The following is a 72089-nucleotide window of genomic DNA, read 5'->3' on the forward strand; positions in this document are numbered from 1 at the left end:
CACAGCTGACCTTGTGGAGGCGAGTATCAGCATGAAATAGTGACCTAAAGCATACGCTACATTGGGCTAATATGCTGTTTTACAAACTGCAGATCTGAATGGTAGTAGTTGTGTGACCGCAGAAAAGGATTTTCTAATGGCTTTTAGTTTACAGAAACTCATACATCTGGTTTAGAAAGTGGGATTCCTTTTTCAAACACTGCTCTGCCTGATTTATTATAATGATTTGGGAAGTTTAGGTGTGAGCTGGGAAGAAGTTTTGCAGAATTTAGCATCTATTGTAGGGGAAAAGTCATCTCCCCCTCCTAAAGCCCAGACAGGGGAGGGCTGGAAACATCTGAGAGGAGGAGTCCTGGGGACTGAGAGATTTGCTGGAGTAAAAAGCAGCCAGGGCTCGACTGGTCTTGCATTTATTCCTGACTTCTGCTCCAGGAGAGAAGAACAAGAGACACTTTCACTGCAGCTTTGCCAGACGGTGGCCAAATGGATCTATTATAACTTTTTATGCATTGACTTCTTAGCTCTGCATTTAAGGATTTGTATTTTTTCTTTACTACTCTTTTGCACTTTCCACATTTTTTACACTCTGTCATTCCTTTAAACTTTGTTATTTAATTTTTATTTTTTTGGTTGACCCTAAAGTTGACATTGACTTCTTCATAACTCTAAAAATGTCCCCTTCTGGGAACTCTTACTTTCTTTTAATGTTTCTTGGGCTGTTGATCACCCTGCCCAGAGCACAAGGTGCATCATGTGAGCCTGTAAGGATCCCCATGTGCAAGTCAATGCCTTGGAACATGACTAAGATGCCCAACCATCTGCATCACAGCACCCAAGCCAATGCTATACTAGCCATTGAACAGTTCGAGGGCTTATTGACCACTAAATGCAGTCAAGACCTTCTCTTCTTTCTTTGTGCCATGTATGCCCCTATATGTACCATTGATTTCCAACAAGAGCCTATTAAGCCATGTAAATCGGTTTGTGAGAGGGCAAGAGCAGGCTGTGAACCAATTCTTATCAAGTATGGGCATACTTGGCCAGAAAGCCTTGCATGTGAAGAACTACCTGTCTACGACAGAGGAGTCTGCATCTCTCCAGAAGCTATTATTACAGTGGAACAAGGAACTGGTAAGTGCTTTATCCAATATAACTAATATACATAAACTTTGGTTGTTTTACCATTTTAGTGCTGCTGTGTTGTATGCTTATATAAAGATATAGATATTCAAAGCTCGTTTTAGCATAAGACAAAAGCTCAACAGGCAACCTTGGAATAGCCAAGTAGAGGACATGCCCACATCAAATGTGACAGGTGATGCCCATGATGACATGCAAGCAAGTGACTGACTATGTTACTTCTTCTCAATGTCAAATCTAGATGTCATTATGTGTAGAATAGTGGAATGAGCTACACTGGGGAGTTTATATGGTGTCTTGAAACCAGGGTCTTGCTATTTTTATACAAAAAAAAAGTTACATAGACATGATTTTGTGAAATTTTTATCATACCAGATAGAAGGCATTGCACAATAATGAATAATTTTGAATGATCATAGACATAAGCATTGCTATGTTCATTACAAGATTTCTGATGTCAGAACTAAAAACTTACATTAAAGCCCCATTCCAGATTACTAAATCAATTCAGCGCCAAGACCGGGGCCCAAAAAGTGATCCAAACCCCATAACAGATCCAAAAATAAACTAAGACCCCCACATCAGACCCGAAAATTAATTTAGACCCAAGAGCAGACCCCCCAAATAATTAAGATCCCAAACTAGTCTCAATAATTAAATCAGACTCCAGATGAGACCCAAAATAAATTCAAACCCCAGATAAGACCCCAAATTTATTTAATACAGACCCCAAAATTGACCCAGAACAAATTCTAGACTTCCAAATTAAAACAGACCCCGAAATCAATTCAGACACTGAGATCCCTTAAAAATGCCAGACCCTCAAATCAATTCAAACCTCAGACCAGACCCCTACACTTATCAGTCCTCACTCCCATGTCGGGTCCTCTTTAGTTTCGAGCCCCACCACTCTGGGTTCTTATGCTGGTGGCAACAGGGAAAAATACCAGTTGATAAACCAAGCTTACTTTGGAATACCATGATGCACGGATTCCACTCCAACCACACGTCCATGCTCCCCCAAAAAGATCCAAATAATCCAATGAGTGGGATTCAAATGAAAGTATCAAAAGCTTTATTAATTCACATTAAAATCCACCAAACATTTTGGGTGCAACAAAATTGCTTATGCATTTCGGGTGCAGTTCTCCTCCATAGGCCTTATTTACGCGGCCGAGTGCGATATAGGTCCGGGAAACTCAAACCGATATCGCACTTGTAAACCAGCAATTTTTCCTGTGATTGCGATGCGTTGTGCAATAGAAACGTATCGCTGCACTTGTGATTTTCATATTTGTTTTTCACATGTGTGAAAATTGCATGTTGTTTCAATAGAAAAAACAGAAAAATAGCCCAAAAATACGACATGCTGTGATTTTTCTATCTCAGACCATCAGTCCAAGAGAAATGGGATTCACATGTGAAAATCGCCCATGTAAATATGGCCTCAGGATGAGAACTAAGCTTTTGATACCTTTCTTTCAATCCCATTTGCTGTATCATTTGGATCTTTTTTGGAATTCTTATGCTGGTGTCAGGACCCAGTGTGGTGGCTCCCGGAGCTGAAGTCTAGTCAGCCCAAGAGCGGACACAATAAGTCATTGAAGGACTTACTGTACTAACTAGTGCCCTTATAGTCTCACCAAATGGAAATTACATGGACCTCAGTCATTATAGTATCTCTGGTGACAGCCATGGTGTGGAGCCCGGTTGAAACCACAACATCCCCCAACAAAGTATGACTTTTTAAAAAATAAGTGTGCCCAATTCGCAGTAGCCTGGGTATACCATGGGGCACATGTTTAAAAACTGTGACAGTTTTTTTAGACGAAGGACCCAGAATTCAGAAATTGATAATCAAATAGATAAAAATATACTAAAGGCAATCCAAAAATATCAAATTGGGACGGTTTGGTCTGGTCCGGTCCTAGACCTTCCTCAAAGCATCTGTAGGTGAGGCTAACATCACACGGGTGAGCGTGATATGGGGCCGTCAGTCCCGCCTCCATCATTGCAAAACAGCCTCGCATCACTTCGGTGATTAAGTGAATCCCCCGCCACGGCTGACAGCTGTGGTGGGGGATCGTGGAGTTTCTCACATTGTTTTCAATGGGAGACCTCGTGCCACGTGCACCTAGTACATGGTGAGATGCTGTCGCTGGCCCCATTAAAGGCAACAGGCGCTGTGATGCAAGAGCAGGCAGCATGCTAGAACATGCCGCGATTTGTTAGCATCTCGGTACCATGCAGGGAAACATCGCTCATGTCTATGACCCCATTCAAAAGAGGGGGGGGGGGTTCATACTTGTGCGAGATTTTTGTGTCTCGCAATGCACAAATGATTTTAGCTCCCTTGTGAAGCCGGACACCTAAAGGAACCTTTCGCAGAGGCGGAATTTTTGACATTCCGCATCGCTGGTCAAGGTAAATTCTGCACCAAAATCTGCACAGCTCAATGGCTTAAATCTTGCTGGTCAATATTACAAACTCATAGGCAGGTAATATGTGCCCAAGGCCATAATGTGATGCAGAAAATATTTACATATTGTTTGGTCTTCAATTTTTCCAAGTTTCCCTCATGCCCATCCCCATCCCATCCCCCATGCCCATCAGGTTTGGGTGGTATAGTTTGTCACTGATGTGCTGTGTTACATACAAGCCTGCAAAAGATTTGATACATTTTAGTGCCCAACTGATACATTTTGTGCCATTCATATTGAGAAAATACTTTTCCTACACATGCCACCATACCTGCTGAGTATACACGGGCACGCCGACTTCCGTTTCATATCTATTACAACACTCATCGTTATCTACTACAATCTATGGGACATTTTTCTGTCAAGCCGTATATCCAGAAGCAGCCACTTAGGAGATTAGGCTCCTCTTACTATACGGGATTCCACACTTTGACCAATTTTATGAAGTGATTACGTGTCCCTGGTGCCTTTGCCAGGTTTCTTTCAAGGGATTTCGGAGTAGTGAAGGTGGACATTAAGTAAAGGGTCCTAAAGATTATTGAAACTCTTCTATTGAAGTCTAATGGGAAGTTTCTTTACACATTGTCAGTAGTCTGGCAAACAGTTGTTGCATAATTACTTCTGATGGATAATTTAGCCTAATTCCCAGTGTCAGCCAAGAGCCTTTGTGCGGCAGCTCAAGGGATTCTCTCAACAGAATGGAGGGGCTGAAGAAAGGTTATTTTACTTGGCTGGATGTTGAATGAAGGATTTTCAATGTTACAAATTTGCTCCTCGATAGAAGACAAAACATAAGAATCCGAGGATTTCTGCACTTAATTCCTTTTTCCAGTAGGTTTATGTTATCTTTATTCTCAGCGCTAAAAAGTTTGTTATTTAGTAAATTTTTTTTTTTACCTGCCGTGGATTTCAGTTGCAATTAAGGGCCTAAACAGGCGAATATGTTGGCGCAGGTTTTTGCGTACGTGGAATTCACCCTCGTAAAACATGACAAAGTGAAGCCATTCGTTTCAATGGGTTCATTCTTAAGACCGTGTTCCTTACGCACAAATTCTATGCATGAGAAAAGATAGGACTTGCCCTATCGTTTTGCGCAGAAAATTGCCATTAAAGTCTATGGTACCTTTAAAAGAGGTAGGGGGGGGGGAGTTATCCTACGGGAAATGCAGGGGGAAAAAAAACAGCTGGCCCTAATTTGGCTTTAAATAGCCATTCTACTCCATGGAAAAGGGAGTAACACGTGTGAGTTGGCATTTTGAGCGCAAAAATTACAGTACTATATGATGGAACGTGGAATCTGAGGCATTGGTTTCCAATGTATTCGTTTACACGGGCGATTATATGGCGCATAAAAACGGCAAACCACTGAAAATAGAATATACGCGACCGAAATACGTGCCGACGCATATACGATGGCCAAAAAGAGAGTTCTGAAAGTATGAACAGTCGAGAATACGCTAACTAGCTCTGGCCGTGATCATCGGAAAACGTTCTTTCCGGCGATTATCCCCTTAGTGACGGCGCTATCGTAAAACTACATCCTGCTGTTGCAGGACGTGTATGGAGGGAGGTAGCGCCGCTATCTCCCTCCATACAGCGCGGGCGTCAGCTGTTTATTACAGCTGACACCCGCGGGCAATAGCCACGCTCGACCGTTCGGCCGATCTCGGCTATTAACCCTTTAAATGCCGCTGTCAATTCTGACAGCGGCATTTAAATCCCCCGAACGCTGTTTGGGGGTCCCACACGGCTCCCCCCGCGGTGAGATCGGGGGAGCCGTGCAGGTGTCATGGCAGCTGGGGGCCTAATGAATGGCCCCAGGGCTGCCTTAGCAGACTGCCTACCAAGCCATCCACACAGGGTGGCTTGATAGACTGCCGGTAAAAAAGCAGTCATACTGCAGGAGCGATCAAAGCATCGCATGTTAAAGTCCCCCAGGGGGACTTCAAAGTAAAGTAAGAAAAAAGATCAATACATTTTTTTAAATTGTAAAAAAAAAAACTTTAAATCACCCCCCTTTTGCCATATCAATCAATAAAAAATCTAAATCATAAAATAAAAATATGTATTTGGTATCGCCGCATCCGTAAAAGTCCGATCTATCAAACTAGTGCATTATTTTTCCTGCACAGTGAACGTCGTCCGAAAAAAAAAAATAAAGACTGCCAGAAATACACTTTTTTAGTTACCCTGTCTTCCAGAAAAAATGCAATAAAAAGAGATCAAAAAGTTGTATGTATTCCAAATTGATACTATCGGAAACTACAGGACATCCCGCAAAAATTGAGCCCTTGCTCAACTACGTCGACAGAAAAATAAAAAAGTTATTGCGCGCACAAAATGATTGAAAAAAATTAAATATCTTAAAAAAAAAAATACAAGTACTACAGCAAAAAAAAAAAAACTATATAAGTTTGGTATCGTAGTAATCGTACTGACCCATAGAATAAAAATATCAGGTCATTTTTGTTGCAGTTTGTGCACCGTAGAAACAGGACGCACCGAAACATGGTGGAATGTCGTTTTTTTTCCATTTCTCTCTGCTAAGAATTTTTAAAAAGTTTTTCAGTAAATTATATGGTACAATAAGTAGTGCCATTGAAAAATACAACTCGTCCCGCAAAAAACAAGCCTTTATATAGCCACATCGATTGATAAATAAAGGAGCTACGATTTTTAGGAAAAAACAAAAATGGAAAAAAAGCAAAAAAGCTCCGTCACTAAGGGGTTAAACACCGTGGACATGCGAACGTAAATACGCCTATGCTCGTGTGAATTGGGCTTCTAAGCCCGCAATATGATTTTGGATCACGGTAAATGCTACTATAAGTGCTTCTTCAGATGGAAGTATTTGAGCGCATTTTTGTGCACACAAAATACACGTGCACAAGATGCAGAGAATAGAACGCATTGATGTTAATGGGTTAATGGGGAAATTCTAAGTGACTTTCTTGCATGTGCATTTCGCGCACGGGCAAAAAAATTGGACCTGCTCTATCTTTCTGTGTATTTGTGTAGCAAAGGTCCCATAGAAGTCTATGGGAGGTGCATAAATGTGCACTCAATACTTGTGCAAATGCGCAATATGCTGCTCGATTCCGTGAAAAAAGAACACATGCAGACCTCATTAGGCTGAATAGCCTTTTAAACAGGGTATGAGGTATGTTGCGCGCACTTGTGAACAAGCCTTGTGTGCACAAAAAGTACAGTACTGTGTGCCGATACACATGCAGATCTGCCTCGTTCATGGTGTAAATGCATGGTGCTGAAGTGTGTACAATTGCGCAGACGGTCGTCTGATTAAGCCCCAATTCTGATTTCACATAGGCCATAAATGCTGTGGAATATCTTCAGCGGAGTTGGCTGTGGGGATTCCAAGGCATAGACAGTAAAATCCATGTGGGAGAGATGGAAAAAGTTTCCTTTACCAAGAGCGTTCACGTAGATGATCTATTTACGGTCATGCAGTGATTTAGCTTTAACCCTATAATGTCCAAGCCTAATTGATGTTCCTGTGTCCAAGTCACATTCTGCAGTTCTGGCATTCCCGCTTTCAAAACTTTTTTTTTCATTTTTCTGTCGATAGGGCTGTGTAACATAGTATGTAAGGCTAAAAAAATAGAGTGTACTCGCTAAGGCAAACTACTCGAGCGAGTAGTGCCTTATGAGGAGTACCTACCGGCTTGTCTCAAAAGATTTGGGTGCTGGCGGGGGAGAGCGGTGAGTTGCGGGAGTGAGCAGGGAGGAGCAGGGGGAGAGTGAGAGAGAGATCTCCCCTCCGTTCCTCCCCGCTCTCCCCCGCCGGCCCCCGAATCTTTAGAGACGAGCGGGCAGGTACTCCCATAAGGCACTACTTGCTCGAGTAGTTTGCCTTAGCGAGTACGCTCGCTCATCTCTACTGAAAAAACATACTTGTCCATCTGATTCAGCCTATGACCCCTGATCCAAAGAAAAGCAAAAAAACACATCAGGTAAAAGTCAATTTTCCTCATTTTAGGGGAAAATTGCTTCCTGACTGCAATCTGACAATCTGAATAATTCCCGGATCACCGACGCTCCTGAAGTAATCACGGATTATAATTAGAGATGAGCGAGCATACTCGCTAAGGGCAATTACTTGAGCGAGTTTTGTCCTTAGCGAGTACCTGCCCGCTCGGAAGAAAAGATTCGGGTGCCGGCGCGGGTGAGCGGTGAGTTGCGGGAGTGAGCAGGGGGGAGCGATCTCCTCTCCGTTCCCCCTGCTCTCCCCCGCCGCTCCCCGCCGGCACCCGAATCTTTTCTTCCGAGCGGGCAGGTACTTGCTAAGGACGAAACTCGCTCGAGTAATTGCCCTTAGCGAGTATGCTCGCTCATCACTAATTAGAACATATAATAGTGTATTGCTTAAGAAAGGCATCAGCACGCAGTGAGACTGTGGAACTCACTGCCATTACCACATCCTCAGGCATAGAGTTCCATAGTCTCACTGCTTTTACAGTAAAGAACCCCCTTCTATGTCGGTGTAGAAACCTTCTTTCCTCTAGACATAGAGGAGTCCCTGTTTTACAGTCGCAGTCCTGGGTATAAACAGATGATGGGAGAGATCCTTTTATTGTCCCCTTATATATTATACATAGTTATTAGGTCGTCTTTTCTAAACCAGATAACCTGAATGTTGATATTTTGGTTACCTCTCTGGGTATTGTAGTCCGCTCATTCCATTTATTACTTTAGTTGCCCACCTTTGTACCTGCTCAAGCTCTGATATATCCTTCTTGAGTTCCAGTGCCCCAAACTGTACACAATCTTCCATGTGTGGTCTGACCAGTGACTTGTAAAGAGGAAGAACAATGTCTTTGTCATGTGCCCCTAGACATCTTTTGATGCACTTAGTAAAGTTTAAAAGTTCCCCATGGGCCCTTTTACACGCCACGATAATCGTTAGATTGATTGAATGATCCGCGATAAATTGTTGGATTATCGCTAAATGGATATTTCATGCAGTAATTGGAAATTATCATTCGTCTGCTGCAAATTCTTCTGTGTAAACAGGCGTTGTAACGATTTGCTGAAGAGAAAGCAGCGCAAAAGGGATGACTAGAGGCGTGGTTTAGTTCCAATGAACAATCAGGACTACTTAATTATTGCTCAGTTAAATGCGTGCCAAGAGAACGATACAGGATCACTACGTCCCCGCTGGTCGCACGCTCGTTCCGATTTATCTTTCCTTGTAAAAAGTACTCTAAAGGGCCATTTACACGGACGATTATCGCGCAAGATTCGTTCAAACGAACAAAAATGCGCGATAATCGGTAGGTCTAAATGCAAAACATTATCTACTATTTTGTTTACTTTTGTTAGTCGCTCACTTCCAACCAACATAAAAATCATTGCTGGTTCGCTCACTTCCTGCTGCGTGTAAACGCTCCCCGGTCAGCACTTCACAAAGAATGTAAAGCACCGAGCGAGAAGTCAGCGGTGATCAGAGGCGTAACTATAGAGGATGCAGGGGATGCGGTTGCACCTGGGCCCAGGAGCCTTAGGGGGGCCCATAAGGCCGCTCTTCTCCACATAGGGAACCCAGTACTATGAGTAAAGCATTATAGTTGGGGGCCCTGTTACAAGTTTTGCATCGGGGCCCGGGAGCTTCAAGTTACGCCTCTGGCGGTGATCTGCATGTCTAAACGCTCTACACGAGCTCTAACAACTAGTATTGATGTCACCCGCTTGTGCAGAGCGTTTAACAGACAGTCGTCCCGTGTAAATGGGGCAGAAATGTTTTCTATCAATCCTGCAGATTGCTGGAAGACAACTATTCACATGGCTATTCGATTTTCTAGTGCTTTCAATACTAAGGAGGCAGAAAAATGGAAAGTAGCCAGAAGGAAACCCCAATGAATAATCATGATGGAAAATTCACAGTCTACCAAAACCTAACTTAAATTGGTAATTTTGGTATTTGTGGTCATTTTAGTTACATAATGTAAAATGATCAAATGCCGAATTACCCATCAAGAGTGACATGCAAGCACACTTAAAGGGGTTGTCCTGCACCGAAACGGGGTTTTTTTTTTTTTAACCCCCCCCCCCCCGTTCGGCGCGAGACAACCCCGATGCAGGGGTTAAAAAAACAACCCGCACAGCGCTTACCTGAATCCCGGCGGTCCGGCGTCTTCATACTCACCAGCTGAAGATGGCCGCCGGGATCCTCTGTCTCCGTGGACCGCAGGGCTTCTGTGCGGTCCATTGCCGATTCCAGCCTCCTGATTGGCTGGAATCGGCACGTGACGGGGCGGAGCTACACGGAGCCGGCATTCTGCACGAGCGGCCCCATAGAAGACTGCAGAAGACCCGGACTGCGCAAGCGCGGCTAATTTGGCCATCGGAGGGCGAAAATTAGTCGGCTCCATGGGAACGAGGACGCTAGCAACGGAGCAGGTAAGTATAAAACTTTTTATAACTTCTGTATGGCTCATAATTAATGCACAATGTACATTACAAAGTGCATTAATATGGCCATGCAGAAGTGTATAGACCCACTTGCTGCCGCGGGACAACCCCTTTAATCTATATATAAAGGCGAAAGCCCTCACTAACTGACGGACTGGCCACTAAGGGTGGATGCACATGGACAGATTTGAATTGCGTAAATCCGGCGCGGGCGTTCACCTCTGGATTCCGCAGCAAATACTGCCCATAGCGTGCAATGCAAAAGTGATTCTTCATGCACACGAGCAGAAACCAATTGCTGTTTCTACTTGAGGATGAAAAAAATCGCAGCATGCTCCATTTTCCTGTGGATCCCGCACCGACAGACATCCAACCCGTGGCCAATTGCGGACGGACCGTGGATTCCACAGGAAAAGCAGGAGTTTAAAGAAGAAAATAAAAAAATACACCTGTACTTCGCAAGTCCGACGGTGAGCCATGTGGATCATCCGCAGTACAGAAAGAAGAAAATGAAAGCAGGTACGCATATGCCGCTGCTGCCAGGGCGGAATCCAACCCGCCCGTGTGCATGCAACCTAATTCTCTAACTTCCCGGTGTTGTACAAACGTAAAGTTTGGCAAGACCATTCCATAGGTCCTAAATAGGAAAAGTAAACGTGATTATTCGATTCTAATTGCAAAAGTAAGTGACCCCCTAGAGGCACATTTAAAGATCCCTCAAATGACAGTTTGAGTAACAGCTTTGAGCGATCATTTTGCATAAACTATTAAGTAGCTGCTCAGCTATTTAAGTACCAATTAGATGTGAAAATGAAGCCTTCCCTGAATGCAGTCAATAGCCAGAGGGCTATTATCTGTGCTCAGATGCTTTGTTCTCTATGAGTAAATAATGTTATCAGCACTCCCCATGGAGAACTGCTGATAAGAGTGAAGGCCAATTTTTAGGTTAGCTTGAATTTAATGATCAGCTAACAGTGCCCAAAAAGCGCACGATGGGCGCACATTTACACACACTGATTATTGCTAAAACGATCGCCAATTAGTGATTTTTTTTTTTTAGCAAACATCGGCTGGTGTAAATGGGCCTTAAGAAGGAGATACAACCTCCAGTCTGGGCTTAAGTTTGAATAAAAAGGAGCATTACCTTTAAAAGGTATAAAGTGAGGAGAGTGGGAAAGGTGGCACATTCTGCAGAGGGACATTGGTGCATGCAGTCTGAGGACAATCTAACACTCCTCTATTTTTATGCATATTTTATTCCTCGGTTCCTCTGAAGTAACCACGACTTCATACCATTTTCCGTGTGAACAACACATAAACACCTGTACCATATTAACTGGGGTAAAGTCGGGTATATCAGCTGGTAGATTAATAAACATAAGGCTAGAATAATAAAGCAGATTTAAGCAGTAAGGGCTTCTTCACACTGGTGTATGCATATTTGAGCTTGGAGCGTATTTGCACATGAACCAGCGAAAAGTCCTTTTTTACACTTACACTTTGCGCTATTGTGTTCGAAAAAGAAAGCAGAAATATAGGTCCTCCCCTATCTTTTCTCGCACATAGAAAAACTACGTGCGAGAAAGATAGGACAAGGACTATTTTTTCTAGAGCATAGTACTATCACGCGATAATCACTCTAGTGAAAACGAAGCGATTGAAATCAATGGTTTTGTTTTGCAAGCATGATTTCCACGCCCTCAAAACCTAATGACATTACAGTCGTGTATTTAAGCCCTTAGGCTGCTCGTATGTGTTCAGGTTTTGTGCTCCAGCTTTTGAAACAAAAAACAGCAGTGGATTCAAAAAAAAGAGTAGTATCTATTTTTTATGCTTCTGCAGCTTCCCGTAGGGTGGATCTGGACACATGGCATACACTGAGGATCTGGGAAGGCAAGATGCTGGCTTGTCATGGCTGCACTCACTACGCTCCCTCCTGGAGGGTTGCACGCAGCCAAGGCCAGGACAATGCTGGGCCTCTTCCGGACACTCCCGGCATAGGAATGTCCAATAAACATTAGGACAGGTGAAGGGGTTGTCACGGGTGACGCCACCGATGCGGCACCCACTGGGGTGGAATAACTTTACTGGCTAACAACTCCATAGATACAAGGTAAAAATAGACAGTCTTCAAAGTGCAGGCAGAATTTGGAATATATACAGACGATCTGGAAGAGGAGTACCTCCACACAACGGTCCCAGACTTTAGGACGGCTGTGTGTGTTGCAATTGTAGACGCGTACCTCCACCTCGTGGTCCCAGACTTCAGATCGTTTGGGCGTGAACCATTGAAAAGAAGAGTACCTCTGCACGAGGCCTTGTGTAGGAAAAACTTAGGACTTGCTCATGCTCTCCCTCTCTCTGGGCTCACTTACTGCTCATGCTGATCCGTGCGCTCGGGAAATCTCTCCTCCTCCTCCATCCTCAAAACATGAGGGCTGAAGGTGCCTCCATGTGCCTCTGTTCTTTCCTCTCTCAGCTCCAGAAGATAGATTAATTCCTTCCCGCTCTCAAGCACTCACATTTATACCCTCTCTCATACCACGTGACAGGATAAAATTGATACATTCACAGACAGTCAGCTCACACTTTGCAGACATTAACCCATCATTTGCTGCAGCTGTGCAATACACATAACAGAATGACAAGACAGTTTTGCACAGAGCATCTACACAAGACATACATGTATGACATTATGGAGGTGGCTAGGAAAGCATGTACTGGGCCACTACACTTCTTCTCCCTTTACCATCCACACTTGGCTTTAGCTTTAAAAACTGTATCAGAAATTCTAAACAAAGCCTACAGGGTATCCTTAGGCCTGGCTCACATGACTATCAGTACAGCGTATTCATTGCACGGGTTTTACGCGCACAATATGCTGTACAAATATGCCATAGGCAGCCATATTACCATTCACATGAATTGCGCAAAATGCACGAGCAAGAAAAATTGCAGAATGTTCTAACTTGGCGCATATTACACACACATACACGCCAAGATAGTACATGGCAATGGGCAGCACGCAGTCAGTATGCAATGTCATTGCGTACTGGCTGCATGCCGTGCGTGTTATCTCTCGTAGTCTGCATCCTGCCAGTTATGGTCGTGTGAGCCCAGGATTACACAAATTAATATATTGATCTTGAGTATCATAGATTCAGGGTCAGTGTGATTGTCAATGCACATCCAGTACCAAGCAGTAATATAAATGAGTTCTCCACACATACAGGACTTCAGCTGTATCCTGTCCAAATACCAGTCTATTCTTAAAAGTATATTCTGGTTGGAATACATTTTCTCTTGGGGATAACTAGCTGATTAGTGGGGGTTTGACTGCTGAGATCTCCATCAATCTTGAGAACGAAGGTCGGGTTGGTCCCCAAATGAATTCAGTGGGGGTTGCGCAGGTGCACTGCCATGCTATTCATTTTAATGAGAGCACCATAGATTGTGGAGCATGTAAACATGGCAATGGTGGGTTATGCTCAACAATTCTCATGTTCATTCAATCACTTGAACGCTCATGTCACCTGCACCTCAAAAACATCCCTAATATCCTCCCCATTGTTACTAAGGAAGTATCAAAAACTCTTGTTGTAGACCTAACTCACTCTTGTCTTGACTACTGTAAATCACTATTAATTAGGGATGAGCGAGTATACTCGCTAAGGCACTACTCGCTCGAGTAATGTGCCTTAGCCGAGGATCTCCCTGCTCGTTCCTAAAGATTCGGGGGCCGCCGCGGCTGACAGGTGAGTCGCGGCAGGGAGCAGGGGAGAGCGGGCGGGAGAGAGAGATCTCCCCTCCGTTCCTCCCTGCTCTCCCCTGCAGCTCCCCGCCCCGCGCCGGCACCCAAATCTTTCAGGACGAGCGAGGAGATACTCGGCTAAGGCACATTACTCGAGCGAGTAGTGCCTTAGCGAGTATACTCGCTCATCCCTACTATTAATCCATCTTCCCTCCAGACATTCCCCTCTCCAGTCTATCCTGAATGCCGCAGCCAGGCTCATCTTTGTGTCCAACTGCTACACGTATGCCTCTACTTTGTACCACTCACTGCACTAGTGCCCATACAGTTTAGAATTCAATCACTCTCATCCATAAAGCTCTCCACAGTGCAGTTCCAACCTATATCTTCTCCCTTATCTCGGTCTATCGCCCTACTCTATTCTGCCATGAATCTACGATTAACCTCCTCCATAATCTGGGCCTCCCCCTTTGTTTCCAAGACTTTTCTTTTCCTGCATCAGTCCTTTGGGATGCGCTACCCTAGGCAATTAGACTATTTCCTAATATTTAGAGTTTTAAGCATGCCCTAAAATATTTCTCAGCTCAAATCCTATGCAACAGGCCTGGTTAACTGTTTGCATACCTATGGTGTACACGCCTAGTTTTGGAGTTGAGGCCGGGCTTACTTACAGTTCATTGCGTGAGAATTACCACAACCACCGCCTTAGGCTAGTCTAAGGTTGGGAGGACAACTCTACCACGGTTTCCTTAGATATTTGTTGCAGTCCAGGGGCTTCCACCAGGCTAGGACTATAGTATGGTCACTCTCTCTCCCTCTGTTGGTTCAAAGCAACAGGCAACCTTCAGTTCCTCAGTGCAGTGCCCGCTGTCCTCCAGGTACCCTCTCTCAACCAGGGGTCCAGGCTCCCACTGTCTACGGACTTTTGCACCAGCTCTCCAGCAGTTCCTCTGCTAACTGCCACAATCCTTGCACTCTACTAGTTGTGTTTCAGCAGAGCAGAGCTGAATGGCTCACATTGCCCCCGCATTGGTTTCCAGGTAGTTGGCAGGGGGAAGCACATAACCTCTGCAGCCAATAAGAGTCCGCAGCATCACCGTTAGCACTCCTGGCATCAGTGCCTATATCATGAGCATATTGATGCCAGGAGTTTGGGGATGTGATGCTGTGGCCTCTGATTGGATTGGCTGCAGTGGTCACATGCTTTCTCCTGGCAGTCTACTTGGAAGCCGGTGCCAGGGCAGTGTGAGCCACTCAGCTCCGCTTCGGGGGCCCGGGGAGAGGTGAGTATGAGCTACTTTTTATTTTAAAATGGGTACAACTGCTAAAGACATTTTTATTATCATGATAAAACCCCTTTAATATTGTGTATCAGTTTAAAATTATCACAGTCAATATATGGTTTACCCTGGCCAGGGGTAAACAGCTTCACAGATGCTGGTTGAAAATAGAAGCCTCGTGTCTCCTCTGAAGTAACTCAGTCTTTCAGGAACTTTGGGTAACGAGATGACTATATCCACTAATTGAAATATGCAATCACTGTCACTTGAACAAATTATTAGCACAGTACCTTTGGGGAGGCTGTACAATGATGAAGTCAAAATAATCAATTTTACAGGTTAAGAGACTGGAAAAGGGTACTCATGATTACATACCACCAAAACTTGAATATCCGGATATGGACTGTCGATACTGGACTATCTGCTCTTGCTGGTGCTCTCTTTCTTAGTGAAGGCTGTGCATTTGCAGTCTATAATTATAGTTGGTGTTTCCTTGGACGATTAGCAGTTTTTCCTCTGGCATTTGTGTTGCAACAGCTGAGGAGAGACACTCTTGAAATTGTACTCTCTTTTTCTTTGGTAAAGGCAAACCCAGCTCTCCAGCAGCATTGAGTCAGCTCACTCATCACAAGGCTCTCTGCAAAAACTGTTCCACCCTAGATGAGGAATCTCACAAGTCAACTGCAGGACAGCTCTGCTGCAGCTCTCACTGCAGGGTATTTCCTCTCTGCACTCTCTGAACCTGCCAAGTCACACCAGAACTGGTCTTTCATACCTAATCCATCAACCATTCAGCTTGTAGTTTAGGCGTTTAGTCCACAATAGAAAAGTTAGAGGACAAAAACAGTCATTTGACCTTTCTCTGAAGGTCCTAATAGAATTGTATAAATGTAGAGTTGGAAGGGGCATCCAGGGTCATCTGGTCTAACCACCTGCTCAATGCAGGATTCAATAAACCGTTCCAGGCAGATGTTTGTCCAGCCTCTGTTTGAAGACCTCCATTGAAGGAGAACTCACCACCTCCTGTGGCAAACTGTTACACTCATTCATCACCCTCACTGTCAGAAAGTTTTTCCTAATACCTAATCTGTGTCTCCTCCCTTTCAGTTTCATCCCATTGCTTCTAGACTTTCCCTGTACAAACAAGAATAGGGCTGATCTCTCTGCAGTGTGACACCCCTTCAGATATTTGTAGACAGCTATTAAGTCTTCTCTCAGCCTTCTTTTTTGCAAGCTAAACATCCCCAGATCCTTTAACCAATCCTCATAGGAAATGGTTTGCAGACTGCTCACCATCTTCGTAACTCCTCTCTGAATTGGACAAAGTATTCCAGGTGAGATCTGACCAAGGAGGAGTAGAGAGGGATAATTACCTCACGTGATCTAGACTATGCTTCTCCTAATGCATCCCAGAATTTTTTGCTACTGCATCAAACTGTTGACTTATGTTCAGTCTGTGATCTATTAGTATACCCAAGTCTTTTTCACATGTGCTGATGCTTAGCTCAATTCCTCCCATTGTATATGTGCTTTTTTATTTTTACCACCCAGATGCAGTACTTTGCATTTCTCCTTGTTAAATACTATTCTGTTAGTCGCCGCCCACTGTTCAGGTTTGTCCAAATCTTTTTGAATCTTCTCTAGTGTTAGCCATCCCTCCTAGCTTTGTGTCTTCGGCAAACTTGACCAATTTCCCCTCAATTCCCTCCTCTAAATCTTTTACAAATATGTTGAACATCCCTGAGCCTAGGACAGAGCCTTGTGGTACCCCACTTGAGATATTCTTCCACTTGGATATGCAGCCATTTATGACCACTCTTTGAGTACGATCAGTCAGACAGTTCTGAATCCACCTAAGAGTTGCATTGTCAATCCCACATTTGTTCATTTTTTCAATAAGGGTGGTATGAGATACCTTGTGAAATGCTTTACTAAGGTCAAGATATACTATACTGAATTTTCCTGATCAACTCAGTCGGTGATTCTATCATAGAAAGAAATTAGATTCATTTGGCATGACTTGTTTGTTACAAACCTATGCTGGCTCTGGTTAATTACTACATTCTCATCCAAGTACTTGCATACATGCTGTTTAATAATTTATTCAAAGATTTCTTTCTGGCTTAGAAGTCAGGCTCACAGGCCTGTAGTCTCCTGGGTCCACATTCTTACCTTTTTTGAAGATAGGGACAACATTTACCCTTCTCCAATCTTCAGGGACTTCTCCTGTTGTCCAGGAATATTCAACAATTATGGCCAGTGGTTCAGCAATTACCTGCGCTGCTTCCTTCGGTACCCTAGAAACATAAATAAAGTACAGCAGTAATATTCATAGATATATGGACATTTAAGCTTACATACACATTCTTAGTGTTTAAAAAAAAATTAAGGTGACTGTACTATAAGACTGCCTTGATAATTATTTTCCAGTCGTAGTAGTCATGGATCTTGGAAGTAGTCATGGTAATGGAGAGCTTTCAGACTATTTCTTCCCAATGGCAATATGAGATAAATGGTCATTTAAGATTGTGTGATACCTATTAAATAAAATGTTAGTGCAGGCTAATTGAAATGATTGGATAGGAAAAGTCGGTGAGCATTACATTTTTTTTAAACACCCACCAATGTTTAATTTATTCTTGGGGACACCAGAATGACTATCCAGTCACTTTTAATGAAAAGTAAAGAAACCTCTTTGCTTTGACACCTTCCTCTTTGCACATAATTAAGGAGATTCACAAGTTGGGTCAACAACATTCCTACTTATATTCAGCTTGCAAATAACACCTTCCCTGAATAGTCTTATTTATATTTGTGCTGACTGTAATGTCAGCCACAGAATGGTGTAAGATTTCCAAAATGTAGACATTTTTATACATGAGATGTGCTTCCTGCATCTGAAGATACTTGCACAATAAGTGCCAAATTACATGTCAAAATATAAGCACAACCCAGATGGTTGACTCAATAACAAGCTCTTCATTCAGGTGGCACAAGGGGTGTCTTTCTGGTACTCTTGAAACGAAGCATCTTGCTTATCTATAATAGCTGGATAAATAGTAATACTGGAGTGTACATTGCATTGTATCAACAACACTAAACATCTCACATGTAATGTAATGGGAATGACTTTTGTCAAATTTGGATTGCAATAGCCTAGGCTACTTTATATATCAGAATCTGCTTAGTTTGTTCCATTGATTCCAATATAATTATTGCTATGATTGATCGAAATCAGTACACCAGGTCAATACTCTAAATGCCACCAATACCTACAGGACAATATATAAGTTAACCCTTTGCAATTCAGTTTTGGATTCAGGGTTTCCTAGGGGGCTTTCTCTTTCTGCCATTATACAAGGGCGCCATCTGCTGGCTAGAGCCAGTACTGCAGTATGGGACATACTGGAGAGGCCCCTGACAACAGAGTGGCCAGTAATCTACAGCAAAAATACCCTGCCGGACGTCTTCCGACATCGGAGCTGCACAGCCTTCAATCAGAATGTCTTTAGACGTCAGACAATGGATGGGAAAGGGTTAATGCATATGTAATGCTCATATGAAGTTCACAGTAGGAGGTACATTATTCTGTATAATACAGACCACAGTCGCAGCAGAAACTATTTCTGACTGGGAACTGGAAGTTTTATATCAACCATTGATTAAATAGCATGAATCACCGTCTTCCTTTATAAAATGAGCTTCTACTATAATTGAGTGTGTATTACTGTGAATTGCATTATGGTTCTCCTCCTGAGTTTATGAAGAAGACATGTGTAACAATATAGGTCCAACCAGTTCACCCAAATAGGCCATAGTGGTCTGACTAGTCATTCTGCTTAAGACCTGGTGCACATTTGTCGTGTGTGCGAGTTTCACCTAAGAGGTTTGAGTGCAACTTGCATCGGACGCCTATCCATGTGCTTTCTGATACACGGACGGCTCACGCATTCACATGCATTTGCATGTCCTAATTCTTGTTCTTGATATAGGCAAGAATAGGACATGCGATGGGTCACAAGAAAAAGTGGAAGCGTGCATAGCCCCATAGGCTACACTGGTGCATGTGCTGTCCGTGAATTAAAACGGATAGCACAGGGACCCAAATGTGCTGGTGTGCCAGAGGCCCAAATGTGCTGGTGTGCCAGAGGCCCGATAGATTTTTTGGAGTTCCTGGTCTTTTCCCTTGCTCCACTCAATGGGGTTGGATCTGGCTGCAAGGAGTCCACAATTATGTTCATAGACTAACCGTGAAGCAGATGAAAAGGGCACAGATCAGGAGTATGTCATAAGACAAGTAGGGATCAGTACCGAATAGTCAGAGGAAAACAACAAAGTCAAAGGATATACAAGTCAAACTTAGGCACAAATCAGGGTCAGAACTGGAAGGACAAGAAGACATGGCACAGCAGGCAGAAATCCAAAATCACAGTCCAAAATGGGTCAGGTCAGGAACACGGCTAGACAAGAAGAATCACAGCAGAGTACACTGCAAGCAGCAACATTACCTGGTACCAGCGGTCCGGAGCAGCAAAGCTACATAACCAGGTAGATTAGCAAAGGGTCCACAGCTGAGTAAGGCCGGCATCAAATGGGCATAAGCATATTTACACGTGTAATTTGCACCATGTTATAGTGCATTGGACATCGCATATTTGCGCATGCAGCTGCATTTTTTGTAGTACTTTTTGTGTGTGCCAATTGCGCGCATTTGTGCATGTAAAAAACCCTGCAAACACGGCCCCTGTATATTGAAATGGCTAATTAGCCTAATGAGTTTCATATGTTCTATTCTCCTGCGCAAATGTGCAGGAAAATAGAACATGCTGCATGACGGAACTGCGCATGCAAAATAGGCACTTGTGTACATAGCCATTGAATGAGCAAAATTAACCAAATCTGAAACCTTGCATGTGGTAACACAGATGATCTAGCACAGATGAACAGGTAATGCAGTCATACGCAAAGACCAGACCAACGATTGCTGGTCGAAGCACACTCGTGACAACATTGTGGAAGGCCATGTCTGCAGGAAGTTATGTGTTGTAGGGGACCCCATCTGTTTGATCCTATGTTCTAAGGCTTCATTCAGACGATGTTTAGAACCTCATTTGAAGGCTTTGTCTGGATGGCCGAAAATAAAGTCTGGTTGGTTCTCTAGCCTGCTTGTAATACAATGGAGACCAAAGCTCCAAGCTTTGGGCTTCATTTCAGCAGATTTCCATTTTTACTGGCATCTTGACCGGTCAGAAAAGCATAGTCGACTATTCTATGCTGTCCTGCCAAAATGCTTGAATTGAATGGAAATCTGCTAATATAGAGATCAACGTTAGCAGTTTGAGTGCCTGCTTTACTAATACAAGGCTATGGAGCCATTCATGGTTAAGTCGGTACATTATTTGCGGCCACCCAGAAATAGGCCTGGAACAGAAGCCCCCATTAGGGTAATCATGATATCATTCGTTTAGTTCAGGATAAAAGTTTCAAGAATGTAAAGGACAGGATAATATATTGGAAATTTTCAATATGACAGTATGATAGCATTCCAACATGGCAGCACATCAGCTTATACTGGTATACTAACTAAAAGTCCTACTCAGCAGTACTGAAGCGGCAACCTATTGACAGTCATGGGGAAGCGAAATATAGTAATGTAATTAACTTGAGCAGAAATACAATTAATGTTCTCTGTCTCCATTTGACTGGTTTTGTTCAACCACTATTCTCATTATATTTTGCCAGCTAAGTCTGATCCTGGTAAATGAAAGCTATAGATGAGAATCTCATTCCACTTTGGGCGATGGTTGGAGCCACACTCAAGTAAAAGATATTAACACATCAAATTATGTGAACTTCAATTTGCAGATTGATATTTGTATCACTGTTATTATACCATCAAATTGCCACAGATCTTGTAGCTAATGCACATGGCCATAACTCAAAGCTAATATGGCGAGCCACTCAGTAGGGGTTTGCGAACCCCTGTTGGGAACCATTGCTATGGAGGAATGTACAAAAAAATTATATCAGATCTTTTTCACCAATTTTGATTCCCATGTGGTTTGGCATATTCCAAAAACAAATAATGGAAAATGAAATGAATCCATTTATACTGAAAACTAGAGATGAGTGAGCACCCAAATGCTTGAGTCCGCGTTATTCGAGTCGAGCTTTTTGTAAAATTCGAGAGCTCTTCTCGAGTAACAAACCCAATTGACTACAATGGGAGACTCGAGCAGTTTTGTATGTGGGATGCCGGGTGCCGAGCTTTTTTTTTCCCCCTCGGTCGGTCAGTCTCTCTCTCTTTCTCTATAGAGTACGCTAATACTCGAACGAGCATCAAGCTCAGCAGAGTATGTTCGCTCAACTCTACTGAAAACCCATTTAATATAGCGTTTCCTTACCAAGCCCCAACTGTGTATAGTCAATGTAGGGAGTGTGTACCATTCTGATGTGGTTTATTAATTAGTGCTCCACAAAACATTGAACTTTTAAAAGAGGTTTTAATATGAGCTAATAATAATATTTACATATGTTTTTATATTTTAAGAATCAATGCCGGATTTCCCGATTGACTCAAACAATGGAAACTGTGGTGGAGCTGTGAGTGGTAAGTTTTCATCATCTGTTAATAAAAATCATTGCTCTTGCTATATCAGTTTGATAAAATTCATTATGAGAGTCAGGTAAATGGGATTTATTTGGCTGTGGTACAGGGACCGGTCCTCACATTTGGACATAGATAGAATGCTATTATTATTTGGTCAGGACATGATTCATGGTCCAAAATCTTCTGAAAAAAATGTGTGATTTTTTTTGATCCTTGGTCTAGACCTTTAGTGCATAGCTGAAGAATTATATGACGATGATTCAGCTGATCAAAATTCAGCATGTTGAGACTGGGTAACATATAACTATGTGTTATATCAGATTCTGTAACACGGAGAACTATTGAAATAATCATCAGGTTTTGGCTTATACCTCCGAATTTCTGAAGACCTATTTGTGCTTCTGTAATTGGGTTCAGTCATACTTTTTCACTGCACGATGTGTCATTGAGGAGTATTGAAAACCTTTTTGCCCTTATTTGTTGTCATCTGGCTTTCTCAAAAACACATATACACTGAGAATAACTTGGATATGATTTTTAACAGAAATGACACCTTGTCAGTAAAAGGACTTTCAATTGCATTTGATTGTTTTAGTTCTAGAGTCCAAATCTTATAAAGAGCTGTCCTTGTTCAATGTCTGAGATCCCCCTGTAAAACGAAAAACGTTTAGTGCCTGAGGAAGGACCCTGAGAAGTTTGAAAGCTCGCAACAACATCATGCATTTTTGTTAGCCATTAAAAGGTATCATATCTACAAGATTACTTGGTTTCTCTTACTGAAAACAGTCAGATTCCCTTGTAACACTCAAAAATTAAGTATTTTTAGGTTTTCCAGTAGCTGCTTCAGAATAATTCACTCTGCACTCAACACGATTTTCTTTTGCTCCCTAGGAATGATAGACACTGGAGATTTGCACTCCTCTCCTTCCATAGACATAGGAAGATAACAGAAGTGTGTGGGATGCTGTCGAGCTCTGTTTATCTATTTTATATTTACTGTTGCATGTATCTAATTTGAACAAGAACAGCAAAAAAAATTGATATTGCTGATAAAAATGTCTGTTATAGATAGTCCCTGCAATATCTGCCAAATGACGTGCCCTCATGTGGGGTGCAATAAGTGGAACTGTTAGGCCCTCTGTCCACGGGCGATGCGAAGTCCCGCGGCAGATCTCCGCCGCGGGAGCCGTTGCCTGGGAGCAGGAGCCGCCGCCGATTCTCCGCCTGTCGCAATGATTCTCTGCTCGTGGACAGGTGCCGGCGCTTTCCATAGCAATGCTATGGAAAGTGCGGGCCGGCGGGATTTGCCAGCGGTTTACCACGCAGCGGAAATCCGCAGCGTTGCCCCGCAGCTATTAGGTTCTATTGAACCTAATAGTGCTATGCTCACGGTGCGCAATTCCACCACGGAATTCCGCCCCGTGAATTCACCCGTACTCATCCACGGCATGTTACTATTTGCCAAGGGCGTACACGCGGTCAATGGAAGCCGTCCGTCACGCTATCTTCTGCTATAGCACAGCAGAAGATAGCGTGAAAACGCTTCCCCGACAGCCGCGTCATATAATGCGGCTGGCGAGTCATGTGACGCTGTGGGCATGTCATATGACGCGCCGAACGCGTCATGCGCTCTACTGCGTCATGCGGGAGGTCGGGCGGCGGTAAGTATGGGGTCTCTGGGGGGGCGCTGTGACGGGCTCCGCTGTGGAATTCCGCTTGCGGAGCCCGTTTTGGCCGTGGGCACTAGGCCTTAGGGTAAAAATCATATTTAAAGGTAATTTGTCAGCACCTTTCTACCTTGAGGGTAGAATAAGGTAATGACAGACGCGCTGATTGCAGCAATATATCTGGCTTATATATCTGTAAAGCAGTTTGTCAGAAACTTGCATTTTATCACTATCAGCTACAAACACATAGGGAATACAGGAAGTAGTCCTCGATATTCATGAGCTTCTGGTCGGCCCCCCAAACCACCTTTCAGGCACTAATTAACACCTGTCTTTTTTGTGCATAGTAATAGGCAGACAGCTGTGAATCAGTGGCTGGAAGGCGGAGTGAATAGGACTACTTCCTGTAAATCCTTAGGTGTGGCTAATATTGAAAAAATGTGAGTTTCTTACAAACTACTGCATGGATACTTAAAGGGGTTGTCCCGCGGCAGCAAGTGGGTCTATACACTTCTGTATGGCCATATTAATGCACTTTGTAATGTACATTGTGCATTAATTATGAGCCATACAGAAGTTATAAGAAGTTTTTCACTTACCTGCTCCGTTGCTAGCGTCCTCGTTTCCATGGAGCCCGCCTAATTTTCGGCGTCTAATGGCCAAATTAGACGCGCTTGCGCAGTCCGGGTCTTCTTCTTTTCTCAATGGGGTCGCTCGTGCAGGATGCCGACTCCGTGTAGCTCCGCCCCGTCACGTGCCGATTCCAGCCAATCAGGAGTCTGGAAACGGCAATGGACCGCACAGAAGCCCTGCGGTCCACCGAGGGAGAAGATCCCGGCGGCCATCTTCAGCAGGTAAGTAAGAAGTCACCGGAGCGCGGGGATTCAGGTAAGCGCTGTCCGGTGTTCTTTTTTAACCCCTGCATCGGGGTTGTCTCGCGCCGAACGGGGAGGGGGGGGGGGGGGGGGGGTTGAAGAAAAAAAAAAACCCGTTTCGGCGCGGGACACCCCCTTTAAGACAAACATATTGCTGCAATCAGAAGTAGTAGCAAAAATGATATAATAATCTTTATTTGTATAGTGCTAACTTATTCCGCAGTGCCTCAAAACATTCAAGAACATAGACGATACAGCAATAACAGGTAGTGATCAATTATTAGGAATAAGGGGGTGGGGCAGCTCCAATGAGCGTAAACACAACATGGAGAAGGTAATGCAGGAGGTACAGGGGTGGGAGATGTACACGGTAGGCAAGGTGGAGAAGTGTGGGAAGCCGTAGGTAGATCTTAGTTCAGGAGTGCAGTGGGAGGGGGGCATGTTGTAGGTGGTGAGGGGGGAGATGAGTTCAGGAGATTTGGTCTGCTTCTTTGAAGATGTGCATTTTCAGGTCACGTCTGAAGCTCCGTGTGTCGGGGATCGTCTGGATGTTTTGGGGTAGTGCATTTCAGAGGACTGGTACTGCTCTGGAGAGGTCCTGGAGGAGGGAGTGTGAGGTTCAGATTAGAGGCACGTTTAGTCTGAGTGTGCTAGCGAAATGGAGTGCGCTGGATGGGTGATGTATGGACAGGAGGGAAGCGATGTATGGCAGCACAGCGCCTTTGTGGGTGAGGAGTTTAAATTGAGTTCTATAGTGGATGGGCAGTCAGTACAGCAACTTGCATAGTGCTGAAGCATCTGAGATGTGGCTAGATAGAAAGAGGAGTCTAGCTTCCGCGTTTAATATGGATTGGAGAGGGGAGAGTCTGGTGCAGGGAAGGCAGATTTGCAGCGAATTGCAGTAGTTGAGCAGAGAATATTTGAGGGTGACAATGAGAGTCTTTAGCGTGTCCGAGGTAAGAAGTGGCCAGATTTTTGCAATGTTCCTAAAGGTGCAGGTGGCATGTTCGGGCCAGTGATTGGATGTGTGGGGTAAAGGAGAGCTCAAAATCCAGTGTGAACCCAAGACAGCAGACGTGCTGTCTGGGTGTTATGATGGTGCCAGATACTGATGGATATGTTGGGGGGAGGTCCTACATCTGGGCACGAAAAATGAATAGAAAAAACACATACAGAATGGGAGGAATTGGGCTAAGCAGTAGCAAATGTGAAAAAGACTTGGGTATACTAATAGATCATAGACTGAACATGAGTCAACAATGTGATGCAGCAGCCAAATAGGCAAACACAATTCTGGGATGTATTAAGAGAAGCATAGAGTCTAGATCACGTGAGATATTTTTTTTGCCTCTACTCCTTTTTAGTCAGAACTCATCTGGAATACTGTATCCAGTTCTGTGCACCCCACTTTAAAAAAGACATAGACAAACTGGAGCAAGTTCAGAGAAGACTTACCAAGATGGTGAGCGGTCTGCAAACCATGGCCTATGAGGAACGGTTAAAGGATCTGGGGATGTTTAGCTTGCAAAAAAGAAGGCTGAGAGGAGACTTAATAGGGGTCTACAAATATCTGAAGCGCTGTCACAGTGCAGAGAGATCAGCCCTATTCTCATTTGCACAAGGAAAGACTAGAAGCAATGGGATGAAACTGAAAGGGAGGAGACACAAATTAGATATTAGAAAAACCTTTCTGACAGTGAGGGTGATCAATGAGGGGAACAAGTTACCACCAGAGGTGGTGAGTTCTCCTTCAATAGAAGTGTTCAAACAAAGGCCGGACAAATATCTGTCTGGGATGATTTAGTGAATGCTGCACTGAGCAGAGGGTTGGACCAGATGACTCTGGAGGTCCCTTCCAACTCTACCATTCTATGATTCTATGGTTGAGGGCGTAAAGACGAGAAGGTCAGTTTTTGAGAGGTTAAGTCTGAGAAAGATGTAGGACATGGTATTTGAGACAACGGATAGACAGTCGGTGATGTTTTGGAGGAATGATGCTGAGATGTTGCGGGAGGAGGTGTAAACTGGGTGTTGTCTGCATAGAGATGGTATTGTAGGCCAAATCTGCAGATGGTTCGACCAATTGGGGCTGTGTAGATAGAGAAGAGAAGGGGGCCGAAGAACGAGCCCTGGGGAACCCCAACAACGAGGGGCAGCGAGGAGGTGAAACCAGCGATGGAGATGCTGAATGAGTGATCAGAGAGGTAGGAGGAGAACCATGAAAGAGCAGTGTCCTCTGATTGAGTGAACCATTGCGACTAGAGGTCGTGATCAACAGTGTCGAATGCTGCGGAGAGGTCAAGGAGGATTAGTATGGAGTAGTCGCCATTCGATTTGGCCATCAAGAGGTCGACTGACACTTTTGTGAGGGCGGTTTCAGTTGAGTGCAGGGGGTGGAAGCCGGACTGTAGGGGGTCGAGGAGAGAGTTGTCAGAGAGAAAGAGTGGGAGGCGGGAATAGACTTGGTGCTCTAAAAGTTTGGAGATGAAGGGGAGATTTGAGATGGGTCGGTAGTTGTCAGTGTTAGTCGGGTCGAGGGTCAGTTTCTTTAGCGGAGGAGATATGATGCTGACTGATTCCTTTAAAGGCAAGTAAAGCTTGTAAAACCAGGACTCAGTTGTAGATACTTGAAAAGTGCTTGAAATATAATAATATTACATTTTATTAAAAGACAAAACAAACAACTCCCAATTTATTTTTAAGGATTTTAAACCAAAAACCATATAATCTGAGACTCACAAAAATAATGTGCGACAACACACATTCCATGCCTATCGCTACTGCATACAGCCTCGCCACGGGTACAGTACAAGAGCGATACATATAGGGTTTATCTTTGTAGCATAGCTATTGGAAAAATTACAGTATCTCTCATTTTCAAGAACTCAGTATCTTTCTTATTATATTCAGTACTCCCTTTTTGTGATTAGATGTCACATTACTAATTTCTCCATTGCTTCCTTAATAGCATTTTTGCTTGTGCTCCTCTCATTGTGCTGAACTTTGCACTTTGTTTATGGTCACTTCTTGCACTTTATTGGAGTTTATCTAATTTATTCATTTATATACTTCCTTGAATATTCAGTGTTTTCAACATCTGCCGACAAAAGCTTGCTAACAGCTTTCGGTCTCATGCACACGGGCAGATCTGATTTGCGGAACCCGTGTGGGGGCACCCATGCAGGAGATCTGTTTATTCTATTGGTCAATACAATTACTGCGATATCAAATTCTTCTGTTTTTTTTGCTGTACTACTTAAAAAAATATATAATAGCTTTGGAAAAACATTAAACTATTTCCTGCCACCATCTTCTGACAGCCATAACTTTTTACTTTCCCGATGACGCAACTGTGTGAAGGCTTGTTTTTTGTGAGACGTCCTGTAGTTTCTATTGGTACCATTTTGGAGTACATATGACTTTTTGATCGCTTTTTAATACATGTTTTTCTTGGCGACAGGGTGAACAAAGAGCATAATTCTGGTGTTTTGTGTTTTTTTTTTCTGGATGATGTTCACCGTGCGGGGTAAATAATGGATCACTTTGATAGATTGGACTTTTATGGTGCAGCGATACCAAATATGTTTTTGTTTTGATTTTTCTTATTATAAATATAGGGAAAAGGATTGTTAATGTTTTTTTTAATTAATTATTTATATTAAAATAAAATATTTTTAAATCAAATTTTTACATTTATTTTTTTAGTCCCCATATGGGACTTGAACTTGAAGGTTTGATCGCTCCGGCAGTATAATGTAGTAAAATGCATAAGCACTGTATTACACTATATCACAATCTGACAATCAAGCCACACCACAGGTATGGCTTGATAGAAAACCATAGCAGAGCTGAGGGCCCTCTTGAAGGCCCCAAGCTGCCATAGCAACCGAACAACACCTCGCGATCTCATTGGATCTACAGGGTTAATAGCCACGGTCAGCATTTACGCTGATCATAGCTATTGTCGAGTGTCAGCTGTGAGAAAAGTTGAATATGTCAATTCTTCGAACATTAATTATGGAGAAACATCCATTGATGTAATATGATAATTATGAATTACGGGGTCACTCTGTTAATTCAGTTCACATGCCTAAAGCAATTACATACAATACATGCCATGTAATCCTTCTCTGCTAATCTCATTGTATTAGATGACCGTAACTGGATTTTTGACTGGGCTCATATTACTTGTGAACTCTACTAGTCTCTACTTAACCTTCAGACGTTTTGTAGGACCCTCTTGTATTCAAATGTTGTCTAATATATCAGTCTTGGACGGTTTCTAAGTCCAAAAATCAAATTTGAAATTTAGAAAAGTTTTATCTACCTTCCCCTGTACTTATACAATATTGTCTAACATTTTATACACTGCTGATATTCGATATTACTATGCTATCCCTAAAGTGAGAGTAAAGGTAGCTTTACACGGGACATCTGTTGGACGCATAAGTGCCCCACAGCCATCTCATGGACGACTGCCTGGCTATCACTCCTGGGCTACCAACAGGAGCGCTAGTCATTCTGTGTATAAAGACGGAGCGACCGGGGATTATTCTAGCTGCCCACCTCCATTCACAGTAAACAGGAATCGCTCAGACATTGAGCAACTCCTGTTTACCCTGCCCAATAGTTGCTTGGTTTTTAGTTCTGCTAGAAACCAAGTAACTCCGATAGGTGAGCGATTTCCTGCTCAGTGCCCTGTCTATGGCTGCGTGTATATGGGCCGATTATTGCCCAAATGCACTGTTTCCAGCAAGAATTCAGGCAATAGTTGCCCCGTGTAAAGGTACTTTAAGGGTCCTTTAACATTGAAGGACTGTTGTTCAGTATATTGCGAAACTGAATAATCATTCAGCGTAAACACTGTCTGACTGAACGACGAACTATAATTTGTTCGCCTATCATTTGTTATACTGCCATAAAAACTGACTGGTGTAAACAATAGAGCACAAGACCCCAAGCACCATATGACAAGAGTCTACAGGCAGCAATACATCAAAGTTTAGAGTAGAAGTCAGATAGCAGTCAGATGAGACAAGATTCAGGCATCTGACATCCCATGTGGACGGAGTTCAGACAAGACAGGGTTTAGGCATCCAAGAACCCAATGGGCAAGGCAGGGTTCATGTGTCCAACAACTCATAGAACAGAGTTCAAACAAGACAGGGTTCAGGCATCCAAGAACCCATTGGACAGGGCAGGGTTCATGTGTCTAACAACTCATAGGACAGAGTTCAAACAAGACAGGGTTCAGGCATCCAAGAACCCATTGGACAGGGCAGGGTTCATGTGTCCAACAACTCATAGAACAGAGTTCAAACAAGACAGGGTTCAGGCATCCAAGAACCCATTGGACAGGGCAGGGTTCATATGTCCAACAACTCATAGGGTTTAAGACATAATTCAGAAATGACAAACTTAAACAGATGACAGATAAGAAAAGAACTGGATGCAGACAAGAGACAAACATGAAGAGATCTATGTATGTATGCTCAACCCAAATGATATCAGGACAATTACCGATGCCCTCTGAGAGGAGGGGCCGGAATATGCATGCACAGACCCATGATTGGCCGTCTGAGCTAATCTACCCCACAGCCAGCCAAATTAATGGACACTTGTAGAGCTAAAATAATCAGTAGCACAAGTGGACACACCATGACATTACCCCAATGGTCACTAGTTTATCACTTCTGAGAGCCTGCAGAAACATTTTCACCTGCTTGACTCACTCTAGCAGCTTCTAATCTAGCATAAAAGTTATTTACTTTTAGAACTGTAGACTTTAGTTGCCCAATTGGCCTTATTGCACAATGGCAGATTTATGCTAACTAGAGTATGCTCAGAGAAGGTTTGTAAGTATCTGCTATGTGACTCCATCAGAGGGCATTGCCACATGGTCATCTGAGCATTCCTCAAAACTTCAGCAAACAATGGCACATTGGTAGCTAAGCAGTAACCATTGATTCTGTCCATACATAATACTAGACATGAGTAGTGTCTAAAGCAATTGTGATGTCATTTACAGGAGTCTGTATGCCTGCTCCTTAATGGTATATTCACACATGACAGATCCGAGTAGCGAAATTTCTGCATCTGAAAATAATTTTCACACATCTGGATGAGTTGTTTCTACCATGTATGCATGGATTTCTGCAAGCCCCATTACAGTTCATTGAAATTTCTACAACAAATCTGCAGTGTGTGAATATATAGTATCCTAGAGCTGGCTGTACACATTAGCTGAATGTAAGGTCGGAAAGGGTTTCATCTCCCCTTAAGGAGAGTATCTATAAGGTGTGTGGAGACACCTAGGAGGTGAGTAAAGAGACTTATAAGGCCATCCATGTTCCTCTGGGAAATATATGCAAATAAGGGAGATGGAACTATACCTCTGCAGCGCCACCTATTGGATGGCAGCATTCCTGCAAATCAATGTCCGACCCTTTATACAGGTCCTTATAACAAAGATTGGGAATTGAAAACGAATCCAGAATCCTACTGCACACTGATTAGGGGCAAAACCCCCAAACAGCTGTCTGTATATGGCTTCTGGCTTGGTTTTCAATTCCCAATCATTGTTATAAAGACCTGTATAAAGGGTCGGACATTGATTTAATGGAATCTTGCCATCCAATAGGTGGTGTTGCAGAGGTATAGTTCCATCCTACTTATTTGCATTGAATGTAGGGTGCTACTTCTAATTTCTGTATGACTGGCTGACAATATAATGTGTATCCATATAAAGAAATCAGCAGCACAAAGATAGGTAAATGCTGTGTATCAAGTCTTTACAGATATAGGTTCAGTAGCCCTCCATTCAAAAAAAATAGAGATTTCGGCACTACTCCAATGTAGATCCTTCAAAGGGAACCTGTCACCGTGGCAGCATGAACCTGAGACAGATCTACACATTGCCCTCATGTATGTGTTATTTGGAAAAGCTGCAGCGTTTCAGGATAAATACACTTTAAAGTTTGCCTGTTTTAACTCAGGAATAGAGTGTCCGAGTCAAAGAGGCGAGAGGCGCCGAGCTATCCCCGCCCGCAGTATGTAAACTGACAGCTCTCTCCCTATATACAAGCAAGGAGAGGAGTGGTTAGTCTACATGATAACGCTAGGGAGAGCCCAGCGCAGCCCACTTCTTTGACTTTTCGGTTTGCTCAGCACTACTGCTGACAGAGGTATCTGGCAGCGCGTTAATCCCTTCTAGCTATTAAGAAACATGCATATGAGGGGATACCGTAGCAGTCAACCAAATGATAGCTTGACCAACATGATATCTAAAGCTACATTTATGTAGTATCTCAGGTTCCATCTGGGTCCCCAAGAACAGGATCTAGATGGAACCCAGAAAGAACCATCGGCTTTCATGACTAAAGACATGAAAGCCTGTCCTGGTCTTGTGATGAGCCCCTAGATCCTCAGCTAATTGGAATACATGCTTTAATACACATATTGTAATATCATTGCACCTGTGTGCCTATCGCAGATATCTATCAGTATATCTATCTCTTATCAAACGATAAAGCAAGTATACTGGAAATGTGTACATTGTTTTATTATAGAATGAATCTTCATTCATTGATACTGGAATATCGCTTTAGAAGCAACCAGTCAGCATTTTCTACTACCCTACTAAAAGTAACTACAGGAGCACGCTAAGGGATTACCTCAATTTCCATAAATACCTGACTTAGACTTCCCTATGAATGCATAGCTTTGCAAGTCATTTTTTAACATCTCCAGTACTGTATGGTAAATCCTGCCTTCTGGTCCAGAGGGCGGGCCTGGACTCACTCAGTCTTTTGAATAAGCCTGTCCACTCTGGCTGCTAAGTTCCCTCGTCATCCACGCATGCGCCAGAAGGTTGTGGACCGGCACATGCACAGAAGATAGCAATAAATCTGCCCACAAAAAGGCTACATCATCTCTGCATGTGCTGGTATGTAACTTTCTGATGCACATGAGGATGACGTGGATACTCCCCAGTCGGAATGGGTAGGCTTATTTAAAAGACTCCAACCAGAAGAGTTCATCCAGGCCCACCAAACTGGACCGGACTTTGGGAATCATCATAGAGGGCAAGAATTTTTTAAAGATGATTTGCAAAGGTATGCTGCCATAGAGAAGCATAAGAAATTATTTCTGGAAATTGTAATACTTTGGTGTGCTTCTTTATTTACTTTAGATGGGTAGAAAATGCTGACGGGTTCCCTTTAAGTTATTTTTTAATAGCACAAATCTTTAGTATAGGAGAGTAGAAGTTTGTTTCAATGGAGGAAAGCACCTTTCATTACTGCTTCAGCTAAATAACATTTCTTTTACCAAATATGAAAATATGTTCAGTTTAATTAAGTGAAAATGTGAGACATAGTCAATATCATAGAATCCCTATAAGACGAAACAGAAGCACTCAGACATAGTGCTCAGATGACATTTCCTGGGACCTGAGACCTGCAATTTTCCTGATGGGGAGAGGAAGTGGTCTGAAATCCAGACCAGCAGAGAACCAAGGTTACATTTTTCATCCACAGTAAACTTTGTCTTTAGAATGCCTTCTTTGTTCATTCATTTCTACACACTTGTACTTTAAACATTGTAACCATTTTTGGTCATTTGGCATAGAGAGTGTAGTGAACAGTGCCCAAATATGTTTTGACCAAAGGGAATCTGTCTCAGAGTGAAAAATGTCTAACTTTACCAGCACAGCTCGGCATGCATCAGCAGCATTCCAGTAAGTTATTCCTGTCTTACAAAACAGCAATTTCTGCTTTTCTACTTAGACAGTAGTAGCCTGCGTGTTATACTGCAATGTGTACGGCTGCTTTCACACCTGCGTTAGGGCTCAGTTCAGGGATTCCATCTCTCTGCTTCGTTTTTGAAAGAGGGAAACTGAGATAAAATGGAAATAAATGGATTAGTTTTTTTCCCTATTGATTTCAATAAGGTTTAAAAAAATTTAAAAAAAAACGTAAAGGCTTCCATTTTGTCAGGTTTCCGTTTTTTTGGACAAAAAATAATTGCACAGTCTGCCACCGGAGCCACGCAGCTGTTTCTTGGGCGGCTGCCAACAGGTAAGTATTGTGGCTGTTTTTTTTTTTTTCTATACCAGGCCCAGCTGTTAACATTTTTTTATATTGGAAAACCCCTTTAATTCCAACAATCACATTAAAATTGGTAAAACCCTCCCGAAAATGACCATTTTTATTGTAGATTTTGGATTCATGTCTCATGTAAATATATTTGACGCAGAACTGAATGGCCATAAGTGCATTTTTAACTCCTTGGTAACTTAAAGAGGTTGTCCGAGTTAAGAAAACCCCTGTCACCAGGTCTCCCATCCATTAAAATAAGAAATCAGAGCTTACTCTGATTGCTCTTGACGGCTCCGGTCTCTGCTGTCTTTGTTTACAGGCTGCTGTGACGTCCCATGATACTCTTTTGGCATTTTTGGGTTTATTTTTTTACAAAATTTACTGTGCTGGATAAATATAATATTTTATAGTACGGATTGTTATGGATGTGGCAATAACAATTACGCAGGGGGTTCTTTTTTCATTTTTTTCAATAATTAAAGCTCTGTGTATAAGGGGGAAAAGGCTTTAACCTTTTTTTTTCTTTAAAAATGTTTAGCTGCCATGGTCAGCAGAGTGTAGCATCTGCAGAGGTAATTAGATGAGCAAGTCTTCATAATTTCATTCTTTTTCTGGGGGAAAGAACCCTACATGTGACAATTAGAGAGCAAATATGCTCTCTGATTGTTGGTAGGTAATAATATGAACAAAAATGTATGTCATCCCTCTCTTGGGGCAGGAGGAGATATGGTAGAATCACAGATCTTCTCTGCTGAGAGGTGGTCCTACCCTCAACCCCCTCCTTTTTTTGCTTTGCACACACTCACTGAAAACTGTGAGTTCACTATTCCTAACTCCACTCCGGTCCCATAAGGGCTGACATGCTTTTTGTGTAAAAGCTGACATGACAAGAATCTTAGCTTAAAAATGACACCAAAAGCATGTTGGGAGCCCTGATAGAACCAGAGCTACAGTTAGTAAAATGAGCTCTGTTTGTCCAAAACTGTAGTGTCCTTTTCCTACAGAATGACTATTGCTTGTCCTAAACTGCTGGGGGTTTAAGCTGTTATTTAATTTGATTCCTGTATAATTGGCTCATTTAAAATAACATATTTATGTGTAAGGACATATTATTGCAATTTTCTTTTCTTTTACTTTATTATGGTAGTACTGTACACATCAGCCTGGCCCACCCAAGCCCAATGGAGAATCCTCCTATGCTGTGACACTTTCAAGGTCTTGCAAAGGACAAGCCGATTTGGTACTGGTTTGGGGACAGTCTATGTATTATGGCATATTCACAAATTAGACCTGATTGATGATATGTCCTGTGTGTGCCATGATAACAACCAAGCTTATGATGAAATAAGTGGCTGCGCACTAAGAAGTAGATGCATTTTAATTTCTATCGGGGTGTGCACATTTTTGCAAATATGTAAACAACACTTCGTAAATATGTTTAAAGTTTGCATAGTCCTCTTGTTCTAAAAGGATTTTCCGTTCTCTAGAAGTGTATGTGAAGGCCTAATAGCAGAACACTGAAGTAACAATTTTGCTGTCTAGTTCATGAGTTATTACAGTGTTGGTCACTGTTGCTTGAATGGTCACTGGAAGAAGTGGTATAAATTATAGATTCCTATTTCTTCTCCACACTACTGTGTCATTACTGTGTATTTCTAGAGGCCTAACTCTGTGCCTGACTTACTCATGCAAATATTTTTAAGCTGTAAGTGTCACGTCCAATCTGGATGCACTGAATCTGAAAACCTGAAAGACTCACCAACTATGAACAAACAGATTGTAAGTGCACACAAAACAGTGGTAAACAATAAAGAAGACACCAGGGAAACACTGTCTGTTTGCATCCTTTACCCAGGAAAGGGACCTGTCTATATGCAATAACCCCCCCTAACAAGGGTGAACCTGAGCACGTACCTTGGTCACTAGCAGACCCTACATGGGAGAGGAGAAAACCACAGAGAACAAGACCTGCCTATATGCAGATAACCCACCCTAACAAGGGTGAACCTGAGCACACACCTTTGTCACTAGCAGACCCTACATGGGAGAGGAGAAAACCACAGAGAACAAGACCTGCCTATATGCAGATAACCCACCCTAACAAGGGTGAACCTGAGCACGTACCTTGGTCACTAGCAGACCCTACATGGGAGAGGAGAAAACCACAGAGAACAAGACCTGCCTATATGCAGATAACCCACCCTAACAAGGGTGAACCTGAGCACACACCTTGGTCACTAGCAGAACCTACATGGGAGAGGAGAAAACCACAGAGAACAAAACCTGCCTATATGCAGATAACCCACCCTAACAAGGGTGAACCTGAGCACACACCTTTGTCACTAGCAGAGCCTACATGGGAGAGGAGAAAACCACAGAGAACAAAACCTGCCTATATGCAGATAACCCACCCTAATAAGGGTGAACCTGAGCACACACCTTGGTCACTAGCAGACCCTACATGGGAGAGGAGAAAACCACAGAGAACAAGATATCAACAATAGTAACCTCTGTACTTATCTTTATGAAAAATCAGGAAAGTGGGAGATCCAGCACCAACCTCTATCTTTCACCACAGTCAGAGGAAGAACTGAATTAAACAGCAAAGAGCTAAGTTCAAGGCAAGGTTAAATATCCCTCCCAAACTACCCACAGGTGAAACCAAGCAAGCCTTACCTAAAACCACTCCCACCAGAGCCAGAAGATGAAGAGAACCAAATACAAGACCTGAACCAGATGACTAGAAGGGAACAGATCCCAGAACCACCGCAACATTATCTGAATTGTGAGAAATGTATTGTACTACAAAGTCCATATTATATGCCATGGAAATCATGGCGTAACTTTTTCAGTCTCACAAATGGGCAGTTTAACCCCTTCCCGCTCCAGGGCGTAAGTTTACGTCCTGGCAGCGGGGTACTTCCCCGCAACAGTGCGTCAACTTACGTCCTAGGGATAGTGCAAGATCATAAGTGATCCTGCGCTATCCCGCAGCGGGAGCCAGCTGTCAGTCATAGCCGGCCTCCCGGTGCAACAGCGGGGGTGCATCGGAGATGCTCCCCCCCCCCCCCCGCTGTTAACCCCTTCCCTGCCGCGATCTATGTAGATTGCGGCATGGGAAGAGTTCACAGAGGGAGCGCGCTCTCTCTCTGACGTCACCGGGTTCTCGCGATATAATCGCAGAGAGCCCGACTGGTTGCCATGGCAACAGGACACCAGATACTGGCGTCCTATATTGCCATAGCCTGTGATCGCTGTATTAGCAATAAGGCATTACAGGGCAGTAGCCCTGCAATGCCTTATCACAGCGATCATCAGTGCTGTACTGTAAGTCCCCCAGTGGGACACAAATGGTGTAAAACAAAGATAATAAGAATGAATGAGCGTATTTCAGCCTGTGACTATACTGCGTATTCACAGGTTGAAATACGCATACGGCCGTGAGAATACACCCATAGTGAGCTGTAGAATATGTTGACGCTACTGTATATAAATAAAGAATCGGTTCAATATAGTATTTTTCGCCTTTTTGTTGTCACAAAAAAGTGCATTTTAAATTCCCAAATTCCTGATGTAACTTTTACGTTTTCTCATTTTCTCGTACTGGCATTTGACACGGAATAGCAAAAAAACACTTGCTGCCCTGCAATGTTTGATAGAGCAAAAACATCACAATTCATTCCCCTGAAAGCAAGCACAAATGTTGGCAGAATGTCTGGCAGATACAGTGCTATAGACACAGCAGGCATTGACTGAATTTCAATGAGTTGCTTATTCTATAGGGATACGAGGTCAGTAAGAGTGCAGAGAAAATGACACTAAAATTACCAGCATCATAAAGTACATGGAGAAGAATTTCCCTGTCAAACATGTAGACTGGTTGTATGATATTGTGTATTTATAATCTAGTGGAGATTATGTTAATATATACTATATGGCCAAAGTAAGTAAACAGCCCTCATGATTATTGAGTTCAGGTGTTTCAGTCAAAACCATTTCGAAAAGTATATAAAATCAACCACAAAGTCATATAATCTCAATAGAAAAACATTGGCAGTAATATGGGTCATACTGAAGCCCTCGGCACAATGGCATCATTGTGATTAGATGCCACTTCTGTTGTAACTCAATTTGTGAGATTTATGATCCATATGTTCTGTTATGGTGAAAGTGAAGCATCTAAGACTAACAACTTCTCGGTCACACAGCAGGAGACGACACAACCTCAAGCAGCTGAGTGCTGAAGTGCAAGTGCATAGTGAGTAGTAATAAGCAAACGTTTGAAAAGTTTGGTTTGGCCAGTTCGCTAAACTTCTACAAAAAGTTTGGTTCAGTCCGAATGAGTTCGAACCGAACCAAAAGTTTACAAAGACCCGTAAAACTTGTGAATAACACTGTCTAAGGCTGGTTTTCACGCCAAGCCGATATACGTCGTCCTCATCTGCAGGGGGGGGGGGGGGGGAGGATGGAAGAGCCAGGAGCAGGAACTGAGCTCCTCTCTGCCTCCTCTCCACCCTCTCTCCGCCCCCTGCACTATTTGCAATGAAAGGAGGTGGGGCGTGGGCGGGGCTAAGTTTCGAGAATTAGCCCCTGCCCCCACCCCGCCTCTCCCCATTGCAAATAGTGCAGAGAGGCGGAGAGGAGGCAGAGAGGGGGCGGGAGCTCAGTTCCTGCTCCTGGCTCTTCCATCCTCCCACCCAGCAGATGAGGATGACGTATATCGGCTCGGCGTGAGAACCGAGTCGATATACGTTCGTGTGAATCCAGCCTAAGATTCATAAAAGCCGTGTGTTAAAGAGAGTGCTAATTGGGTTTTTATGGATCTTCGACAGTGTTTTATACCAGTGTTCAGAACTAGTGTTGAACAAACTGAACACGTAGAACTCGGTTTCATGTAGAACTTTGCTAAAGTTTGTGCCAAACTAAATTTTTTGCAAAGTTTGACCCAAAACAGGATTCTACTGGTTTGGTTCGCTTAAGGGCTATTTCAGATGACTGTATATCGGCTCGGTTTTCACACCGAGCCGATATACTGTGGCCTTGTCTGCAGGGGGAGGAGGATAGAATAGCCAGGAGCAGGAACTGAGCTCCTGCCCCCTCTCCGCCCCTCGCCACTATTTGCAATAGGAGGGGGCAAGACTTAGTTCCGCCCCTCCCCTACCATTGCAAATAGTGGCGAGGGGCCGGGAAGGGGTGGGAGCTCAGTTTCTGCTCCTGGCTCTTCCATCCCCCCTGCAGACAAGGACACCGTATATCGGCTCGGCGTGAAAACCGAGCCGATATATGGTCATCTAAATAAGCCCTAAGACTAATGGTAAGTAAAATTGCAGTGGGTCCAGAGAGTCTTCACACTCTTTCACTTTTTTTACATTTTGTTATGTTGTGGCCTTGTGCAAATTTACAAAATGTCATGATTTTCCCCATCATTCTGCACTTTTTTGCCATCACGCAGCAACGTGCGAATGGCAGATGACACGCTAATTAAGAACGGACCTTGATAGTGGCTATTCTTTCATGTGATTTTTCATTACGTACGTACGAGCATAAGAACGCATACGGTCGTTTGAACGACGCCTCATGCTGTTTCAGCAACGTCCTTCGCAACAACGCTTCTTATTCTTTATTACCCTATCATTAATTTGAATAGGTGAATACAGTAAATGAAAATGGGCAAAAACAGGGCAAACTGTGATTTTTTTTTTACGAGGACATTAGTCCGTGTAGAAAAATTGCATGTGGTAACAGCCCCATTGACTTTCATTTTTATTACAGAAACAGACAGCACAGGGACCAAAAATATGCCCTTGAGAATAAGTCCTTAAAATGTGATCGCTCTCAGTAAGAGAAGCCAAGTAATCTTGTAGATACATTTTAATGGCTAACTTATACATGATGTTATTGCGAGCTTTCGAATCCTCCTTCCAGTATAATGAAACAGATTTGGATGGGGCACATATACATATGATCAAATCCAAATCTGTTTCATTATTCCTGAAGAAGGATTCTGAGAGGATCCTAAAGCTCGCATGAACATCATGTATTTTTGTTAGCCATTTAAAGGTATCATATCTACAAGATTACTTGGTTTTTCTTACTGAGAACAATCACACTTTGCTCTACTGGCTTATATGGTACTAAACTCTTTTCATTTTAAGTCCTTAAAGTGACAGTGTAAGGTACAATTTTAAATAACTTTGAAAATTTTGAATCAACTGTACACCATCACCGCAATTTCAAATGCTCAATATAGATGAAACACTACTGAGGGGTTAATTAACACCTATATAAGGCAGAGCAGGGCTGCGCCCTTTTTCCTCCTTACTGAGAGGCGGTCCTGGTTGCCAGGACTTAGCCCCGACCCCTTTCTCTGGTGTTGGACCTGGCCAGGAAGGAGACACGTAAGAGGATTGGGAAAGAGCGGGCAGCACCCAACACAAGGCTTGTACTCTTTGCCAGGACAGCGGCAGGGAGGGACCTAGAAACAGTGCTGAGAGAGGAAGCTCTTGTCAGCGCAGGAAGTCATGCTCCAACCCCTTGTGACATGACCCCTAGAGGACTAGCCAGGGAAGGTGACTCAGCCACCATATATAAAATGAAATTTTACTATGACACCAGACAAGATGTGAGACTGTGTAGAGAAGGAGAGGGGCAATGGTACCAGAGAGCAGAGTAAGGAAGAAAGTGGGAGTGCTGAGTGCCAGAGCATAGCCCAAAGGTGTGATCAGTGCAAGGCCCACAAAAACAGCGGATGCCTGTTCTAGGGCCAACTCCCACTGGGCTCCAAAAAGCACAACTCAGTGGAACTGCACGGTACCGCCCAGGACGACATTGCGGAATTCGCTGTCACTGAGTTGAGTCTTATTAACCCTTTCCAATCCACTGTCTGACCTCTGAAGACATTGATTTAAGGCTGTACAGCTCCGATGTTGGAAGACGCCTGTTGGGGTTCTCTTACTGTATATCGCTGGCCTCTCTGCTGTTGGAGCCTATCCAACGTGTCACCTCATGGAGTACTGGCTTTAGCCAGCATATAGCGCCATTGTATAACAGCAGAAAAATAGGAAAACCAGAATACAAATTGGATTGGAAAGCGTTAAACTCACTAAATATTCTGCACACTTATAGCGACTTTTACAGGACTAAGCAGGCCAGCTACCAGGATAATACAATAAATACTTTCCTTTGGGACACTGGACATTCCTAAAAGGGCTCGAGTATCCGATTGAGCAACTGGAACAGTGAATTTTACCGGAATCGAGTCTGGACTATCAGACACTAATATTAGAGCCTTTGCAAATTCACACTTTGCAGAAAGTAATTGTTATTTATGGGCAGGGTGCATCAAGCCACAAGCATCGTTCTCAGCAAGTGGGATGATGTCCAAATTATCTTACTTTAAATGTGTTAACATTTTAATTATTTTATGCGAAGTGAGAAAAATTGTTATTTCCAGATACAAGTAACAGCAAAGTGGTGGGTTTTAGTTAGATGTAGCCGGGATTCTGCAGGGTTCCGCGCAAGTTGCTTCTTTAATTACTACTTTCCATTGCATGATATTGTTTTCTTTTACCATGAAATGAATGTTTGTTATTGTGTAACTGTCGTCTACATCGGATCCTGTAAGCTGTGTCACCTAGCAGCCCCCGCGACACCAACACAAAGCTCTGGCCTCAATACATATACCTACACACACTACAACGGGTAGCGATTCCCTTAGATAGCATTATTATTGGATTACAAAGGGAGCGCTCTGATACACTTGCGGGGCTAATTAAAATGTATTTTCATTTCTCGGCAAATCCTTTGTTCTGCTGATTTGCAAAGATTTCAGATTTGCAAAGCAAAGTATATGAATGTGGATGACCTTCCGTATTAACCCTTTCCAATCCACTGTCTGACGTCTGAAAACATTATGATTCAAGGCTGTACAGCTGCAATGATAAAAGACGTTCCTTAAGGTTCTCTTACTGTATATTGCCAGCCTCTCTGCTGTCGCAGCCTATCTGTGTCACCCGATGCAGTACTGGCTTTAGCCAGCAGATAGCGCTGTTGTATAATGGCTGAAAAAGAGTAAGCCCCCTAGGAAAATGAGGATACAAATTGAATTAGAAAAGGCTAAAGAGAGCTATTATATAATAACCTATATTAGAGTAATTGCTATTCATGCAATTCCCTATTTCATTTTGGCTGGTTGACCAAAGGTTGGGATCATGTGATTGTCACTTGAAACTGAAGAAAATACTAAAGCCAAAAATACACTCTGGCTTTATCAGTTCTTACTGATGACTAGTTAAAGGGTTTTCCAAGTTATTGAGCTAATGAGGAGAGGGTAGGAAATGGTTAGGAAAAACTCAGCGCACCAATCCCCCATCGGTCTGCTCCTTCTGCACCACTCGTCTTTATTTACTTTGACCACAGCGGTGACGTTCCACACATACACGTGACCACTGTAGCCTATTACTGGCCTCCGTGGTCTCTCAAGCTGTACACTTGAAATTTGGCGTATCCAAAATTCCATAAAAACTTCTTGCTTTTTTGTACCATGTTAAAATAATAAATAATAATAATCTTTATTTATATAGCGCCAACTTATTCCACAGCGTTAAGTACAAGAGAGGTGTCATGGTACAGTGATTAGAGATGAGCAAGCGTACTCGTTAAGGCAAATTACTCGAGCGAGTATCGCCATTTTCGAGTACATGCCTACATGCCTGCTTGCCCGAAAAGATTCGGGGGCCAGGGGGGGTGAGCGGTGAGTTGCGGGAGTGAGCAGGGGTGAGCGGGGGGAGAGAGAGTGAGAGAGACCCCCCCCACCCCATTCCCACCCGCTCTCCCCTGCCGCACCCCGAATCTTTTCGGGCAAGCAGGCCTGTACTCGAAAATGTCGATACTCTCTCAAGTAATTTGCCTTAACGAGTACACTCGCTCATCTCTAACAGTGATCAATCCTTAGGCCTCCTTCACAGAAGCGTTGTTTTGACGCTCCGATTGCTGCGCTAAAAAATTGTGACTATTGGAGCATGAAATTGCATGAACAGAGAATAGCTGTGACCAAGGGATTCATTGGTTTTAGTAGACGCAATTTTTTTGACGTTCCTACTTTGCGTCAACATGCCGCTCGTGTGAAAGAGGGCTCACGTGTTTTGGATCATCCGGGTCCTTGTTCACGGCATACATGACCTTAAAAACAGTGTAACGTTTAAAATCAAAGCTCACCAATCACAACGTAATAAATAATAACAATCTTTATTTGTATTGCGCCAACTTATTCCGCAGATGGGGGTATTCACGGACACGAATGGAACAACAATTACATGTGATAATGAAATAAGAGACAATAGGGATGGGGGGGGGGTCTGTGCCAGGGTGATGCAGGAGGTTCAGGGGAAGGGGTGTACAAGGTAGACATAATGGAGAATGTGGGGTGCCATAGGTAGGCAATAGTCGAGACGTGTATTAGGAGGGGCGGGGTATGTTATAAGGAGGGGGGATTTGCTCAGGATGTTTAGTAATGTAGTTCAGTAATGATTTTCATATGGAACAGGTACTTATTAGCAAAGTAATTTGCATACTAATTTTGCTAGAAACATGCATTAACCCTATAAATCATTTTTATGGTTCTTTTCTAATGGAAATCTTGTTCTTAAATTGAGAACCCAAAATGCGTCCGTACCGAAAACTTGTCTCCTCCAATTACCTCCTCTTGATGGTTTCTTAACTATTTCAATACCTTTGTAACAAAGGGATTGAAGGGACCCGCCATGTGTTTCCATAAAATGCTCTGCAGCAGCGGACGTGTGTGAATGGTTTCTTTGTATGCCGGCTGTGTGTTCCTAATTGTGCATCCCACATAGGTCAGGTTACAGGATCTACATAAAATAACATAGAAATCATGATGGGTGTCACAATGTATAAAATGTGGAATACTATAAGTCTACTTCCCAGCACTCAAATGGAATGATTGTGATTTGTCCCCACGTACCCATACATTACCCTGGGCCACAGGGAAAAAACTTAGCCCAGTATTAGTGGTATTGTTGGTATGCTTAACTCACTAGTAGAGAGTATATTAATAGGGCCGGCTTAGCATGAGCGTATTTGTGCGCACCTGGACGCAGTTTTTTTTTTGCGTGCGCATCAGCGTATTTTACTGTACTTTTTGCTACCACAAGACATGTTCATTTGCACGTGGCAAACAAACGCACCAATTAAAATGGCTAATTAGTTCCAGTTGTGTTCTTTTTCCAGCAGAATTACGCAGTGTTTTACACATGTACTTGCGTATCGCACACACATTTGCGCACCACCATTGACTTCAATGGGGACCTTTGGTGTGAAAATACACGGAAAAATAGAACATGTTCTATTTTTTGGTTGCGCCACGGAAATGCGTGCAAAAAATATTGTAATGTGACTAAAACCATTTAAATCAATGGGTTCTATTTTTTGTGTATTGCACGCACAAATTTTGTGCACGCAAATATTTGTACAAATACGCCCGTGTGAAGCCGGCCTTCAGATGAGCATAAGCGCAAAAACGTTCACTCCAGCGCAACATATTTGCGCTGTGAAGGAGTGTTTTTTGTGCGTGTGCCTGCGCAAATAATAGGCACAATAGTAATATCAAGGACTACTTCTTGTAGTCCTCTATATATGCACTGCTAATGAAAAAAAATCAGATAGATTACTTTCCAAGGCTATCATGGTCTAGTAAAATAGTATCGGGTCATCTGTATGCCTCATTTTAACCCTTTCCAATCCACTGTCTGACCTCTGAAGACATTATGGTTTAAGGCTGCATAGCGCTAATGTTGGAAGACATCCGTCGGGGTTCTCTTACTGTATTTTGCCAGCCTCTCTGTTGTCGGAGCCTATCCAACGTGTCACCTCATGCAGTACTGGCTTTAGCCGTTGTATAATAGCAAAAAAAAGAGTAAGCCCCCTAGGAAAACCAGGATACAAATTGGTTTGGAAAGGGTTAATGAATGAATTTAGATTAGATGAGGAATTACACATAAATCTAACCCATTTGTGATTATGATGCCATTCCCATGTGCCTTTACCATTTCAGTCTTAATACCATTTTCTTTTTTCTTTCAGAGCATTGTAAATGTAAGCCAATGAAAGCTTCACAGAAGACCTATCTCAAGAATAACTACAACTATGGTGAGTGAGAAAACGGAATAACGTGGTAACATACAGTGTTTTTCCCCAAAAATAAGACCCTGACTTATATTATTTTTTTCTCCCAAAGAGATGCTTGCTCTTATTTTCGGGGGAGGTCTTATTATACTACCTAGCAGGCTCGGTCCAGGTCTCTCCCACTTCTCTCCTGAGCTCCGATGTGCTGTGCTGCGGCATTGATTGGCCAATTCATAAATCCCACAATGTGATGGCAGCTCTTGAAAAGCAATCACAACTATCGCATTGCTTCATTGAGCGCTGCATTGATTGGCTAGCAGCGCTTGAGAACCAATTTGAGCCATCGCTTGCTGGAAGTTGGATTTATGAATCCTGTAAAAAACCAGGAAGTCATCTTCTGTGGGTGTCCAAGGATTGCAAGAAGCATGTCGGGGTTCTGTAGAGCAGTGGGAGGGACCCGGACCAAGCCTCCTAGGTAATATATTCCTTTTTTTTCTTTATTGTAATGCAGCCAGGGCTTATTTTCAGGGTTAGGCTTAAATTTCAAGCCTCCCCGCAAATCCAGAAAAAAATCAGGGTAGGGCTTATTTTGAGAGTATGTCTTATTTTCAGGGAAACCGGGTAGTATGTAAGGCCGAAAAAAGACTTATCAATCCAGTTCAGCTTATTACCCCCCAATGTTGATCCAGAGGAAGGCAAAAAAAACCAACGAGGTAGAAGCCAATTTTCCCATTTAAGGTTTGGTCTCTTTTAATTATGAGATCAATTTAATTTTTTCTCTTCAAAGCAGTTCTCCAGTTTGGAAAATCCCTACTTGACAATTGATCAATGAGAGCTGCGCCAGCACCTTCGCTCCGTACTTCTGTGTATTCCTGTGCTGACAGTGGGCTCACAATCAGTGGATCGCTGTGGTCCTGAGCGTTGGACCCCAACTGAACAACTATTGATGACCTATCTGGTGAATAGGTCATCAGTAGTATTTCCATGGCAAACCTCTTTAACAATAAACTGATAATGAAGTGTTCTTTAGTTGGGTTGATCACATGTGATCTGGAGGAAACCTGACAGTTAAGGACGTTTTACTTGGGCAGATAATCATGGAGGAATATTCACCTTAACATTTGTTCACCCAATCATCTGCCTGTGTGAAGGTACCGCTGATCACTCAACAAAGGGGCAAATGCTCGTAAGCTGGGTGATCGCATCTTTTATGCGGTACCAAAAATCACCATAATCAGCAAGAGATCTCCCCTGTGTTGGTCCTCTGTCCCTCCGGGTTGGTCTGTAAAGTGTTGTTAAACGAAGCATCCAGTCGATCAGATGTGTAGTAAAAGTCATATTGATGGCTGTCTGGCTGGACATTGAGTTCCCCACAGATCCCAAATCTTAGTAGGGTTTGATCCCATTATTAGCTGAAAGGTGTGCACATTATCACCGCTCTAGTGAAATTAGACAACCGGAAAGGAATTGCATATGTGTTTACCCATGTAGTGAAAATTGGACTGGAACCCGGGCCTTCCAAGGATTGGGGTTGGGGGAGGATTGCGTTTGTTCTACCATCATCTATGACTACAGTAATTGCTGTGTCATAAACATCAAATTGGAGACACTGCTCACACACTTTCTTCACTTCACTTGTTTATAATGTGCTAGGAGGACCTTTATAACTATTTCTTGGTACGCCTACCAATGATCCACTGAACTTTTTCGCATCTTTGATGAATGATATTCAGAATTGGGGTAAATCCACATCATGTTGTAAAAACAACAGAGATTATGAAAATCATGACAAACGACTCCCTAAGGCCACCTTCTCACACACAGTATATTAGTCCTGGGCATTTCACAGCAGAAGCCCCGCAGCAAATATTCAAGAAATCCACAGTGGCCAAATCCACACCCTAATGGTGCAAATCTTGCTGTCATTTAGTTGCAGATCGGATGCAAATTCTAACCCCTACATTTCAAAGGTTGAAATCCGCAGCATAGATAGGCATGCTGTGGATTGGGAATCTGCAGTGCTTTTTCAAAAAACACTGGATTCGTTGCAGAAAATTCCCATACCCCGTGAATGACATTTTTGGATTTTTTTTCCACATGGCTTGGACTGTAAATGCTGGCGAAATGTTGTAGCTGTGTGTGAAGACGGCCTTATAGTCCAGCTGATACAGTCAGATGAAAGCATAGAGCAAAGGGCTGGCACTTTGCTGATGACAGAGACGGGTAAAACAACTTGGCAACACTTAAGTCTTCATTATTAATCATGTTTCTAAAAATTAATTTAGGACCGAGAATTTATCTTTCCTTTGCTTTATCCAGTAATCCGCGCCAAAGTGAAAGAAGTGAAGGTGAAATGCCATGATGCCACCGCAGTTGTAGAGGTCAAGGAGATTCTGAAGTCTTCCTTGGTGAACATTCCGAAAGATACCGTCACCCTGTACACAAACTCTGGCTGCCTGTGCCCACAGCTGGTGGTCAATGAGGAGTATATAATAATGGGATATGAAGACAAAGAGCGGACCAGGTAATATAAACTTTTACTCTTTAGTTGTGTATCTTTAAACATTGTCAATTTTTGGCTGCAAATTTTCCTGTGAATCCAAAGCAAGTCTACAACCAGAAAGGCAATACATTTAAATATCTGTCTTGTTTCATAACAGACTTCTGCTAGTAGAAGGTTCCCTGGCTGAGAGATGGAGGGATCGTCTTGCAAAGAAAATTTCGGTAAGAATACAAATTAACAGTAGACCGGCAGCTCCGAAATTGGATTATACAGTACTGTAGAAGTACATACATGTACCTGCGTATAGGAAATGAAGAATAAATATTGCTATTTGTATTGCGCCAACTTATTCCGCAGCGCTTTCAGGTAATTTATTTATTACTCCCCACCAAGCTCCCGACCTCGGGAGGATGTAAGGCTGATCAACCTTGAGCCGGCTACCTGAACCATGTGGGTTGAACTTGCAACCTTCAGGTCATGTGTGAGAGTTTAGGGCTTTATCTCTGCTGCCTTAGTTCTCTACGCCACACAGGGCTCCATTGGAAAGTGGAGCTCATAGCCTTGCAAAAGACCCATCCAAACTAAAAGTTCTTTTCATTTGGCACTTCATCATAAAATACAGCCACATTTTCCTTTTTTCAAATGGTAGATTATTATTCAGGATGTAGTCAAAAAGACTGATCCAGCACTATATCTCTGTACTGGTGTCCTATATTCAACCCCTCCCAGTAGCTCCACACTGGGCTTCACAAACATGGCATCTGAAGTGCCTTTGTTTCCCTGACACTGGTCTAGAAGGGAGGTTGGGTCCTTAAACCAGCACTCACTGCTCCCCTCTTCCGCCTCTCCTACCCGGCTGTGCCTCAGGCCGGTGAAGGAGCCTTTACACAGTGCTACAGGTGCTTTACTGATGGACACTGACACTTCCCCAACCGGCGCTTAGCCATTTTTTGCTGCCCCATCCCGACAAGAGAGGGTGGGGCTTCCTCACAGCACTCAGCTTTATTAGATATATGGCTACTAGCCGATGCATGTGTAAGGAAAGGATGTGGGGCAACGCTCACCCTCTTTACACCCACACAACAAAGTGGCAATTTTTGTTCATAAGGCAGTTGGTCAATTAACGACAATTGTGCCCATCGTACCCCATGGCTGGGCTTACAAAGTGTATCACACAACAGAATGCACCAACCTGACAGTGCCACACAAAGTATTGTACCCCTGTAATGCTACATAGCAGTGCCCATAAAACAGTGGCACGTTGTACACATTGTCTACAGTCCAGGCAGCAGAATTCTTGTATTACAGTATGGATATAATCATCAATCTTATTTCACTCTTTACATTATTTTCTTTTCTATTTTGCAGCGTTGGGATCAGAAACTGCGTCGCCCTCGAAAAAGCAAATCTCCTGTTCCACCAAACGCCAATAAAAACAGCAACTCAAGACAAATGTATAGCTAGACCTATGGAAGGATGTATATAAAACTCTCTGGACTTTTATACAAAGATTTGCATTGTTGGAGCAGCAAAGAAGAAATTGCACTATTGCACGTTATAACCTATTGTTTACTACAAGATATTGTAGTCGATTGTAGTTTTTTCCCCCCTCTTTTATATTTGCACGGATTACTAAGCAATAGATTTATTCCACTTCTAGAGATGTTAAAGTTTTCTTTATTTGTAAGGAATGAAGCAACTCAGTGGATGAGACAGAATTCATGTTCAATAAATATCTGATCTACTAATCGTATTTGCTCCCGGTCCTGCATTATGCTTAAATATCCTAACCTAATACCCATGTACTCGTTGCAATCTGCTGTTCCCGTCTTCCAGCCATTTAAGGTTGGGGAGGGGTTGATAGTAGAGATGAGCAAGCACGCTGGGATAAATCAGTTGCTCGAGCGAGCCTCGCTCTTCTTGAGTAACTGCATTCTTGTCCGAGCGTGCTCGGGGGAATGGCGGCAGGGAATAGTGGGGGGTAGTGGGGGAAAGAGTGAGAGAGATCTCTCTTTCCTTCCCGCTACTCCCCGCCGCCCCCTGCTCACCCCCGCCACACCCCCCCCCTCGAGTGCGCTCGGACAAGAATGCAGTTACTCAAGAAGAGCGAGGCTCGCTCGAGTAACTGACTTATCCAAGCGTACTCGCTCATCTCTAGTTGACAGTCATGCTCTTTAAGATGCCCATACACATTAGACTAACATTTATCAAAATGGACAATTTTAACAAAAAAGATCACGTGTGTCAGTAAAATTTAACAGAGTGCTATTGTTTTACCTGACTAACAACAGACCGTCATTATCTTGAAAGAAGTTGTCCATGTTAGAAATTTCCCATAGTCAGATGGAAATGCTTTCATTCAAAGACAGATCATTGAAAGAAGGTTCCCTGAAAGAGCTTTCATCCGTCACTCTGTGTCATTGAACATTCATAACCGGTTTCAACAACTGTGACGGCCAATGTAGATATGATGTGTATGGCTGCCTCTGCGGAATGAGCATTCAACAGACCAGATTGTTCCTTCAGTGGTTCAATTAGTATGACCAGCTTTATAGGATGACTGATAGGAACTATAGATCACACTTTATTATCTCACCTATTTCCACTTCTGAGAACCTTCAGTAACATTTACTCCACCATTTATATGCCACTCAAGGCATATATATTAATGGCCATGTAATAGTAAATCAGAGGTCAGAGCTATAGCCCCAAATTGCATGATATGTCTTGATTATTTTTCATTTGTTGCATCAAACATTGTCTAAAAAGCATTGAACATATACTGTATTAATGTCAAAATTTATCAAATGTCACATCTCAGTTACAATAACACAGAAGAGGGTTCTTTACTGTAAGAGCAGTGAGACTGTGGAATTCTCTGCCTGAGGACGTGATGTTGGCAAAATCGACTGAGGAGTTTAAGAGGGGACTAGATGTCTTTCTAGAGCGCTATGATATTACAGGATATAGACATTAAATAACCAGCGGGGTTGTTGATCCGGATCTTGGAGTAAGAACTTTCAAACATTGATCCAGGGATTATTCTGATTGCCATTATGGAGTCAGGTAGCTATTTTCTTTCTCCCCCAATGGGCTAAATTGACTTCTGTCTCATTGTTTTTTTTGCCTTCCTCTGGATCAATAAGGAGGGAATGGAAACAGGCTGAACTGGATGGACATGGTCTTCTTTCAGCCTAACATACTATGTTACTACGTTACTATGTAACTATGCTACTATGTAATGGGACCTTTTCATATGTTCGTTGCAACAGTACAGACACATGGGAATATTCCTATAAGTAAAAACGATCACACTTTGGATTTTTCTGTAGCTTCTGATTTACTCATATATGCCCATTTTAGGTGTATGTTTTAGTCTACATGCACACTGGCTGAGTGAATGTTTGAAAAATTTGGTTTGGCCAGAATTAGTTAGAACAGAGAAAGAAATTCACCAAAACCCCTAAAACTGGTGTTTAACTCTGAACTTTTATGACTGTTAGACAGTGTTATACACCAGTGTCCAGGACTAGTGTTGAGCAAACCGCACCAGTAGAACCCTGTTTTGGTAGAACTTTGCTAAAAGTTCAGTTACGGTTCATGATGAATTGAACTTTTACTGACATTCAACCTGAAACAGATTTTTACTGGTTCGGCTCGCTCAACACTAACCATCATTTATCAAAAATGGCAACAGATCCAAGTACAGGCAAGAATAGAAAGTTTCCCAAAATGTCCTTTCTCCCTTGTGTTGCGATTAGAGATGAGCGAGCGTACTCGGAAAAGCACTACTCGCTCGAGTAATTTGCTTTATCCAAGTATCGCTGTGCTCGTCCCTGAAGATTCGGGTGCCGCTGCGGCTGACAGGTGAGTCGCAGCGGGGAGCAGGGGACAGCGGGCGGGAGAGAGGGAGAGAAAGATCTCCCCTCCGTTCCTCCCCACTCTCCCCTGCAGCTCCCCGCTCCGTGCCGGCACCCAAATCTTTAGACCCGAGCACAGCGATACTCGGATAAAGCAAATTACTCGAGCGAGTAGTGCTTTTCCGAGTACGCTCGCTCATCTCTAGTTGCGATCTGTTTTTGCTTTTGGTACCTGAAAGATGGACACGAGAATTGATCTTCTAAAGATGGTTGTATTCCAGGGTATGCAGAAGAGATCAATTTACCATTGTCACCCTTTTCATGATCAAGGCTGCAATCTCCGTAGAATTCAGAAGTTCTGTCTGCGTTTCCATTGCCCATTCTGGGATATATAATTTCTTTTTTACAAAACTTTATTCAGAAAGTTCAAATTAGTTGTTGTTTTTTTGAACAGGCCTCTGGAACTTGGTCTGATCATGTTAGTCTAGACACTTCCAATCTGCTACAACAGAGCTATACGAGGTGCAGAGCTGGCAATCATACCCAGGCCTGGTTTTTGAGGGAACTCAAAAATCTATCTGCCATGTAAGAAGGGGAGGTCCTGTTATAGATTTTATACTGGGGTTAAGCAACTTTGTTACACCCTTGAGGAAAATGGTGTAATGCAGCATATCTTACATGAAAAAATACAATCCCATCTGCAATATGTTTATTAAGATGAAATTTACTGTCAAAAACTTTTACAAATTTAAGATTTTTATTTGCTTATACATTTTTTTAAATAAAATATTTCATGCAGATGGGATATTTGTTGTAGTATAATTGCGTTATCTATGGTAATGTTGGATCATGGGACCCACAATGCTGTGTTCGCAAGGGGAAATCCGCCGCTGAATTTTCTGTGCTAATTCCGCCTGTAAAACTGTGGCAGAAATCTGCAGCTATTTTGCTGTGGTTTTTGCTGTCAATGGGCAAACTCTGTGTGCAGAATTCCGATGACGGCAATCTGTGCGCAAACGCATGGGTATTCCACATGCGGCTTTTACTCATTGACAGGACCAAATCCCCGTGTGGATCTACAGCAAAAACAATGGCAGTATAGCCGCAGATTTTTGCAGTGGTGTTACAGATGGAAAATTCTGCATTGGATTCCACCATGTGAATGCAGCCTATTGTTGACTATATGACCTCCTTCTCCTTTTATATTTAAGGAGGGAGTTATTACAATCAGTAATGCTGAAATTCTCCAAAAGTAATGGATGACCATGAAAGAGCCCCTCAGATTGGAGAATTTATATCATAGATGAACTGATGGGCATAATTGTAACTACAAAATGGTCAAAAGAAATTGCTAATCACTTTTAAACCAGGGTTCTTGAGGTGCGCGAATATTAATGAGGACTTCAACTTGGTCTTTATTGAACATTAGTATACCTAATTTAATGTTACAGCAGTAACCTATTCTGTTATCATTGCACACATAGACCATATCATTGACATGGAGAGGTCCTTTTGCACCTGATTATCAGTTGTGAATGTTCCTACGAACTCTTATTCATCCGACAATGAAGCCATGTAAAAGAGGGAACAATCAGCCAATAAGTGAGTAAATGCTCGTCCATCAGCTGATTGTTCCATTTAGTTGAGCATAAAAATGCTCAGTGGTCGGTTGCACATCTTCCCATATACATAGAGAGATAAGTGACCAATCACCAACTGCTGAGCTGTAAGGGGCTAAACAACTGTGTTAATAATAGGTCCTCCACAAACAGCAGATAACTGCCTATGTACATAGAGGAAATGAGTGCTGACTGACATGCTCAGTGTCATTCAGTGGTCGTTCACGCAGTCAGACTATTTACCCATATAAAAGAACCTTTATTTCTCAAATAACCTCCCACAAAAGTGTCCGCAGCAAGTGATCCGCTACATTGGACCCTCTTTTGAATAGACCCTATCACTGTATGACATGATCTAATTTTTTGGAACAGGTAACTTATCATATACTCCAGTTTTTTTTTTGAGGAATAAACTAGCATTGCTCACACAGTAACACAGTATGTAAGAAGACATATGTTCATTCAATTCAGCCTAATATCCCCCCTAATCTTCCACAAGATGTCAAAAAAATCCCAACAGAGGTAGAAGCCAATTGTCCCCATTTAACCCTTTGCAATCCAATTTTGGATTAAGGGTTTCCTAGAGGGCTTTCTCTTTCTGCCATCATACAATGGCGCCATCTGCTGGCTAGAGCCAGTACTGTGGAATTAGACATGCTGGAGAGGCCCCCGACAACAGAGCGGCCAGTAATTTACAGTAAGAATACCCTGCAGGTCGTCTTCCGACATCGGAGCTGTACAGCCTTCAATCAGAATGTCTTCAGATGTCAGACAGTGGATTGGAAAAGGGTAAGGGAAAAAAATTCTGTCCCAACTCCAATCTGGCAATCGGAATAATCCCCGGATCATTGCTTCTTGGGAAGAATATAGTGACAGATAGAGGCACCATAAGGTGCCATACGGAGTGCCTAGAGGTCTGTAATATAGGACTGCCACTGCACAGCTCATGGGGACATCTCTTTGATGTGTTCATGAGGCTGTATGACAATACCATAGTGATGATGTCTCTGTAGAGATTGGAACACCATGCACAGTATCCAATGTGTCCTTTCCATAAACTAATGACATTCGAAAAGGGAAAGTATTGATATACGTATTGAATCAGGTATAATTCATGTAAGTGTTACGTGTCTATATGATTAGAATACAAGGACAAAATGACTAACATTCATAAAACAAGGACATCTCATATCATTGATAACCAGCCTAGCATTATATAAGGCCTGTAACTCATAACTTGAGATATTATTGAGATATGACTGAGGGAGGCAGCATCTAATGGATCTATATAAGTAACCTTAGGCTATTCTCATTATCAATAGGTGACAAGGTATTTCTTTCTTTTCTGTCTTGTAAGCAACGCAAAATATATAGTATGATATTATGTCTGATGTACCAAGAACACAGTTTTAAATAAAATATCTTTTACTTTATGATGTTCTTCCCTAAAAATAACTACCTAAATTAAATGAAAATACACGCAGAAGTAATAGTGCTGTATATCTCTGTCAAATGGGGGTGAAATGTTGAACCTAAAGGGGTATTCTGGAGAATAGGCAAAATTTTTGAAATTCCCCTAACCTTTCCACTTATTGCCATGATTCCAAACCTCCATCTAAATGGACAAACGGGACTCCAGCACCTTTTTTGCCAACCTGCGCCACGGCTGCTTTCCAGCCAGCTTCAGATTTCCACATTGTTATTGAAAATGGTCTCTGGGGAATTCAAAAACTACATCTCCCACAATGCCACATTCCCAGTTACTGATAAGTGCGCATTTACAACTTTACAAACTGTCATCCTTAGGCTGGGTTCACACAGGGCGGATTTGCCGCGGAAATTCCGTCCGGAATTTCGCCGCGGCAAATCCGCCTGCGGCCGCTAATCTCGGGATTAGCCAGCCAAGTGACACAGGACGGGCAATCCGCTGCGGTAATCCGTCCAAAACCGCGGCTGCGGCGCGGCTTTGCCGACCGCAGCATGTCCATTCTTTTTTCTTTCTGCTGCGGCCGCGCTCTCCTCTATGGGAGCACCAGCCGCAGCGGAAGAGCGAGCGGCTGGGCCGCTTCAAAGCTGCCACGGGTTTTTCTGCGGCGCTTCTCCTGGCGGAAATCTCGCGGTTTTTGCTGCGGCCAAACCGCGAGATTTCCGGCAGGAATCCGCCCAGTGGGAACCCAGCATTACAGAATGTGAGGGACTGAGCATGCCTGACCAGTAAAACAGCGGAGCCTACAGGTCGTAACTGTTGGGTACCAATGGAAAACTAAGTGGAGGGGGGGAGGGAGATCACAAGTAAACCAGTATCTCTGCAGCTTTATAAAACAAGGTATATTATATTGGAAGATTACATGTTATCACCTTATGAAGCATATTACTTTCACTTTGAATCACAGGTAAACCTCTTTAAAAGGGGAGTCTCACTTTTGACTCCCACAGGCTATCAAATTGAGGCTTCAAGAGGTGACCAGATTTTAGAGATACAGCCAAGCATCATATGCTGCATTGTTTACATAACTCTCATTTAGGGATTTTACACGGAACGATCTCCCTTAAGTCAATTTTCAAATGTTGGCAAATACAGCTTGCACTGTGACTCTCAAAAGAGGGTTGCCAATAGTAGAGGGAAGGGTCTCTTGGTATCACCCACAGTGTAACCTACAGTAGACATTCTAAGGACTGCTCCTTACATATTTCCAGTCCTGCTTCACTACTTAAATCTGACCAAATTAAAGGGGTTGTCCCGCGAAAGCAAGTGGGTCTATACACTTCTGTATGGCCATATTAATGCACTTTGTAATGTACATTGTGCATTAATTATGAGCCATACAGAAGTTATCAGAAGTTTTTCACTTACCTGCTCCGTTGCTGGCGTCCTCGTTTCCATGGAGCCGTCTAATTTTCAGCGTCTAATCGCCGGATTAGACGCGCTTGCGCAGTCCGGTCTTCTTGTTTTCTGAATGGGGCCGCTCGTGCCGGAGACCGGCTCCTGGTAGCTCCGCCCCGTCACGTGCCGATTCCAGCCAATCAGGAGGCTGGAATCGGCAATGGACCGCACAGAAGCCCTGCGGTCCACCGAGGGAGAAGATCCCGGCGGCCATCTTCAGCAGGTAAGTAAGAAGTCACCGGAGCGCGGGGATTCAGGTAAGCGCTGTGCGGTGTTCTTTTTTAACCCCTGCATCGGGTTTGTCTCGCGCCGAACGGGGGGGCTGTTGAAAAAAAAAAAAAACCCGTTTCGGCGCGGGACAACCCCTTTAAGTTATCCCCTTTTTACAGGATAGGGACTAACTTACTGAGCAATGGGGTTCTGACTGCAGGGACCTCTACTGATCCAAGAATGCAACTCCAGCGCCTCCCTAATTGTGGGCAGTGGAGGACATACATGTGCCCCTCTGCTCTATTCACTATAATGGGATCGTCAGAGATAGTCAAGTTCACAGGTTCGACTATTTCCGGAAGTCCTATTGAAATGAATAGAGCAGAAATGTGCTTGCATATCTTTCGCCCCCCCCCCCCCCACCCACCACTTCTAGACATGCTGGGCCTCCGCTCTTGGGATTTGTCGTGCTCCTAGCAGTCGGTGGACCTGTGGATAGGCGAAAATTTGCTTTGATGGGATAGCCTCTTTAACTCCTTAAGGACCAAACACAGTAAACATACGGTGCTTGGTCCTGGGCTTTAATCCCAACTGGTAGCAAAAATACGGCGCGTGATTAAAGCCTCTGCTCCTGCCATCAATCTGGAGCAGGTTGGGTTCTCAGCTGTTAGTTATATCCGCTTCTGCCTTCTCCTTTCCTGAGTACATAGCACTCAATGAGAGCTATGTACTAAGAAATGAAAATGCTTCTTCCACTATGCAACCTGGCGATCACGTGACTGCCGGGTCCCCCCTGTCCCAGCAGAGCTCCAGGGTCCTAGCGAACCCTGATCAGCTATGTTAGTGAGTGATGTTACTACAGGGGGATGTTTTTCCCTGCAACTGGGGCTCCTATGAATGCCCCAGCTACAGTGGAAAAGTGTGAAATAAAAAACAATGGGAATGTGCCCCAGAGGTCTTATATGACATCATGGGGGACATAGATGTTAAAAAAAATAGTTACAAAAATAATTTTAAAAGAATTACACAATAACATTAAAAAAAAATATATATATATAAAATGACCCAAAGCCGCTGCCAACCAAAACTGTCACATATGCTCCCTGTAATCGAAAACTATACAAATTATATATATGGACGTCCAAAACAAAATTAAGAACCCATTCCCATACTTTTTTGTAGCATAAATATACTAATAAAAACAACTATAAATGTTTTTAAAAAAAAATCATTTTTTTTTACCTCTAATAAAACTAAAAAACGGGAAAAAAAGTCAGTGGAAAAAAAAAGATATAAAAAGTAGTCCTAAATGTCACGAAAAAAAAAAACGCAGCAAAACTAATTTTGGCAGCTAAAGGAAAAAAAATAGGGTAGTAAAACTACTTTAGGTACAAAACAGCCTGGTGCTTAAGGGGTTAAGGATCTGCCAACCCATAATGTGACCTTTCTTAGCAAGTTTATTAACCATATAATGAATCAGTGTACTGCAACACCCTACTGACCTGAAACCCTGCAGATGCAGACATGGTCACAGGTCCCATAACAGCATCAATACATCATCACTACGGGAGCCAGCGAGTTACGCATGGATGGGTTTGTTTTTTTTTCTCAGAGTATTCAAACTCTGTGCTTTAATGCAAAAGTTTGACTAAAACAGCGAGGAGGGAGGGGGTGGAATAGGTCCTGCATTACCATTCCCACATATAGTATTAACTACATGCGAGAGAGATAGGGCAAGCTGTACCCATACTATTAACAGGCGAGAATATCGCTAATGAAAGTGAAACCATAGAACTCAATGATTTCATTCCATCCTGCTATGTGGTCGTGATGATCACAGCCGCCTAACAGGACTAAAGCACGCCGCTGTGTAGACGCCCTACATGAGTAGATACGAAAAAGTCTGACATTTTTGTTTTTTGTTTTGATTTTTTCAACGTCCCCTTTGATTGTGTAGAAACTCTCCCTCTACCCATTGAGATAAACATGAATATTCAACCAGATCCCATTGTTGGCAGACGTTGCATTTAATTTAACCCTTTCCAATCCAATTGGTATTCTGGTTTTCCTAGGGGGCTTGCTCTTTTTCTACCGTTATACAATGGCACTATCTGCTGGCTAAAGCCAGTACTGCATGAGGTGACACATTGGATAGGCTCCGACAGCAGAGAGGCTGGCAATATACAGTAAGAGAACCCCAACGGACGTCTCCCAACATCAGAGCTGTACAGCCTTAAATCATAATGTCTTCAGGAGGTCAGACAGTGGATTGGAAAGGGTTAATTATCATTAACCCCTTAAGAACATGATCCTTTTTTTTCCATTTTTCTTTTTTCCTCCCGCCTTTTAAAAAAATCATAACTCTTTTATTTATCCATCGCTGCCACTGTCTGAAGATTTGCTTTTTGCGGGACGAGTTGTATTTTTTAATGGTACTATTTAATGTGCTAAATAATGTACTGAAAAACTTTTAAAAAATTCTAAGTGCAGTGAAATGGGAAAAAAACGAAATGTTGCCATTTTCAGTGCGTTTTGTTTCTACAGCGCGCACACTGCAACAAAAATGACATAATAACTTTATTCTATGTGTCAGTAAGATTACTACGATACCAAACTTATATAGTTTTTTTCCTGTACTACTGTTATTTTTTTCAGAGATATTTAACTTTTTTAACTATTTTCTGTCGCTATCTTCTGACCGCAATACCTTTTTTTATTTTTCCGTTGACATAGTACTCCCGAAAATCGGCCAGGGGATTTAAATGCTGCTGTCAGAATTGAAAGCGGCATTTAAAGAGTAAGCAGTTCCGATGAGCTGCGCGGCTTAACGGAGCTGTTGCCGCCAGGTGTCAGCTGTAAGAAACAGCCAGCACCCACGTTGTATGGAGGTATATCGTCGCAGGATGTAACTGTATAGTGTTAAGGAGTTAACTGTTCCTGGACCAATGCACTCCTGCACTGAGCTTATTTCTACAGGAAACAGACAGCTCTGTTCCCACTGCAGTGGCCAGGCTTGGTATTACACACAAAGATCCCATTCATTTTAAAGAGAATCTAATATGCTGTTATGAACCCTCAGGCCGGCTTTACATGGGCGTAGTTGGAAGCGTATTTGTGAGTGCAACATTTGCATGCACAATACGCAGAAAATAGCACCCTTTGATTTCATTGCGATTGTTGATATTTCCATATTTTGCGAGAACAGGTTTTATTTTTATGCGTATTTGCACACCAAAGGTCCCCATAGAGGTCAATGGGGGACGCACAGACATGCGCGCAATACTCAAGGGGATGTGTGAAACACTGCGTAATTGCGCAGGAAGAAGAACACATCTAGAACTCATTAGCTATTTCAATTGGTGAATCTTTGTTTGCTGCTCGCAAAAGAATATGCCTGTCAAGAAAAATTCACTGATATGCATGCAATAAGCATCGTTCATTCTGCGAAAATGCTACGCTCAGGCGTACGTAAATACACATGCCCTTGTGTTAAGCCAAGTTGGCAGCAACCACCTTAGGCAATGGCCAGACTCTACCGTGGCTTCCTGGAATAATTCTTTAATTGGACACTTAAAATGTCCATTTTCTTGAAATGTAGAAGGTAGACGTGTACGCACGGGACTGTAAAGTAACACTAGTCTCTAGCACAATGGGAAGACTACTTTAGAAGCTTACCTATCCCTCATTCTGCTTTCTAGTGGTTCAACTGTTTATACATTAAGAGATTAACTAGGATTTCAAACTCCATAAGAGTTTCAGCCGCTATAAAGCTGGCCTATATGCCATAACTTGCTATGTGATAATGGACGCTCTTGTCTTTGCTAGAGTAATTACAGTTCATCTCTGCACTTTATCACATTGTGGTATTTTCCATGTCTGTATTGACAAGTCTTGTGTGGATTCCAACCAAAGTTATTCAATAGAAATTGCAGTGGTTTGCTGCTGGCTTTATGCAGGTAGTTGTATATGCTTTTTATTGGTTTAAGATCAGAGTTTACAAATGTAACTTACTGAGGCCATGTTCACATCTGTGCATTTCAGAGAACTGGCCCAAAATACCGGACAAAATAGCACAACATTGTGCTATTCTGCCCAGAAAAGTGTTGGAGGGCAGGACGGAAGCTGGGCAGACCCTAATACCCTCGATGGGGTCCATGGGGCACCATATGTTTGAGTCACAGGACAGATCCAGCATTCTGTTTTCCTGTTCTCATGATGGAACAGGAAAGTGGAAGGCATATATATATATACACACACACACACACACACACACACACACACAGTTGTGAGAAAGCATAAGTACAGCATCTTTGAATTCTATGGTTTTACATATCGGGAAATAATAAAAAATAGTAGTGCAGAAAAACTGTGTTATGACTATTGCAGGGCCTGAACGGGCAACCTATGACCTCCGTTCTTACTGTTCTTTAAATTTTGGAGTCCTTGGGTAGTAGCGGTTCTCATTGAAGAGACCCAGCTGCTATAAAGTCTTTTTTAACACCTGTTCCTTTTGAGGGGAACATGACTTGACTAAAATCGCTAGACATGTTTCAGGATGTCTTTTCCTGGCTTGGTTTAAAAAAAAAAGGCCCCAGTCATTTTTCAAGGCTCTTCTACGGGATGGAGATTGACGGACAGGATAGCCATCTCCAAAAAGTGGCACTAAAGAGACGGTTTACTTCCTACATTTAATCATATTATGCACTACAAAGCTTTTTAAAAAGTTTAAATTGGGTGAAATGAAAAAAAAAATGCAAGTGCATCAATTTTGGGAGCTTTTGTTTCTATAGCGGTCATGGTAATGCAAATATTACTTTCCTTCGCCATATTCTAAGACATATTTTGACTTTTTTTGACTTTTTCGTTGATTGGGCTCTGTGAGGGCTCATTTTGTAAGGGCGAACTATAAGTTTAACCCCTTCCCGCTCCATGACATACCGGTATGTCATGGAGAGGCGGGGTATGTATGAAGAGAGGTTGCGTGGCAACCGCTCTTCATACAGTGCGGGCGTCAGCTGTTTATAACAGCTGACACCCTCGGGCAATAGCTGCGATCGGCCGTTCGACCGATCGCGGCTATTAACCATTTAAATGCCGCTGTCAATTCTGACAGCGGCATTTAAATCCCCCGAATGATGTTCGGGGGTCCTGCACGGCCCCCCCGCGGTGAGATCGGGGGAGCCGTGCAGGTGTCATGGCAGCCGGGGGCCTAATGAAAGGCCCCAGGGCTGCCTTACCAGACTGCCTATCAAGCCATCCCCATGGGGTGGCTTGATAGACTGCCTGTTAAATTGCAATATGACGTAAGGCTATAGCCTTACGTCATACTGCAGGAGCGATCAAAGCATCGCATGTTAAAGTCCCCCAGGGGGACTTCAAAGTAAAGTAAAAAAATCAATAAAGTTTTTTTAATTGTAAAAAAAAGTTATAAAAGTTTAAATCACCCCCCTTTTGCCATATCCATTATTAAAAAATCTAAATTATAAAATAAAAATATGTATTTGGTATCGCCGTGTTCGTAAAAGTCCGATCTATCAAAGTAGCACATTATTTTTCCTGCATGGTGAACGTCGTTCGAAAAAAAAAAAATAAAGAACGCAAGAAATGCACTTTTTTAGTTACCCTGTCTCCTAGAAAAAACGCAATAAAAAGCGATCAAAAAGTCATATGTATTCCAAATTAATACTATCGGAAACTACAGGACATCCTGCAAAAAATGAGCCATCGCTCAACTACGTCAATGGAAAAATAAAAAAGTTATTGCGCGCACAAAATGACCGCAGAAAATAATTGAAAAAAATTAAATGTCTTTGGGAAAAAAAACAAAAAAGAGTAGTATAGTAAGAAAAAAACCTATACAAGTTTGGTATTGTAGTAATCATGCCGAACCATAGAATAAAGTTATCATGTTGCTTTTGTTGCCGTTTGTGCGCCATAGAAACAAGACGCACTAAAAGATGGCAAAATGTCGTTTTTGTTTTCATTTTACTCCACTTAGAATTTTTTTAACGTTTTTCAGTAAATTATATGATACTTCAAATAGCACCATTGAAAAATACAATGCGTCCCGCAAAAAACAAGTCCTCATATAGCGACGCCGATGGATAAATAAAGGAGTTACGATTTTTTTTGAAGTGGGGAGGAAAAAACGAAAATGGAAAAAGAAAAAGGGGCTGCGTCATTAAGGGGTTAATATGTACCATTTTGAGGTGCATACATCTTTTTAAGCAGGGCTTAACCCATTCCAATCCAATTTGTATCCTGGTTTTCCTAGGGGGCTTACTCTTTTTCTGTCATTATACAACAGCGCTATATGCTGGCTAAAGTCCGTACTGCATGAGGTGACACGTTGGATAGGCTTTGACAGCAGAGAGGCTGGCAATATACAGTAAGAGAATCCTGACGGATGTCTTCCAACATCAGAGCTGTACAGCCTTAAATCGTAATGTCTTAAGACGTCAGACAGTGGATTGGAAAGTGTTAATAGGTATCGATAAAAGAAAGCCTTGGGAGCCTTCACTAGACTTCCAAGCTAGTCTTTCAGTATCACATGATCATGTACCAAAAGTGCATTGAGGGGGACTCCCCTCGAGCTAAATATTTAGACACACAGTGAGCTTTGACCGTGGCATCTAAATAGTTAACTAACACAAGTAGAGCTAGCTCCAATCACAGCAGTTTATTGCTGCCGGCTATGGAACAGAATCAGTTCCCGAACCTGATCCATATGACCCTTGTAATAGCAAAATGCATAGTGGTCGTGAAGGGGTTAAATGTCCCGATTTCTGATATGGATTTTCTTGAATGCAGATTTTGACCATTAATCATGTTTTTTCTTTTATCATCACTGAATATTTTTTGTTTTTCAGTGTTATTATATATGAAATTATCAGAAAAATTCAACCATTTTTTTTTTTTGCATTAAGGGTTTTAAAGATGATTTTCCCGAACCTTGCCATTTTAAGTTAGTGTACAAAGATGGATTAACGTGTAGACTAAATAATTTATTGCACTAACATCCTGGATTTTATATCCATGTTAAAAGCACACGACTTCAGCAATAATAGCTGCTTTTAGAAAAGTACAAATAATTGTGCTTGAACTCCTCGCAGACACACAGCGGAACGATTAATAAGTGAAGGTCAGTAAGTCATCTATCAATGGGGAGACTTAAAAAAATCTACATCCTTGCACTCAGATGGTAAATCAAATGTAACCCAATTGCCCTCTGTGTCATGTCTCTGTCTCTGTTTTCCGTCAAAGAAAAAAAAGCAGCCTTGTACTCCGAGCCCTCTGAGAAGCTCTCCACCTATATATCAGGAATTTACGCATTTCCAGTTCTGCTGAAAGAAGCCTATGAATTATTCTCTGGCCGTAGTAACTACTATCTGTGTCATTACTGCATTGTAAATTTGGTGGAATACTGCAGTTTTATCATTTGTTTCATGATATTTCACATTTTTTTGCCATAATATTGAACAAATGCACAGGCATGCTAAAAGTCTTGGGATAGCAGTATGTAGATTGAATATCAAGTGGTGTTACCTCAGGTGATCGTTTGGGACCACCCACACCTGTATAAGGGTGATTTAACACAAGGGGGACCTGTTGGGTGCTGATGCCCAACAGGTTGTCCCAGAAATGATTGTTCCTGTGTAGAGATGAGCAAGCATACTTGGTAAGGCGATATACTCGAGAGAGCTTCGCCTTTTTCGAGTACCTGCTGCCTCGTCCCTGAAGATTCAGGGGGCCGCGGAGATGAACGGGGGGTTGCATATGGGATCGGGAGGAAGAGAGAGAGAGGGATCTCTCTCACTCTCCTCCCCGCTCCCCCTTGCCACCCCCGACCCCTGCAGCCTCCCCGAATCTTCAGGGACGAGCTAGCAGGTACTCGAAAAAGGCGATGCTCTCTCGAGTATACCACCTTACCGAGTATGCTCGATCATCTCTATTCCTGTGCTTTTACACAGGGACAAGTATTGCTGAGTGGATGGAGGTGGAGTGGTTACTCAACTTCGGCACATGCGCCAATCAGCAAAATGGCGGACGCAATCGCAGAAGCTGGGAAGGGCCTGGGAAATTTAAAGTCTATTTGCTCCTAGCTACTAAAGGTAGCCGAGAACATAGAACACTGACCGTGGGCCTCAGTGAGTGGTCCCCAGTCACGTGATCACTGTTATCCAATGGATAATGGCGATTACGTAAAAGTTAAAACACAGTTGAAGTTTAATGCTCCTTTTAGTTTGAGCCCCGTTGTGCATACGGATATAATATTAGGGCCACAATGGGTATGTTTCTGAACACGGGACAAACGGGGCGATCCATTTTGGGGTGAAAGTCTTTATTCATGTCTGTGCTGTGCAAAAAAAACTATTTTTAAAATAAAACAATTGCCAAAAAAATGAAAATCGTAGTTTCTTCCTTCTGCTTCGTTCAGATTCATTCAAAAACTGTGGGGTAAAATACACACCACCAGTTTAATGCGTTAAGGCGTCTAGTTTTCGAAATGGGGTCATTTGTGCGGGTTCTATATCGTTTTCACCGCTCAAGGGCTCTACAAGTGGGCAATGGAGCCTAAAACGCCTTCAAGCAAAATTTCTGTTCTGAAAGCCACCGACTGCTCCTTTCGGTTTGGACCCCATTGTCTATACTGACATAAGATTAGGGCCACAATGGGTATGTTTTTGAACACAGGACAAGCAGGGGTATCCATTTTGGGTGCAAATCCTTATTATCATGTGCACTACAGAAAAAATCCTGTCTTTTAAATGACATATTTGCAAAAATATGACATTTAATTTTTTCTCCTCTAAATTAATTCCTGAAAAGAAACTCTCCTGACCCCCCTCAGTCAATACATTCAAAAGTGTGTTTTTTTAAATGGAGTCATTTGTGGGGGTATTTATGATTCTGACACCTAGGAGCCTTTGCAATCTTGGCTTGGTGTAGGAAAACAAAGTGTTCCTCAAAATGTTGATAATCAATTTTAAACATTTAATTTGTACATCTTCCAAAAGGTTTTAAAAAACCTATGTGCGTCCAGAATAGAGTAAACTGATGGAAATATATATCTTATCTAGAGATGAGCGAGCACCAAAATGCTCGGGTGCTCGTTACTCGGGACAAAAATCTCGCGATGCTTGAGGGTTCGTTTCGAATAACGAACCCCATTGAAGTCAATGGGCGACCCGAGCATTTTTGTATATCGCCGATGCTCGCTAAGGTTTCCATTTGTGAAAATCTGGGCAATTCAAGAAAGTGATGGGAACGACACAGCAACGGATAGGGCAGGCGAGGGGCTACATGTTGGGCTGCATCTCAAGTTCCCAGGTCCCACTATTAAGCCACAATAGCGGCAAGAGTGGGCCCCCCCTCCCAACAATTTTTACTTCTGAAAAGCCCTCATTAGCAATGCATACCTTACCTAAGCACCACACTACCTCCAATAAAGCACAATCACTGCCTGCATGACACTCCGCTGCCACTTCTCCTGGGTTACATGCTACCCCCTGCACGACCCAGTGTCCACAGCGCACACCAAATTGTCCCTGCGCAGCCTTCAGCTGCCCTCATGCCACGCCACACTCATGTCTATTTATAAGTGCGTCTGCCATGAGGAGGAACTGCAGGCAAACACTGCAGAGGGTTGGCACGGCTAGGCAGCGACCCTCTTTAAAAGTGGCGGGGCGATAGCCCACAATGCTGTACAGAAGCAATGAGAAATATAATCCTGTGCCACCGCCATCAGGAGCTGCACACGTGGGCATAGCAATGGGGAACCTATGTGCCACACACTATTCATTCTGTGAAGGTGTCTGCATGCCCCAGTCAGACCATGGTTTTTTATAAATAGTCACAGGCAGGTACAACTGGGAATCTCCAACTCCGCAATGGGAATTCCGTGTGCACCCACAGCATGGGTGGCTCCCTGGAACCCACCGGCTGTACATAAATGTATCCCATTGCAGTGCCCTGGACAGCAGAGCTAACGTCAGATTAAATGCAGGTGGGCTTCGGCCCACACTGCATGCCCCAACCTGACCGGGCTTTTTAATTCATAGACACAGGCAGGTACAACTCCCTATTGTGAAATCCCTGTGGACCGACAGCATGGGTGGGTGCCAGGAAGCCACCGGCGGCACATAAATATATCCCATAGCATTGCCCATCACAGCTGAGGTAATGTCATGTTTAATGCAGGTGGGCTTCAGCCCACACTGCATGCCCCAATCAGACTGGGGTTCTTTAGAAGTGGACACATGTAGTTACAACTCCGTGTGGACCGACAGCATGGGTGGGTGCCAGGAAGCCTCCGGCGGTACATAATTATATCCCATTGCATTGCCCATCACAGCTGAGGTAATGTCATGTTTAATGCAGGTGGGCTTCGGCCCACACTGCATGCCCCAGTCAGACTGGGGTTCTTTAGAAGTGGACACATGTAGTTACAACTCCGTGTGGACCGACAGCATGGGTGGCTCCCTGGAACCCACCGGCGGTACATTAATATATCCCATTGCAGTGCCCAGCACAGCTGATGTAACGTCAGCTGTAATGCAGGTGGGCAAAAAATTAATTGGATTACACTGTAGGCGAGGGCCCCAAAAAATTGGTGTACCAACAGTACTAATGTACCTCAGAAAAATTGCCCATGCCCAACCAAGAGGGCAGGTGAAACCCATTAATCGCTTTGGTTAATGTGGCTTAATTGATAACTAGGCCTGGAGGCAGCCCAGTTAAAATAAAAATTGGTTCAGGTGCAAGTTTCAACGCTTTAATGAGCATTGAAACGTATAAAAATTGTTTGCAAAAATTATATGACTGAGCCTTGGGGGCCTAAGAAAAATTGCCCGTTCAGCGTGATTACATGAGGTTTCAGGAGGAGGAGCAGGAGGAGGAGGAGGAATATTATACACAGATTGATGAAGCAAAAATGTCCCCGTTTTGGATGGTGATAGAGAACGATGCTTCCATCCGCGGGTGCAGCCTACGTATTGCTTAGGTATCGCTGCTGTCCGCTGGTGAAGAAGAGAAGTCTGGGGAAGTCTAGGCTTTGTTCATCTTGATGAGTGTAAGCCTGTCGGCACTGTCGGTTGACAGGCGGGTACGCTTATCCGTGATGATTCCCCCAGCCGCACTAAACACCCTCTCTGACAAAACGCTAGCCGCAGGACAAGCAAGCACCTCCAGGGCATACAGCGCAAGTTCAGGCCACGTGTCCAGCTTCGACACCCAGTAGTTGTAGGGGGCAGAGGTGTCACCAAGGATGGTCGTGCGATTGGCTACGTACTCCCTCACCATCCTTTTACAGTGCTCCCGCCAACTCAGCCTTGACTGGGGAGCGGTGACACAGTCTTGCTGGGGAGCCATAAAGCTGGCAAAGACCTTGGAGAATGTTCCCCTGCCTGTGCTGTACATGCTGCCTGATCTCTGCGCCTCCCCTGCTACCTGGCCCTCAGGAACTGCGCCTTCTGCCACTAGCGCTGTCGGATGGGAAGTTTACCATCAGTTTTCCACCAGGGCCCTGTGGTATAGCATCATTCTCGAACCCCTTTCCTCTTCGGGAATGAGAGTGGAAAGGTTCTCCTTATACCATGGGTCGAGCAGTGTGTACACCCAGTAATCCGTAGTGGCCAGAATGCGTGTAACGCGAGGGTCACGAGAAAGGCATCCTAACATGAAGTCAGCCATGTGTTCCAGGGTACCTGTACGCAACACATGGCTGTCCTCACTAGGAAGATCACTTTCAGGATCCTCCTCCCCCTCCTCCTCCTCCGGCCATACACGCTGAAAGGATAACAGGCAAGCAGCATGGGTACCCTCAGCAGTGGGCCAAGCTGTCTCTTCCCCCTCCTCCTCATGCTCCTCCCCCTCCTCCTCCTCCTCAATGCGCTGAGATATAGACATGAGGGTGCTCTGACTATCCAGCGACATACTGTCTTCCCCCGCCTCCGTTTCCGAGTGCAAAGCGTCTGCCTTTATGCTTTGCAGGGAACTTCTCAAGAGGCATAGTAGAGGAATGGTGACGCTAATGATTGCAGCATCCCCGCTCACCATCTGGGTAGACTCCTCAAAGTTTCCAAGGACCTGGCAGATGTCTGCCAACCAGGCCCACTCTTCTGTAAAGAATTGAGGAGGCTGACTCCCACTACGCCGCCCATGTTGGAGTTGGTATTCCACTATAGCTCTACGCTGCTCATAGAGTCTGGCCAACATGTGGAGCGTAGAGTTCCACCATGTGGGCACGTCGCACAGCAGTCGGTGCACTGGCAGATTAAACCGATGTTGCAGGGTCCGCAGGGTGGCAGCGTCCGTCTTGGAGTTGCGGAAATGTGCGCTGACCCGGCGCACCTTTCCGAGCAGGTATGACAAGTGTGGGTAGCGTTTCAGAAAGCGCTGAACCACCAAATTAAAGACATGGGCCAGGCATGGCACGTGCGTGAGGCTGCCGAGCTGCAGAGCCGCCACCAGGTTACGGCCATTGTCACACACGACCATGCCCGGTTGGAGGCTCAGCGGCGAAAGCCAGCGGTCGGTCTGCTCTGTCAGACCCTGCAGCAGTTCATGGGCCGTGTGCCTCTTCTCTCCTAAGCTGAGTAGTTTCAGCACGGCCTGCTGACGCTTGCCCACCGCTGTGCTGCCACGCCGCGCGACAGCGACTGCTGGCGACGTGCTCCTGCTGCTGACACATCTTGATTGCAAGACAGAGGTTGCATTGGAGAAGGAGGAGGAGGAGGGTGGTTTAGTGGAGGAAGCATACACCGCCGCAGATACCAGCACCGAGCTGGGGCCCGCAATTCTGGGGGTGGGTAGGACGTGAGCGGTCCCAGGCTCTGACTCGGTCCCAGCCTCCACTAAATTCACCCAATGTGCCGTCAGGGAGATATAGTGGCCCTGCCCGCCTGTGCTTGTCCACGTGTCCGTTGTTAAGTGGACCTTGGCAGTAACCGCGTTGGTGAGGGCGCGTACAATGTTGCGGGAGACGTGGTCGTGCAGGGCTGGGACGACACATCGGGAAAAGTAGTGGCAACTGGGAACCGAGTAGCGCGGGGCCGCCGCTGCCATCATGCTTTTGAAAGCCTCCGTTTCCACAAGCCTATATGGCAGCATCTCCAGGCTGATCAATTTCGCAATGTGCACGTTTAACGCTTGAGCGTGCGGGTGCGTGGCGGCGTACTTGCGCTTGCGCTCAAACAGTGGCGCTAGCGACGTCTGGACGCTGCGCTGAGAGACATTGCTGGATGGGGCCGAGGACAGTGGAGGTGAGGGTGTGGGTGCAGGCCAGGAGACAGTAGTGCCTGTGTCCTCAGAGGGGGGTTGGATCTCAGTGGCAGGTTGGGGCACAGGGGGAGAGGCAGTGGTGCAAACCGGAGGCGGTGAACGTCCTTCGTCCCACCTTGTGGGGTGCTTGGCCATCATATGCCTGCGCATGCTGGTGGTGGTGGCTCCCCAGCTGATCTTGGCGCGACAAAGGTTGCACACCACTGTTCGTCGGTCGTCAGGCGTCTCTGTGAAAAACTGCCACACCGTAGAGCACCTTGACCTCTGCAGGGTGGCATGGCGCGAGGGGGCGCTTTGGGAAACAGTTGGTGGATTATTCGGTCTGGCCCTGCCTCTACCTCTGGCCACCGCACTGGCTCGGCCTGTGCCCACACCCTGACTTGGGCCTCCGCATCCTCGCCCGCGTCCACGTCCTCTAGGCCCCTACCCCTCAGCATGCTGTATTACCAGTAGTGCAGAAACAGAACGCTGTAATTAAATGTGCCACTTATTGGCCTGTGGTTGGAGGCTGACTTCGCTTAAGGAACGCACAGCAGAGCCAGGAAATAATTTTGCGCAAGCCTGCTGTAACACTTAGCTGGCTGCGTATGAATTAGGAGAACTACCCCCAGCACAGACTCAGTACACTGAGGACGGTCACAGGCAGCCCAAATAGATTTTTTTTCCCAAATATTTTTGGAAAGGCCCACTGCCTATATACACTGTATATGTCTTCTCCCTCTGCGTCACCACTACTGGCCCTGGAGTATGTAAAATAACTGCAAACTGTTGCACTATGGACTGGAATACAGCGGTGATGTAACAGCCAACACAGAGCCAGGAAATAATTTTGCACAAGCCTGCTGTAACACTTAGCTGGCTGCGTATGAATTAGGACAACTACCCCCAGCACAGACCCAGTACACTGAGGACGGTCACAGGCAGCCCAAATAGATTTTTTTTCCCAAATGTTTTTGGAAAGGCCCACTGCCTATATACACTGTATATGTCTTCTCTCTCTGCGTCACCACTACTGGCCCTGGAGTATGTAAAATAACTGCAGACTGTTGCACTGTGGACTGGAATACAGCGGTGATGTAACAGCCAACACAGAGCCAGGAAATAATTTTGCGCAAGCCTGCTGTAACACTTAGCTGGCTGCGTATGAATTAGGACAACTACCCCCAGCACAGACCCATTACACTGAGGACAGTCACAGGCAGCCCAAATAGATTTTTTTTCCCAAATGTTTTTGGAAAGGCCCACTGCCTATATTCAATAAATATGTCTTCTGTCCCTGCCTCACCACCACTACTGGCCCTGGACTATGTATAATTAGTGCAGGGCGCAATGCTCTGCACAGCCGATATACAAAAAAAAAAAAAATGTGCAACACTGCAAAAAGCAGCCTCCACACTACTGCGCACAGTAAGATGTGGCCCTAAGAAGGACTGTTGGGGTTCTTGAAGCCTAAAATACTCCTAACGCTCTCCCTATACCAGCTCCGGCACCAGCAGCACTGTCCCTGATCTCTGTCAGAATGCATCTGTGGCGAGCCACGGGAGGGGCCGATTTTTATACTCGGGTGACACCTGATCTCGCCAGCCACTCACTGCAGGGGGGTGGTATAGGGCTTGAACGTCGCAGGGGGAAGTTGTAATGCCTTCCCTGTCTTTCTATTGGCCAGAAAAGCGCGCTAACGTCTCAGAGATGAAAGTGAAAGTAACTCGAACATCGCGTGGTGCTCGTTTCGAATAACGAGCATCTCGAACACGCTAATACTCGAACGAGTATCAAGCTCGGACGAGTACGTTCGCTCATCTCTAATCTTATCAAAAATCTGTACTGAATGTTTGCACATATTTGATATATTGCAGTTGAAAATGTGAAAAAATGATAATTTTTTCAAAATCTTCCCAATTTTGGGCTTTTAATCTATATACATAAATTCTATCGGTTTATTTTTACCACCTAAATGAAGTACAATATGTGGCGAGAAAACAATGTCAGAGTCACTTGGATATGCAAAACCTTTACGGAGTTATTCTATGTTAAAGTGACACATGTCAGATTTTCAAAATTTGACCTGGTCATTAAGGCGCAAACAGGCTTGGTCACATAAATGGCCAACTGCCTGTTTACATGGGCCAATCCATTGTTCAGTTTGATGCATTCAGAAACTGAACGAGAAGTGAATGAATTCTTGTTTGTTGTTGTCAATGTATGCATTTAGATTGAATGAAATTATAATTTGTTCAGATTCCCACTGGATACGAGAATCTGAACAATTTATTGGCTTATGTAAAATGGCCCTAAATTGTGAGGTGCTTTCTTGTGAGTGAGGTTGAGCTGTGACCAGCGTGCTCATTGGAAGGCAAAATAAATTATCAGAGTCCGAACGAGGCATTATAGTTGGTTCCAGACAAATGGGACATTTCATTTCTGAAGTTGTTCGGGCATTTAACATACCTTGATCCACAGTATCACATATGTACCAGGAAAACAACATTGAAGGCATTACCACCAACAGTGGATAGCACACTGGCTGTACACAGGTGCTTAACCCCTTCCCACTCCAGGACGTACATTTACGTCCTGGAGCGTCGGGGTATATATGAAGAGAGGTCGTGGGACGACCTCTCTGCATACAGCGTGGGCGTCAGCTGTTTACTACAGCTGACACCAACAGGCAATAGCTGCAATCGGACGTTCGGACGATCGTGGCTATTAACCCTTTAATTGACAGCGGCATTTAAAACCCCCAAACGATGTTCAGGGGTCCCATACGGCCCCCGTCGCTGTGAGATCGGGGAAGCCGTGCAGGTGTCATGGCAGCTGGGGGCTTTCTGAAAGGCCCCAGGACTGCCTTGGGAGACTGCTTATCAAGCCATCCCCGTGGGGTGGCTTGATAGGCTGCCTGTAAGAATGCAGTATGACGTATCTGTAATTAAAAAAATCTAAATTGTAAGTTGAAAAACATATTTGGTATTGGAGCTTCTGTAAAAGTCCAATCTATCAAAGTAGCGCATTATTTTTCCCGCACGGTGAACGTTGTCCGAAAAAATAAATAAAGAACATTAGAAATGCACTTTTTCTGTCACCCTGTCTCCCAGAAAAAACGCAATAAAAAGCGATCAAAAAGTCGTATGTATTCCGAATTAGTACTAACGGAAAATAAAGGACATTCCGCAAAAAAATGAGCCCTCGCTCAACTACGTCGATGGAAAAATAAAAAAGTTATTGCGCACACAAGATGACGGCAGAAAATAACTGAAAAAAAT

General features: G+C 43.6%; 1 protein-coding gene across 1 annotated transcript; it reads left to right on the forward strand.

Annotated features, from left to right (window-relative positions):
- Positions 1 to 404: 404 nt before the first annotated feature.
- Positions 405 to 48728, forward strand: FRZB (frizzled related protein). Its single transcript, XM_066575749.1, has 6 exons — positions 405 to 1131; positions 21631 to 21690; positions 44431 to 44496; positions 46792 to 46996; positions 47133 to 47196; positions 48344 to 48728. The coding sequence occupies exons 1-6, from the start codon at positions 672 to 674 to the stop codon at positions 48437 to 48439; spliced, it is 951 nt and encodes a 316-aa protein (XP_066431846.1). The 5' UTR covers positions 405 to 671; the 3' UTR covers positions 48440 to 48728.
- The last annotated feature ends 23361 nt before the right edge of the window (positions 48729 to 72089 follow it).

The sequence above is a fragment of the Eleutherodactylus coqui genome, chromosome 8, assembly GCF_035609145.1.
Source record: "Eleutherodactylus coqui strain aEleCoq1 chromosome 8, aEleCoq1.hap1, whole genome shotgun sequence".
NCBI lineage: Eukaryota > Metazoa > Chordata > Amphibia > Anura > Eleutherodactylidae > Eleutherodactylus > Eleutherodactylus coqui.

Excerpts from the sequence above, each read along its gene's own strand:
- FRZB (XM_066575749.1), top strand. The coding sequence starts at position 672 with ATGTCCCCTTCTGGGAACTCTTACTTTCTTTTAATGTTTCTTGGGCTG. Across the intron at positions 44,497-46,791 it reads CAAGAATAACTACAACTATG|TAATCCGCGCCAAAGTGAAA; the intron begins GTGAGTGAGAAA and ends TGCTTTATCCAG. Across the intron at positions 47,197-48,343 it reads GTCTTGCAAAGAAAATTTCG|CGTTGGGATCAGAAACTGCG; the intron begins GTAAGAATACAA and ends TCTATTTTGCAG.